General features: G+C 44.8%; 2 protein-coding genes across 5 annotated transcripts; both read left to right on the forward strand.

Annotated features, from left to right (window-relative positions):
• Positions 1-28,596: 28,596 nt before the first annotated feature.
• LOC137534851 (zinc finger protein 436-like) lies at positions 28,597-42,411 on the forward strand. Its single transcript, XM_068256521.1, has 8 exons — positions 28,597-28,636; positions 32,921-33,040; positions 33,225-33,426; positions 33,515-33,595; positions 34,850-34,947; positions 35,063-35,206; positions 35,321-35,441; positions 38,161-42,411. The coding sequence occupies exons 2-8, from the start codon at positions 32,945-32,947 to the stop codon at positions 39,054-39,056; spliced, it is 1,638 nt and encodes a 545-aa protein (XP_068112622.1). The 5' UTR covers positions 28,597-28,636; positions 32,921-32,944; the 3' UTR covers positions 39,057-42,411.
• A 4,014-nt stretch (positions 42,412-46,425) lies between these two features.
• On the forward strand, positions 46,426-60,528 carry LOC137534855 (oocyte zinc finger protein XlCOF6.1-like). Of its 4 annotated transcripts, none has more exons than XM_068256527.1 (4): positions 46,426-46,445; positions 51,526-51,566; positions 53,408-53,711; positions 58,526-60,528. In XM_068256527.1, the coding sequence occupies exons 3-4, from the start codon at positions 53,420-53,422 to the stop codon at positions 59,437-59,439; spliced, it is 1,206 nt and encodes a 401-aa protein (XP_068112628.1). In that variant the 5' UTR covers positions 46,426-46,445; positions 51,526-51,566; positions 53,408-53,419; the 3' UTR covers positions 59,440-60,528. The 4 variants fall into 4 exon arrangements, with proteins under 4 accessions (XP_068112628.1, XP_068112626.1, XP_068112627.1 ...); XM_068256525.1 differs by lacking the exon at positions 46,426-46,445 and adding an exon at positions 50,171-50,225 and having other exon boundaries at positions 51,526-51,575; XM_068256526.1 differs by lacking the exon at positions 46,426-46,445 and adding an exon at positions 50,171-50,225.
• The last annotated feature ends 9,900 nt before the right edge of the window (positions 60,529-70,428 follow it).

A 70,428-nucleotide genomic window follows, 5' to 3' on the forward strand; every position in this document is an offset into this window, starting at 1 on the left:
AAATACTGTATAATATGCAAATACGTGGACAGCAGCGCACAGAGGCAGCAACAAGAGTGAGTTAACACCCCCTGCCACAGTGCCCATGCATGAAGATTTAGGTGCAGATCGGCAGAATTTGAAATAAGGTTCTGAAGCTGAATAGGCAGAATGCACCAACACTGAGGCTACGGTCACAGTGGGCAGCGCGTTGCATTACCTATAAAAGCAGGAACGCATCAGAATGGAAACGTCGCACAGCAAGTTATATGTACGTTGCATCGCATACATTGAAGCAAACAGTCAATGAAAAATATGCTTCACTGCCACCGTTAACACACGTGTTATGCATTGGGATACTGCACATCGCTACATCGAAGTGTGAGCGTTGCATAGGGGTCTCATTGTAGTGTGTGACTCTCCACACTATGATGAGTCCATTAACCACCTGAGCGGTCTGGACGAGCTGAGCTCGTCCAACACCGCCGGAGGTCGCCGCTCAGGCCCTGCTGGGCCGATTTTAATCAAATAAAAAGCAGCACACGCAGCCGGCACTTTGCCAGCCGCGTGTGCTGCCTGATCGCCGCCGCTCTGCGGCGATTCGCCGCGAGCAGCGGCGAAAGAGGGTCCCCCCAGCCGCCTGAGCCCAGCGTAGCCGGAACAAAAAGTTCCGGCCAGCGCTAAGGGCTGGATCGGAGGCGGCTGACGTCAGGACGTCGGCTGACGTCGATGACGTCACTCCGCTCGTCGCTATGGCGACGATATAAGCAAAACAAGGAAGGCCGCTCATTGCGGCCTTCCTTGTTTATTCTGGGCGCCGGAGGCGATCGGAAGATCGCCTCCGGAGCGCCCTCTAGTGGGCTTTCATGCAGCCAACTTTCAGTTGGCTGCATGAAATAGTTTTTTTTTTATTTAAAAAAAACCCTCCCGCAGCCACCCTGGCGATATAATCAGAACGCCAGGGTGGTTAAGTCACACCACAACCTCTACTGTGATGTAGCCCAATACTGATGGAGATAGAGGGAAGGCTTTGGATACCATAGAGCCTTCCAGGTCCTCAGCCCATACTGTCATTTTTGCACTGTCTTTGGTTGAAGTTATTTGATTTGCTTGGTCTTCATTACTGCTTAGATCCTAAAGTGTACCTGAGATAAAAGACATCTCAGGTTCCATACTTACCTGGGGTTTCCTTAAGCCCCCTTGAGGCCGCTCAGTCCCTTGCCGTCTCTCAGGGTGACTCCTGTCCCCCACAGTATGGCTCGGTAGCCTGGCCAAATCGTGCTTTGTCGCAATCTGGCAGCAAAGCAAGACTTGGCCAGACTACTAGGCCATACTGCGGGGGGCAGGAGCCACCTGGGGAGACAGCAAGGGACCCAGCAGCCTCAAGAGGGCTTAAGGAAGCCCCAGTTAAGTATGGAACCTGAGATGTCTTTTATCTCAGGTGTATTTTCAGTACTGCTCAGGTCTTCGGGACTGCTCAGGTCTTCGGGACTGCTCAGGTCTTCAGTACTGCTCAGGTCTTCAGGACTGCTCAGGTCTTCAGTACTGCTCAGGTCTTCAGTACTGCTCAGGTCTTTGGAGCTACTCGTGCCCCAAGGCGTTTAAAAAAGAAGCATCCATACTGCGTATGCACAAGCTCGGACTTACGCAGTACTGATGTGCTCATCTTCAGAACTACTCGCTGAAATGGTAACAATTCTGCCTTGCATGTAAATTGTATGCAGCTTGGAGTTGAACTTCTTGCCAATTTGGATTGGCTTAAGGTGCCCATACAGTACATTACTAGATTTTCAACATTGATATCGGTCCGATTTGCTCACAATGATTTTTGAATTGTCACCACAAACGCCTGTACCACATGACACCGCTGCATTTACTGAGGTCCGTACATGCGGCAATGTCAGGTGGTACTGGTGCTCGTGCTGGCAATTCAAAAAGATGCCATACACAGGAGGAGGCCAGGAACCCATGTGGCATCCGTATCATCATAATCATCATCCTCCCCAGCTTCGCTTGTATCAAACACCTCCAAAACTGCACCAACAGCAGGTACTTCATCCTCCTCCTCATCACACCTTACATCCATAGTATCGCCTAACTCAGACATATGAGGTGGTGTAACTTGCTTAGTGCCTTCATCTTGTCGTAACAATAATGGCTGTGAATAAGGGATATCGCCACCAAATACCTCCTGTGAAGTGTCAACTGCAGCAGATGTGGTACTTGGAGTAGCGCTGGTGGCTGCGGAAGATGAGGTGTTCTGTGTTAAATAGTCAACCATGTCCTGACAATCTTTGGAGTTGATGGGACGTGCCTTCTTCTGAGCACTGTACTTTAGTCTAGGGCTGCATGAAATCACGTCAGCATGACCTCGAACAGACCTGTCGGGTGGCCTGCCACTGGGGGTCTGCCTCTGCCTGTTGTTTTGTCCATATCGGGGGGGGGGGGGGGGGGGGGGGGGTTGAAGGGAAAGGTATGCACTGACTTGACTAATACAATGTGCAGACACACAGGTGCAGTGAAAGGTATGCAGTGAGTGGTATTACAATACAATGTGCAGCTGTCACACAGGTGCAGTTAACAGGTATGCACGGACTGGTATACTAAACAGCGTGCGGTCACACAGGTGCAGTGAACAGGTATGCAGGGATTGGTGTTACAAATGTGCAGCTGTCACGCACAGGTATCGTGAACAGGTGCAGTGACTGGTGGTATATTACACTGCTTGCGCTCATGTAGGTGCACTGAACAGGTTACAGGTATGCACTGCAGTGATTGGAATTACAAATGTGCAGCTGTCACACACCGGTACCGTGAACAGGTGCAATGACTGGTGGTATATTACACTACTTGCGCTCACGTAGGTGCACTGAACAGGTTACAGGTATGCACTGCAGTGATTGGAATTACAAATGTGCAGCTGTCACACACAGGTACCATGAACAGGTGCAATGACTGGTGGTATATTACACTGCTTGCGCTCACGTAGGTGCACTGAACAGGTTACAGGTATGCACTGCAGTGATTGGAATTACAAATGTGCAGCTGTTACACACCGGTACCGTGAACAGGTGCAATGACTGGTGGTATTAACAATGTGGGCGCTCACATAGGTAGGTAGGTAGGTAGGTGCACTGAACAGTGAACAGGTGCAGTGATTGGGATTACAAATCTACAGCTGCCTGTCACACACACACACAGGTCACTGAATGTGCTGGGCCTGGCAGTGGCACAGTAGGAATTACCACCAAGGGGCCAAATGCCAGGTGCGACTGACTGACAGGGCTGTATAATATAATGCAAGTGGGCCACACACAAAAAAAAAAAAAAAGATCACAAAAACAAGATTAGCTCTCAAAAGAGCTGTTGAGGGGTGCTTTTTTAGCAATAAGAATCAGCAAGGAGCAAGCTAACAAGCCTACAAGAGCCTAACTAAGCTTTACCTATGTGAGTCTGCAGCAGCTCTCCCTTCTCTAATTACTGCAGGCACACGAGTGAGTGAAAAGCCTGATGCTGCCTGCCTTTTATAGGGGGGGGGGGGGGAGTGGCTCCAGGAGGGAGTGTAGCCTGATTGGCTACAATGTGCCTGCTGACTGTGATGTAGAGGGTCAAAGTTTACCCTAATGATGCACTATGGGGGCGAATCAAACTTCCGGAAAAGTTTGCGGTTCTCCGCGATCGCGAACCCCGGAAGTTTGCCGGCGAACCGTTCGGGCCATCTCTAGTGTGGGCAAGCAATGGAACCCTCTCTGAGGCGCTGAGCTTTGCACCAGACCTATTTGAGTTTTATGCTCCGTTTTTATTGCCTGATGAAGTGGGAGATGCCCGCGAAATGAGTTGCACTTTCTGGAGTATATAAATACATTTTTGTTGTTTTGAATATACACAACACTCATGTGTTTGTCTGCTTATGGGAAGTAAGTCCACCTCTGCCTCCTCTCATTTTAAACATTTTAGAATATTTTATCCTTTTGGCTCCTCTGTCTGCTTATACACCTCTTTGATCAGGTTCAATCAGAGAGGGATCTATCAGATTGTCGATTTAGTGCCAGATTGAGAAGTGTATGGGCAACTTGTCTAAACCTGTACTCAAACTAGTGTTTCCAACAATACATTTTATTTGAATTTTCTTTGACCATCAATGATAAGAGCATGTTTACAGGAGTGCAGCATAATCAAACCTCAATAGCAAAGAAAGAAAAAAATACAATAATCACACTTCCTTATTGTAAAGACACAGTATAAGGTTTGTAAATAAAGCATAATTACTTGTTTCATACTATGTCTCTCTTGTTAGGATATGGAGAACATTTCGGCCAAAACCCTTTCAACCACCGACCCTCCCAACCCTCCCCCCTCCCAAGTCATCTCCGATTGTCCTTTAACTGGTAGGATTAATCTTGTGTTATCTCTAATCTCCCTAGTGCTCCCATTAATTGCTCTGTTAGGTACCATTTAGTATCTTTGAAAGGGGACACGAGCTCTTTAAGTTCTTCCTTGGTAAAGGATTTCAGTATAAACTGTCTCCACGTTTTGAAGAATGATTTGGTTTTTTTATCTTTATGCGTTAATGCATCTAGCCGATTCACCCTAAATAGATAAATGAGTTCCTCCTTTACATCCCATACTGTAGGAGCACTAGGATAAATCCATTTGTTAAGAATCACCTTTCGGGCCGCCATTAATATTAAGTGTGCTAGTTTGGATATGGGGGCTTGAGGCGTCGAGGGATTTCCCGAGGAAGAAGGTTGAGATGGGTGATAATGAAATAACATCAAGAGAGGATCAAGTTCCATTTTAGTTCTACAGATTGTTTCCGTATAATTTACTATCTTTGTCCAGAAAGTTGAGATTGCTGGACATGTCCATAGGCAGTGGAACAGATCCGCCTCTGGGCAAGTACATTTAGGGCATACTGGGGAATAATGAGGGGGGGGGGGGGGGATTTTATATTTTATGTTGAACGCGTATAAGGCTCTATGAATAAGTTTTAATTGAGATTCTCTCCAGTTTTCCCCTAAGATCAATTTGTGAGCCACTCGGTACCCCTCCAAGATTTTTCTTCCTATGTCCTCCCCCGGTATATCCCTCGACCACCTTGTCAAGTTATTGATAGCTTTCATTGTGATGTGAATCTGTTGTAAATTTGATTGTATTACTGATAAAGATAGCTTAGGAGTTTGTGGGGAAAGGAACTTATCGAGGTCATTTAGGGAATAAATCAGCGGTGATTAGCCTCCCTCCTCTAGGACATATGACTGGAGCTGACCAAAGTATAAGAAATGGTGTCTAGGAATATTATATTTTGAGCGAATCTCTAGGAAGGACATTAGTCTATTTTTTCTCAGGTCGATGATATTCCCAAGTCTCTTTATCCCTTTTTCTTGCCAATTCAAGAAACCTCTATGTGCAATACTAGCCTGAAACCCAGGAAGGCCCCATATAGGCATATATTTAGACACATGGTAGGGCACCTGAAATAATTTACAAATTTCTTTCCAAGCTATTGCTGTGTCCCTAACTGTTCTGCTTGATTTAAGTTTAGGGGGAAATTTCTTAGTGGGGTGTGCAATAGCCCTGCCAAGCCCCATGGCTCTGCAAAGGACGGTTCAAGGGTATAATTTGAGTAAAAGCTAGTGCCAATCTCTTATATTTCGGGTTAGGCAAGCTAAGTTATACCGGCGAATATTAGGGATAGCTAGTCCACCCCACTCTTTTGGAAGGTGGAGCTTGGTGAGTGCAATTCTAACCTTCCTACGTTTCCAGAGAAAGTTTGAAAAGGCTCTATTTAGAATTTATACATCTGTGTGTTTTAATAACAGCGGTAATGTTTGAAGAGGATAAAGTAATCTTCCAAAACTAACTGATTTTATTAGGACCGCTCTACCCATAAGATTTATAGTTAATGTTTCCCAACTTAGCAACTGCCTTTTGATGTTTGAGATGAGGGGTTGGTAATTTAACGCATAAAGTTGACTGGTGTCTTTATGGAACTTTATTCCCAAGTAGGTAACTTGCGTACAAACCTTTACTGGTATTTGAGCTTTGTCAATTAAAGGCGCTGATGGGGAGAGAAACATAAGCTCGCTCTTTGCAATGTTTATTTTGAAACCACTATGGTTGCCGATCTCTTGTATCACTTTAAGTACCCGAGGTAACTGGGTGTTAGGGTCATTCATAAATAAAAGTATGTCGTCTGCAAACAAAGCTTGTGTCACCTTGCCCCCCCCCCCCCCCCCCCAATATCTATTCCTTCATTTTCTACCGCTAATAACCTAGCCATTGGTTCTAATGCCAAGTTGAATAATAAAGGTGATAGCGGGCATCCTTGACGAGTCCCCTTTTCCAAGGATATAGTATTAGATAGAAAACCTGGGGTATAGATCCTTGCTCCCGGGGCAGTATGCATTGCTGTGATCAATTTATGTATTGACCCATCAAAGCCCATTTTGTCCAATACCAGATCTAGCCATCCCCAATCTACATTATCGAATGCCTTTTCGGCGTCTATTAAAAGAATTGTGCTGTTTTTGCATGATTTAGGGTAGGCCTTTACATGGTCCTGTACCAACAAAAGTTTGCGTATGTTGGCCGCTGCCGATCGGTTGCGTATGAAGCCTACTTGATTTGGATCAATCAACCTAGGTAATATGTTTGCAAGCCGATCTGCTATAATTTTAGAGAGTAGCTTTAAATCTTGGTTGATCAAAGAAATTGGTCGATAGGAGCTAGGTAGCATAGGATCCTTTCCTGGTTTGAGAAGGAGTTTTATATAGGCCACATTTGCAAAGTTTGGATATTTTCCTTCTTTTAGAATTTTATCGAATAGGGATTTCAAGTAGGGAATCAATTCCAGACGCAAAAGTTTATAAAATTCAGGGGTAAACCTATCTGGGCCTGGGGATTTCCTGTTTTTTAACTGCTTTATGGCATCACTGATCTCCCCCTCCATAATTGGAGCATTCAGCTTGGACAGCTCGTCTTCAGAGAGTATGGGAAGTGGTATTTTATCCAATAGAGCTAGTCTTTGCTCTAATGATCCTCCACCAGCTGAATTTGTATATAGGGAGTTATAGAAATCGCAGAAGCAAGAGTTGATTTCCTTGGGAATATTTATGATATGGCCTGGGGGGGAGCGCAGCGATGCAATCACAGTTGATTGGTAAGGGGGCTTGGCCAATTTTGACAGTAAGGTACTCATTTTATTACTAAATTTATAATAGTATAGATCTTTATACGATTTTACGTACATTTCCCTGCTTTTAAAATTTGCGTCTGAAATAGATTTAGCCTTTAGCCACCTCATCCTGAACTCTGAAGTTGGATTCTCTAGGTATGCTTTATGTGCCAAACGTAACTCGTTCAAGGATTTGGTATATGCTTCATGAGATTGCTTGCGTTTTCCTGCAATGTAACTAATAATTTTACCCCTAATGGTAGGCTTGGCCGCCTCCCAGAATAGGAAAACATCTTTGACATGTTCTTTATTTTCCTCTTTATACTCCCACCACCAGTTAAGTAAAAGCTGAGAAAATCCCTCATCCTCATAAAGGTAAGAGGGAAACTTCCAAATAATATCTGTCCCTCTAGGGATTATTGGGGAATATTCAACTTGGATCGGTGCGTGGTCTGATATGACCAGGTCAGAGATGGTAGCCTTGATAACTTGTGACATGGCCTGTGGAGAAACAAGGAAGTAATCTAATCTTGTCCAGACATTATGTGGTGCTGAGTGGAAAGAAAATTCCTCTCCATCAGGATGAAGCAGCCTCCAGCTATCATTTAGAGTGGATGATTGTAGGTAATCTTGAAATAGTGCTGATTTAGAGAGCGTTAACAGACTAGGATGGAGTTTTGAAGACCTGTCCTCACGAACATTAGCGAGGGCATTAAAGTCTCCTCCTTGTATTATCTTAACTGGGCCTGAGGACAATGTGGCTGACAATAAAGAGGTGAAAAAGGGTTTGTCTTCCTCAGTTGGTGCATAAACATTGAATAATGTAATAGCTTCTCCTGCTAAGGTTAACTGGAGTTTTACCCAGCAGCCTTCTTCATCTGAGGTTACATTTGAAATTTCTCCTTGCAGATTTTTGTGCAATAAAATAAGAACCCCAGCTTTACGACCTTTCGCAGACGACCCGTATACCTGACCTACCCATGATTTCTTCATGAATTTAAACTGTTCAGAGGATAAGTGACATTCCTGAAGGAAGGCTATGTCTGTCTTCAACTTCTTCAGGTGGCGTAAAACTATAGATCGTTTACCTGGGGAACGAAGCCTCTTTACATTCCAAGAGGTTATACACAGAGACATTTCGACCAAAAGTTATGCCTTATGATGCTATAACCAAGTTTTAGAGATAACTTTAAACGGAGAAAACCAGAGGCGACCAATACCCCACAAACAGCCCCAAATTTCTCTTCCTTTCTCTTTTTTGATCCTAGACCCTTAAGGGGTCTATTGCCTTGCATTTTGAAAGAGAGTAAACAGCTACAAAGAAAGAGTATCATAAAGGAAAGAAAAACATAACAAGTTAAACATTTGTTCATGACTTCACTTTTTCCCCGGATGACGACCACCCCTCACAGCTCCAAAACCGAGACCCTCCCCCTCTTAAGGCTTTTAATTAGTGTTAATATTAGTAGAAACACCTAGGACAGAAAGGGTTTAAAATGCATAGGCCTACTACCTAGAATAACTCAAAACCTTTTATCTAGAATAGTTATAGTGCTTGCATTTCTGTTCATTGTACAACAGCACCCCCTACTGCCCAGCTTGTGTAAAAACCACCAAGCTCATTAAATACTAGCCAGCACTTGTATCAGAGTTATTGTTCAAAAAGGACATTGCTTCGGTTGGCGCAGTAAATATATGAGTAGTATTAGTGTCATCGGTGATCCGCAGAATAGCTGGATATTGTAAGGCAAATTTCCAGTTCTTTTCCACACATTTTGCACATGCAGGATTGAACAACTGGCGTTTTTTAGAGACCTCAACCGAAAAGTCATTAAAGAGACGTATTTTGGCCCCTTGATAATCAATCGGGGGGGCGTGGCTTGCGATGGCCGAGTGAGGCAGCTTAACTTCAGAGCTCCGGCTATACCCTGCTAACTTTCCGGCTGTACAGGAGACCAGGCTGATTCACCACCCTCTATGCCCCCTAAAAAGAGCAAGAAGAAGAAACTCTCACCCTCCAAGCACTTCCCAGCTGAAAAGAGGGGCAAGATCCACACTTATTTCCTGAAAGAAGGATCTAAGGCCAGGCCCGCCGGCACTTCCAAGATGGCGGCTAACACGAGAGCTCGCAGCGAGGAGCAAACACAAGCCTCATCCATTGCCTCGCGTTCTGAGACTGACCTTTCGGAACACGTTGAGCGACAATCACGATCATCCTCCCGCAGATCTAACTACTCCTCCGCTCAAGCCGCATCATCTACCCGCAAGGCCTCAACTTCCGGCCGGCATGTCCGAGACCAGGATACTAGGCCGCATGGAGACCAGCGTTCTTCTTCAAAGAAGACCCCTGCTAATCGCACTGCATCCGGATCCCGATCACTCCACTCTTCCAGCACCAGATACCGGGGAGAAGACTCGCAGAGCAGATACGCAGATAAACACGCAGGTACAACTCCCAAGGCGCGGCGCCGCTTAAACTCACACCACTCTCCCAGCCCTTCACCGGCCCGCTCTCTATCCCCGCTGAAACGGTCCGCCAGATCTAACAAATCCTTCCATTACCGGGATAAATCCCGATCCCCCTCTCCTCATCACATCTCCGACATGAGAGACATTAAAGACTATCTACGTTCTATTCCTACTACTAAGGACATGGAAAAATATATTACCCGCTTGGAAAATACTTACAAATCGGAAATCCAATCCCTTAAAGGTGACATCTCACATGTGGGGAACAGGGTACTAACTCTAGAGGAAACTGTGGATAAAATGAAATCGCAACTGGATTCACATCAAAGGGCCATCAACACTCAAGCATTACAATCCCAAGAGCACATTATGCAATCTGATGACATTGAAAACAGAAACAGACGAAACAATATTCGCATTAGAGGAGTCCCAGAGTCTGTTGAGGCTAAAGAATGTGACGCAGTTGCTCAAAAAATCTTTCAACAACTGCTTAACTCTGATAGATACTTCAATCGAAATAGATAGAGCTCACAGGGCACTAGGACCAGTAAACTCTGACCCAACACGTCCCCGTGATATCATATGCAGGGTTCACTTTTATAAAATTAAAGAGGAAATTATGCTTGCTGCACGCAATCAAGATGCTATCTTGTTCAATGGAGCCCAAATCATCCTCCTCCCTGATCTCTCCAGGCGCACTCTAGCCCTACGCAGATCCCTTAAACCTCTTCTCACACTCCTGAAGGAGAAGGAAATACGATACAAATGGTAATACCCTTTTCATTTAATTGCTTCCAAAGATGGCTCCTCATCAGTGTTTCGCACTCTAGGGGACTTACCTCGCTTTTTAGGAACATTTGAACTCCCTCAAGTGAAACTACCAGACTGGCCTTTTCATCCTCCTCTACCCATTTCTCCTCCGAGCAAATCGTGGTCAGAGGTTTCTCCTAAACGTCGCCGAAACATCACCAAGAAGAAAACTCAAGCTTCAGAAGCTACAGACACTTGAGTACCATTCTCTGGTAAAAGGGTACTCTCGCCTTCTCTACTGTTTCCGCACTGATACGGATAATAATGTTTACCTTGTTCCAATGTGTTTTGTCTTATACAAACTCTGACAAACTACTGTTCTTGTATTTCAAGCTATAACCCGTTTTATACTTATGAATCAATGTCAATGTAGATTAATCTTGTGCCCATAACACCACAACTCAAGAGCCATATTAATGCACAAGACTTTTCATTATTAGCCATTATTCTTGTTTGTTCTCAAATATATTACTCGTTGCATAGCCAAGATAAGTTTAATACGAGACCTGGTCTCCTGTGCACTCCTCCAATTCGTATAGTCATAACTACATAACTACGGGGAAAGTTGGGGAGCTATCCTCGTTCATGGCTTCTACTTACCCCCCGCTATCATTATGGTGCCTATAGTGTTTTCACGGAGGCCCCACTAACCTTATGGTTCCTTTTCAATCCCTCTATACTATGGATCCTAACCCCCCTAGTTCATCATTGACATCACCTCTCTATCTACACAAACTCCTCCTATACTACATTTATAATTGAGAAACTTAAATTCTGTTCTTTTAATGTCCAGGGCTTTAATATCCCTTCCAAAAGGTCTAAGACACTCTATCGCTTACATAAACTTAAGGCCCAAGTTGTATTATTACAAGAAACACACTTTAAATCATCCTCGACCCCTGAGATCAGAGACAGATATTATCAGAAATGGATTCATTCTACCAACCCTGAATCTAAAACAAAAGGGGTATCTATTGGATTTCATAAATCTCTTCCGGTTCAAATTTTAGAAAAAGAAGTTGACCCGAAAGGCAGATTTATACTCCTTAAAATATCTATTCACAACCAACTATTTACTGTTTGTAACTGTTATGTTCCTAACCAAGGTCAAATCTCTTATACTATTTCTCTCCTCAGACGTCTAGAGAAATTTGCTTCAGGTCCTATAATATTCGGTGGCGACCTCAACATCCCCCTTGATCCAGTTGCGGATACTTCCTCGGGTAAGTCTTCACTTTCCTCAGCAGCCCTATTCGCCCTCAAAAAACAGCTTCGTCAAATACACCTCTTTGACATATGGCGTCTTCTCCACCCCACCTCTCGAGACTATAGCCATTACTCCTTTCCTAAAACATCCTATTCCAGGATTGACTATCTTTTAGTCTCCCAGAAATTTCTGGATATGTCCCCGGAAGCTTCCATTGATCTCATCTTTGGCTCAGATCATGCACCAGTCACATTCTCATGCAAGTTACCTAATGCTCCTAATCCAGGTTGGACCTGGAGATTAAATGATAATCTCTTAAAAGACCCCCTGTGTAAATCCGAGATTTCTAGAGCCATTGATGAGTTCATGGAAATTCACTCTGTAGACACAACCTCTCTCCCCATACAATGGGAAACACTGAAATGTGTACTCAGGGGAATATTCATCAAACATGGATCTCGTTTAAAGAAAGAAAGATCTCATACCATCACCAAATTACTTACTAAGATCACCTCCCTTGAAGCCTCACATAAAGCCAACCCCTCTCCCATAATCTTTTCTGAACTCTCCACAAACAGGCAAGAATTATCACATCTCATCAATCAGAAATACCTAATTTATAGAGATAAGATCAGAAAAACTTACTATCATTATGACAGTAAGTGTGGCAAACTCCTTGCAAGGCAAATTCATCCTAGAACTACGAGAACTCATATACATTCTATAACCCAACAAGACGGGCGTCAATCATCTCGCATTACCGAAATCTCTCAGGAATTTGTCAGATTTTACTCCAGACTGTACAACATTAAGAAAAATACCAATCCCTCCACTATGGAACATCTTTTAACTCGTATCAATAAGTATATACAGGATACCCCTTTACCAACTATAGCGGAAGAAGAAACACAAATACTTGAAACCCCCTTCACTGAGAAAGAATTATCAACATCCATCAAAAACTTGCCCTCTGGCAAATGCCCAGGCCCAGACGGATACTCAGATAGATTCTTCAAAACTTTTTCCACACAATTAGTTCCTTTCTTAACTAAAATATATAATGCAATATCACCTACTTCCTCCTTCCCCAGACAAGCCCTAGAAGCACACATCTCTCTTATTCACAAAAAAGGGAAAGACCCCACTCAATGTGGTAGCTATAGGCCCATATCTCTTATCAATCTCGACCTTAAATTATATGCCAAGATACTCTCTTGTAGATTACAACCCCTTCTCCCTTCCCTAATCAACGGAGATCAAGTCGGGTTTATCCCAGGTAGAGAGGCCCGACTCAATACTACTAGAACAATCAACCTTATTGATGCGGCAAAGAGACGGGCCATCCCACTCTGTCTGCTCTCCTTAGATGCTGAAAAAGCATTTGACAGAGTGGGCTGGCACTTCCTAAAAGCCTCTCTCCAACAAATCGGCCTTGGCCCCCTTTTTATTAATAAGATAATGGCCTTATGTACAATCCCTTCCGCCCGTATAAGAATAAATAGCTGCCTCTCTGATTCATTTTTAATTTCCAACGGTACCAGACAGGGCTGCCCCCTTTCCCCTCTTCTTTATGCTATTGTGATGGAGCATTTCGCCATTGCCCTACGCACAAATCCATCAATACACGGCATCACAATTAATAACATGACCCATAAGTTGGCCTTATATGCCGACGACCTCCTCATATATGTTACTAACCCCCATATCTCTTTCCCCAACATATTAACTGAATGCTCTCTATACGGTGAGGTTAGTAATTATAAGGTCAACGTCTCCAAGTCAGAAGGCCTCAATATATCTATACCCAACCAGACTCTATCCACAATCAGAACCTCCTTTTCTTTTAAATGGCAGCCCACCTCCATTTCCTATCTAGGCATACAAATACCCGCAGATCTATCTTTACTCCATTCACTTAACTACCATCCCATCCAAGAGAGAACCAAGAAAGACCTTCAGGAGTGGTCCGGCCTTCCTCTGTCCTGGTTTGGCAAGATTAACATCCTAAAAATGGATATCTTACCAAAGTTCCTGTATTTGTTTCAAACAATCCCAATTCAAATATCTCCTTCCTATTGGAAACCATTAAAATCTATGTTTATCCGCTTTATTTGGGGCTCAAAACAATCCAGACTTTCATATCGTACATTAATCCGCCACAAAGACAGAGGTGGTTTGAGTCTTCCTGACCTAAACCTCTATCACAAAGCTTCAATTTTATCACATATCGTCGATTGGATGTACGTAGATAAAGAAGCTCGAGAAACTTACTTTGAGGAATCCCTGTCTCCTCTATCACTCAAAGCCCTCCCTTGGATCTCATCCGATCTCATCCCCCCATCGTTCCAACTTCCATACCTAGCCACACAAGCACTTACAGTCTGGAAGAAAATCAGATCTAAATTCAAATTATCATCCATCCCCTCTCCCTTAACTCTAGTTTTTGACAACCCAGCATTCCCCCCTGGTCTTAGAAGTCTCCTTCCTATCCTGGTCTTAGAAGTCTCCTTCCTATCCTTTTCCAGAATTTCCTGGCCTCAACTACGCCATATTAGGTCCTCCTCCTCAGCTGGTTTCTCTATCCCAGAGGAAGGCCTATCCTTGGGTAAGGACTGGCTGACTTGGAGACAATTCACTTCATTCTGGAAAAACCTAGGAGATTCATCCACATATTCCAGGGACCTCACACCCTTCGAAAAAATCTGCACCACTCAAACCAAACCCACTCATATCATTTCCCTACTTTATGGGCTGCTGAGGGAAGAGGGCCAAGAGGAATTACCTGCATACTGTAAATATTGGGAAAAATCATTAGACAAGACCTTAACTTCTGAACAATGGTCCAAGGCATTTAAGCTCACGCATGCATCTTCAATCTCTTCTCGCTTTCAAGAGAGAAATTTTAAATTATTATCTAACTGGTATAGATGCCCCCAAAATCTCCATAAGATCTTTCCGACTACATCCGATCTTTGCTGGCGCTGCCACTCTGAGACCGGTTCTCAACTTCATATTTGGTGGTCTTGCCCATTACTCACCCCCTTTTGGGATTCAGTCTTTAAGATCTATAGCGATATATGTGGGAAATCTATTCCTCCATCTCCAGAAATTGCTCTCTTATCTATCATTCCAGGTCATATAACTTCTATTAAAACCCTCCTGGCGGTATAAAAAAATCTGCCAGGAGGGAGCGCAGCAGTTTTTTTTTAATTTTTTTTTCTATACCAGGGCTCGCTACACGATAGCCGCTGCTCAGCGGCATCCCCCCGCCCTCTTCGATCACCTTCGGCGATCTCCGATCAGGAAATCCCGTTCAAAGATTTCCTGGAGGGCTTCCCCCGTCGCCATGGTGACGGGCGGGATGACGTCACCGATGTCACTGACGTCGGGACGTCATTGGGAGTCCCGGGCCACCCCTCGGCGCTGCCTGGCACTGATTGGCCAGGCAGCGCACGGGGTCTGGGGGGGGGGCGCGCGCCGCACTGGATAGCGGCGATCGGGCGCGCGGCGGCGGCGGCGATCGGGGTGCTGGCGCAGCTAGCAAAGTGCTAGCTGCGTCCAGCGAAAAAAAAATTAAACAAATCGGCCCAGCAGGGCCTGAGCGGCACCCTCCGGGGTTACCGCCAAGGAGGTTAAGAAAGGTCTTCTCAGACATTTTCTCACTGCAGCTAAAACAGTAATAGCCAGAGGCTGGAAAAAAAATCTACCCCTCCGTCTCTGATTTCCTGGGTCGAAATAATAGATGATATCATGCATATGGAAGATTTAATTTCATCAGATACAGACTTAAACCATTCATTCCTAGGTTAAGTAGCAGTAGGAGGCGCCCTTGTTGTAATATTTGCACTTATACGTATTTATAACAGTTAATGTATAATATGTAGTAGGTCGCCTACCTTAAGAATGGACACTCCACTCGGTAGGATGAATTTGAAAGTTTTAATAATAGTAAGCACCTAGGACAACGCGTTTCGCGGAACAAACCGCTTCATCAGGTCAATATAGTGCTTTAAAAAAGATAAGTAACATTGGACACATCAGTATACCACATCAATAACTAACTGTACACATATACATTTTAAATATCAGTCAGTATCAAATACATACACATGTATACATTTGGAGAGTAAAATCATCTAACTAAAAAGGACAAATCATTCCTATATCAGTATTTTCTGGTCGGATAGGCCAGGGGAAAATTATAATAAAAAGAGGCCATCAGAGCCCTATAAAATAATAGTATACTAAAAATAGTATTTCATAAGAGATATAGTCACATGTCATATCTCTTAGTGGGTCCCTGAGGATTCAGGGTAAAGGGTGGGCTTAAGGATATTTAGGGCAGGGACCCCTGTTAAGAATAAGCCTGTAGTCTAAGGTAAAATAGATAAATAATAAGCCTGGACTGTTCTAAGTTAGGAGGATATCGTCTAACCAGATAGTGCAGTCTAAATAGTCTAAAACAGTGGTTTGCTTACCTGCAGCAAATGGTGGAAATACTGGGCGCCAAACCGTCTCAGCGGTGAGCGCTCTTACTTATAGTGAAATGTCTCCGTGCAGGGAGAAACAGAGGATGACGTAGGGTGGGCGTGTCTGCGTGGAGGTGCTGGCCGCTGATAGGCCTATAGCGTGCCAGCAGCTGATAGGCAGGGGGTCACGTAACGGAGGGGATTGTAACTCTTTCCGCATAATGCGGAAGTACACGGATGAAATGGGATAGCGCGGACTGTGTGTCATGCGCAGTCGGGTGGTCATAGTGCGCACGTGTATGAGGCTCCTGTCGCCATCTTGTTGATGGGCACAGACAGGGAAATGGAGAGTAAAGAGCATGATGCAGAAGTTTTAGATTGATCTGCCCGCTGTTAGTAAGGCAGAGGCGTACCGAACAGTGGTGTAGTCCGTCCTAACTGTAGATATGTAAATGAAGGGGGGACAGAGAACAGTAAGCAGGCCTGTATACAAGCCAGTATAACTGGGTGAATGCTGCCACCATGTGGTGGAACGGAAAATTTCTCTAAAAAGTAAAGGAGAGTATCTTAGTACTTCAGTAGAAAAGGAATTTTGTCCGTCATTATATCTCTAATACTCCGGAATGATTAATATATAAAAAATAGTATGGGATGTAGTTAGGAGGCAAGAGTGAAGGATAGTAAATAAATATAGAAAATATAGAATTGTATGTACTGGATAAGGTCAGATATGTAGGGGACGAGAATGAAAACACCTGGCTAGGATACTACATAAGATGACATAAACCCCAAATGGTATTAGGAAAGTGAATAAAAATAGTCATAATAATTACGAACAAAGTCCTAGTTCTTAACAGTGTACACACATAAAATTGTCAGTCTTCTTCCCAATCCACCGTATCACTCATTATGGACCATCTAATGGATGGGGAAAGGAAAGGGGGGGTAAGGACCAGGGAGGAGGAAAGAGAGGGGCAGGAGAGAGTGGAGTGGAGGGGGGTGGAGGGGGAAAAGCGGGAGGGAAGAAAGGATGGATAAGGTTCCGGGGGGGGGGGGGGGGGGGGAGGGGGAAATAGGGCCGGGGGGGGGGGATTGGGCCGGGGGGTGGGGGTTCCGGGGGGGGGGGGGGGGGGAGGTTGTAGGGTTTGGGGGGGGGGGGGAAATGGGCCGGGGGGGGGATTTGCGGGAGGGGGGGGGGGGGGTTTAGGAAGGTATGGGGACATGACGAGGAGGAGGGGGGAGGAGGAGGGTAGGGGGGAGGAAGGGGGGGTTTGAGGGGGTATGGGAACAGGCGGGGAAGGCGGGGGGGGGGGGGGGGTTTGGGAGGTATGGGAACAGGCGGGAAGGCGGGGGGAGGGGGAGGGTAAGAGGGAGGGGGGGGGGTGAGGAGGGGGGAAAAAGGCAGCTCTTACAATGTATGGGGTGGGAGATAACTTAACCAGTTGTCATATTATCACTCTATGGAGGTTATGTGTGTGATATCACATATACATATTGTACTGCATGTTGGTATATATCAGTTCACAAATTATGTTCTAGACATATGTTAAGTCCTTCCGGTTGCAGTGTTCTGAGTTTAAAGACCCAGTACATCTCTCTTGCTTTGAGTTTCTCGTGTCTGTTTTGTACATGTGGGGGTATATGTTCTATTGGACAGACTTTTATTTCTTTGTGTTCCTGGTTGTGTAGCTCTTTACAATGCCTGGATAGGCCGTGTTTAGTGAACCCTTTTTCAATGTTTCTCCTGTGCTGACCCCATCTAGTTTTAAGTGCTTGAGTGGTTCTTCCCACATATTGTAGCCCACATGTGCATGTGAGGAGGTATATTATGAATGTGGATGAGCAGTTCATACTATCCCTGATTTCAAAAAATTCGCCTGTAATAGTGGATTCGAAAGTCCTTTGTTTCAGTTGTAATTTCTGACAACATAAGCAACCTCTCTGTTTACATTTCCAGGATCCACTTTCGCTCGTAGTTGATTCTTCTTTTCTTATGTTTCGTGCTCTCAATTTACTGGGAGCCAGTAGACTTTTTAGTGTTCTGGCCCTTCTATAGATACAGTGAGGTTTTTCTTCAATCTCGTTTTTTAAGAAAGGGTCATCCCTCAGTAGTGCCCAATGTTTCACCAATATGTTATGTATTGTATTATGGTTGCCCGAGAATTTGGTAATAAAGTTGGTTCCTCTGCTTAGACCCTCTCCCTCTTTATTATTTTTTGTTTTATTTCCTATTAGGAGTTTACTTCTCTCTGTCGTTCTGGCTCGTTTCCTCGCTGCTGTAATAAGTTTGCTCGGGAAGTTTTTTTCTCTGAATTTGTCAGTGAGAATTTTTGCTTGAATATCAAATGTTTTTAAATCTGAGCAATTTTTCCTTATCCTTAGGAATTGCCCGTAGGGAATGTTGTTCCTCCATGGTTTGTGATGGCAACTTTTGTAGTCTATATAAGCATTGGAGTCGACATTCTTAAAATGATTTCTAGATTTGATCACTTTGTCCTCCGTATAAAGAACTACGTCGAGATATTCGATTTCCCTGTTGTTGTAATTTGAGGTAAATGTGATTCCCCAGTCATTATTGTTCATATGGGTCACAAAATGGTTGATTGAGGGGATATCTCCTTTCCATATCAAAATTAAGTCATCTATATATCTCCGGTAGTATACGATGTTTGTGACGAAGGGGTTGTTTGGGCCTATAAGTAGGAGCTCGAGGAGGCCCATGGTTAAATTAGCATAGCTAGGCGCTAGGCTTGATCCCATGGCTGTCCCCCGTCTTTGTAAGTAGGTGTTATCCAGAAACGTAAAGTAGTTGTGTGTTAGAACAAAGGCTACTGACTTGATCAGAAAGATTTTTTGTTTCTGTGGCATTACTGTATCTTTTTGTAAAAAATACCAGATGGACTTCAAGCCGATCTTATGATGGATGTTTGAGTATAGTGCGGACACATCAAGTGTTACCCACTTGTATTCCTCTTCCCAGGGGATGTTTGTTAATTCACTCAATAGCTGTGTCGAGTCTTTTAGATAGCTCGGGAGTTTTCTTACCATCTGTTGTAGGTGGAAATCTACCAGTTCTGAGAGGTGTGAAGATATAGAGTTTATGCCCGCGATGATCGGTCTGCCTGGTGGGTTAATGATACTTTTATGAATTTTGGGCAGTTGATAGAAGTGTGCCGTGGTCGGGTTTTTGATTAGGATAAAGTCTTTCTCTGCCCCCGTCAGGATTCCCTCCTCATATGCCTCCATGACGAGAGATTTCAACTCTATTTTATACTCGTCTGTCGGATCATAGTCCAGGATCTGATAGTATTCCTCGTCCTTCAATATTCGTTCCGATTCTTCTATGTACTTCACTTTGTCCATTATAACAATACCTCCCCCTTTGTCTGCTGATTTGATTGTGATTGCAGGGTTGTTTTTGAGACTCTTGATGGCTCTCTCTTCTGCTTTGGTGAGATTGGATTTGAATGTGGTGGTATGGAGATCGCCTTCTAGTTTCCTGAATTCCTCCAAAACTAGGTTATAAAACGCTTCGATCTGGGGTCCTCTGTATGTTGTCGGATAGAAATTAGATCTATTTCGGAGTTGTGTATGAATATATTCCTCTATTTCTATCTCCCCTGGGTTGTACATGATTGTTGGTGTGTCGTCCTCATTTACCACTAGAATTCGGCTGTTCTCTATTCCGGGTGTTTTGTTGGGATGACCCTTTAATTTCTTAATGGCGAAGTACCTCTTCAGAGTTAATTTACGTATGAACTGGTTTAGGTCTACGAATAGGTCATATAGATTGGCCTGTCTTTTAGGACAGAAAGACAGGCCTCGTTTCAATATTGATTCCTCCGCTCTGTTTGTGGTATAGGATGATAAATTGTAGATTGTTCTTAATTCTTCATTCCTGGGCACTTCTTTTGTTCTGGTATTTAGTTTGTGTTTGTTTTTCTTTCCTCCTCTTTTCCCTCTTTTCCTTGGTGGATCTCTAATTTTGTAGCCGATCCCAGGGGTGAGGAGATGACCGGCACTCCCCGCTGGTCCGCTATGTGTGGGATTGCCGGTCTTAATGGTGTTAGTTCCCCCAGGATCGTTGGTAACTCTAAAAAAGAGGAGCTAGTCGTAGCGTTATCCATGGTATTGTAGTCTGAACTGCTGTTAAGGGATTCCTGAGTAGGAATAAAATACTCCGTAATGTGTCTACTATCCTTGGTTTGGATAGTTTTTGTTCTTCTAATTGATTTGGTTGGAAGTGGTATTTTAGAGGTTGAGGGGACTTTGGTGATGGTTCTCTGTCCTACGATAGGGGTGTCTTGTTGGGCCCTAGGTATTGGTTCCAATACTGTTGGTGATTGTTCTGGTGTGTCACAGATGCTAAGGTCTAGAAGGTCATCCTCTTTTTCGAGTCGATTATCCGTTATCTTTTGTTCCTTTTTCTTATGGTGGATTAGTGGTGTACTATAGATCTCGTTTTCTTCCTCATCTTCCTCTTCTGTAGATCTCACTCTTTTCCTTGGGGTCTGTTGTTGTATCAAATTTGATATCTTACTGTTGTCGAGTGTTTGAGGGGCTCTTTCATTCCTAGCTACGTGGTCAATATGGATAGACCATAAATCCTCTGAAGCATTTAAAAAAGCGGTCCTTACCTAGACCAATCCTAGCCCTTCAGGCCCTCCACACCACATCATATCAGATAAGAACCATAACAACAATGTTCAAAATGATTAGTTTCTCTCAACTAACAACTATTTGGTGATGTCTCTCCCCTCTCACCATGTCGTTTTACTTCGTCAATGATTAGGATCCTCCCCTTTCTCTTTCCTACTTTCACTCTGAACTCTTTTCTCTACTTCCTCTATTCCTTCCCTCCTTTATTTCCCTATATCTCTCCCCTACCCTCCCATGCTCCTTACTTTCTTCCCCTTTCCCTGTTTACCCTCTTTCTTTCTCCTCCTATACTTCTAAATGGTCTTGGACCTCCAGTTACCTACAGTTACCTGTTAAGGTTATCACATAGTGTAGAAATTTTCATTCTAAATGTATAATCACTTTTTATACAGTTGAGAAATACCTTGTATAATTTACATATATTTGCCTATTTTGCATTATTCCCGCTATTGTGATGTAACTTTTTCATTCTGCTACAAATTCCTTGTAACTGTACGTCACTTCTATACTTTGTTCATTTTCCTTTAAAGTTAAATAAACTCAGATTTAACAAGATAATCAATCGGGTGTCCAAGATCACGAAAGGCCCGCAAGAGGTCAGTTTTTTCTGCATAGTCCAGGTACCTAGCGAGGACTAGTCGAGGGGGACGGGTATCGGTATCTGCTCGTGGAGGACCAACTCTATGAGCATGCTCGACTTTTAGGGGCCTTTTAAAGCCCAGCATTTTTGGTATTGTGGTCATGCATAGTTCACGTAAAGCAGTGGTTGCTATGCTCTCTGGCAAATCCACTACTCTTAAATTGTTCCGCCGTGAGCGATTTTCAAGATCTTGTAGCTTATCACGGAATTGCTTGTTTTCCTCGAGCAGTTTTGTGTATTTCTTGCCCTCTTTAACCCCCTCGTCTTCTATGGCCTGGATTCTGTGTTCAGCCTGGTCCAGCCTTTTATTATGATCCTGCAGCTTATTGTGTATGTCCTGTATTGATTTATCCAGAGTGGCCTGCAATGTCATCTGCAGCTCAGGAGCAAGCTGCCTTGCCACCTCTGTTGCCAGCATCTTATAGTCTAGTGACAGCCCAGTGAGCCCACCTCCCTCACCTGTCTGCTGTGAGAGGGATGCGTCATCTGCCTCCCAGACCGCCGCCCGCCGCGGGGAGGCTTCCCACTCCGGAGTCTGGCTCTGTGTCTCATGTGCTGGGGATGTCCCGGCGGCCATCTTGCCGGCCTCCTCCTCCTCCATGTGCTGGGTCTTCCGAGGTGCCGACCGCAGCAGGTAACGGTCCATCGGCGGGGCTATTTGCGGCAGGGGTGTCGGGGCTTTGTCCTACAGCTCTGGTGGGCAGATCAGGGGTGCCTTGTGGAGTGTGCATCCTTTGGAGAGTGTCTCGGCGTGCGGAGCTTCTTGCTCACACTCCCATCACCCGGGCGCCGGAACCGGAAGTCTCTTAAACTAGTATTTCATCAGAATCTCTTTGGCCACCTTTGATTAAAGCGGACCCAAACCAAACATTTTTTTAATTAAAAATATTTAGTTGCACCACTCTGACACATACAAAGATAAATAAACACTCCTTCAAGCCTATGAGCATTTCAGTGCCTGCTTTTCACCCTTCTCTTTTCATAACTAGGATTATACTGGGGGCAGCCATTAGCAATTCCTCCATTGCTGAACACCATCTACTCCACCAGTTTGCCGGAAAAATCCCGGCAATTTGAAAGGAAGGGAGGGGTTCCTCCGATAAATGTAAAATATTTTATATTTGTCATCATGCAGCTGAAAAAAGGCTGCTATTTATTATTATAACTTAGAAAATAGATTTTATTTCTGAAATCTTGTATTTTTAGTTTGGGTCCACTTTAAGAGAAATGGTTCAACAACACTGACATCTAGTGGTACAACACTTGTAGACTGCTTACTTATTGGATAAAACTGTTGAATTAAGTGTACGCGAGGCGACATGTGACATGATGAGACGTGTGTATGTACAGTACAAAACATAACCAGGCTGTTTTACTTACTTTATTTGCTCCCTGAAAAAGTTGATATTATTATTATTAATTTATATACCGCCAGCCTCTTCTGTAACACTGTACAACACCATACAGGGTATAACAATACAACAGTTAAGACAAGACAATTGTGGATTACCGCTGATGCAGTGTACAAATTAACTACAGATTTTTACATAGTAGTCATGGGAGGTATGCAAACACATTACACAGCATTGAGAGACATAGGGGAAGAGAGCCCTGGCCAAAAAGGCCTTACAGTCTAAAGGTTTAAGGGATAGAACAGTATGTAAAGGGAAGCTGTGTATGAGATGGTAGAAATGGTGGTCAGGTAGGAGAGTATGCTTGCCTGAAGAGAGGGACACGAGCAGTTAAAGTATCCCAGTTAGGTGCTGAAATGTAGATTTGGGTATCATCAGCATATAGGTGATATTGGAAGCCAAAGGAACTGATGAGCTGACCAAGACCATAAGTGTAGATAAGGAAAAGGAGAGGTTTGAGGACTGAGCCTTGGGGAACTCCAACAGTGAGGGGTTGTGGAGAGGAGGTGGTGCTGGAGTGGGCGACTCTGAAGGTCCTATCTGTGAGATAAGAGGAAAGCCAGGAGAGAGCAAGACCCTGAATGCCCATGGATAAGAGGATTTGGAGAAGGAGGGAGTGGTCCACTGTGTCAAAATCAGAAGAGAGGTCTAGGAGGATGATAATAGAGTTCAGGCCTTTAGATTTAGCAGTTGCCAGGTCACTTGATACTTTAAGTAGGGCAGTTTCGGTTGAGTGGCTGATGCAGAATCCAGATTGGAGGTTGTCAAATAGAGAATTAGCAGTGAGGTGATGGACTAAGTCAATGTAGACATGGCGCTCAAGTAGTTTGGAAGAGAAGGGGAGCAGGGAAATAGGGTGGTAGTTGGGCAGGATAGAAGGGTCGACAGAAGGTTTTGTTGAGTATAGGCATCAGGGCTGGGCAGAGGCGAGAAAGAGGCTCCAGTCTGTAGTAGGGGGCACACAACTCACTCATCTATCATTCTCCTTTGTGTTTGAAGCAGAGAGAAATAAGTAAAGGGGATACATGGCAGTGACTGCAAGCCAGATAACTAGAGATTAAGGTGGGGGGGGGGGGGCATGGAGCGCCACTTAGTCTTATAGCAATCAGTGTGTGATGGCTGGGGTGGGAGGGATGGGGGGGGCGCACTTTGGTGTCTTAGCCTTGGGTGCTGGAAGACCATGTCCCGGTGTAATGAAAAATATTACAACCTATAATATTTTGCAACTTCAATAGACTGTGCTTCACCGTGCGTGCCCCTTCTTTCACATTTCCTGGCTGTCATTACTTGCAACTGCTGGGGTTTACTTCCCTCCAGGAGGATTATTAGTTGCCCACCAAGGTGGGGGGAGGGTATTACTTCCCTCCAGGTAAGGTTATTAGTTGCCCACCAGGGGTGTTCTTTATTCCTTCCAGGGGGGTAGTAGAGGAGGGTTCTGTGTGAGAATAGGGTTAGGTTGGGTTGCATTTTCTGATAAAAACCCATTTAAATCAATGGTTAGGTTGCACTTTCTGATAGCTATAAGTATAAATTATTGCAACCGGTTGCAAACGATTATAAAGTTGCAAAAATGTTCATCACACCGGCTCTGATAGGCATTATGAGGGCTTGTTTGAGTGTGGATGGAACAATGCTTTGGTGAGAGAAATGTTGAAGAGGGAGGTTAAGGTAGGTGAGATGGTAGAGGATAAGTTAGTAATGAGGTAAGAGGGTATGGAGTCGAGGGCACATCTAGTGGGATGAGATTTAGAGATGAGAAAGGAGACAGTGAGTTCAGACAGTGTTGAGAAGTTAGGGAGGATGTAAGGTTTGGGATTTGAATGGAGACAAGAGTCTGCTGGGTAAAGCTTTTTCTGATGTTGGAGATTTTGGCACTAAAGAAGGAGTCAAAGTCCTCGACTGAGATGCAGGGAATGGGTGGTTGGGGTGGGGCCGGAGGAGGGGGTTGAATGTAGCAAAGAGTAGTTTAGGGTTGTGGGAAAGTGAGGAGATGAGTGAGGAAAAAGCTTCTGAGAGGGCATATCTGAGTGTGTGTAAAGCCTCTGTGAAAATGCTCAGGCAAATATTTTCGCCGGTGCTGTTCTGCTATCCGGGAGTGGCGTTTCAGTAGTTTGAACTCCTTGTTAAGCAGGGGTTGTTGAAGGGCATGGTGATGGTAGACCATGGAGGAGGGAGCCACAGAGTCAATGGCTTAAGTTATACGTGTTGTTATAATGGGCAGCAATACAGTAAAATAATCGCAAGCTAGAGCGCTGTGACATCACCAGGAAGTAGACGGCTGATCTGAGAGCTGTGGGAAGCATGCCACACAGCAGGGATAAGTCTGACCAGACTGAGCAGGACACCACGGAGTGGACTTATACAGTGCCTGGGTGGACAGCCTTGTGCAGCATACATGCTGAAGCCAGCCTAGCATGTACCATTATGATCAATCCAAGATAAAAAGTAGCACGCTTAAGGATTTGTAGTATTTCAAAAGCCAGCTTACATACCGTGGCTGGGTATTGAACCCAGGTCTCAGTGTGTGATAGGTATCTGACTTAACCACTATACCACCAACAACACTACATGCAGAAGCCAGCCTAGCATGTACCATTGTGATATACCCAAGAGAAAAATGCTCTCTCTCTCGCTTGATGCCATTGAACTGAATTTTCAGCTTAAAACCATCAACGGATACCGGCAGAATTTCACAGGCATTTTCGGAATTCCGCGAGATTGAAAAAGCAATTCCGTTCCGACCAAACGGAACGGAATGAACAATTTCCGCCTAAAAATTACGGAAAATACAATTCCACGGAAAGCGGTGACCATCCCTACTAGAGAGAGAGAGAAATGAATCTACCTGGCTATCTGGGGTTCTCTTAGGACAACTGTTGAACACAAAAGGCAAGGCCATGCCTGGCTACAAATCCTTAAGCAAGCTAATTTTTCTCTTGGATTGATCATAATGGTACATGCTAGGCTGGCTTCAGCATGTAGTGTTGGTGGTATAGTGGTTAAATCAGTTATCTACCACACACTAAGACCTGGGTTCAATTCCCAGCACTGCCTGGGTTCAATTCCCAGCCACGGTATGTAAGATGGCTTTTGAAATACTACAAATCCTTAAGCACGCTACTTTTTCTCTTGGATTGACCATAATGGTACATGCTAGGCTGGCATCAGCATGTAGTGTTGTTGGTGGTATAGTGGTTAAGTCAGATACCTACCACACACTGAGACCTGGGTTCAATTCCCAGCCCAACCTGGGTTCAATTCCCAGCCACGGTATGTAAGCTGGGTTTTGAAATACTAAAATTCCCTGGAAGATGAGACCCTCCTCCCTCCGGGAGGAGGGAGAGAGGAGGGAAAAAAGGACTAAGTGAACAGTTAATAGGGACTATGGGCTACCATATAGGATAAACAAGGTGTGATCAGGAGGTGCACGGACCAGAGCCGCGCATCCAAATGACAAGTCACTGTGGGCTTTGTGTCAGTGTGGACACAGGGTGGCTGCAGTAGGCTAGTAGAAGACCCAGGTAAGTTAGTCTTTTTTTTTTCAGCTTAGGTTCACGTTAAGGTTAGCTGGGTGGTCTAAGGTTAGGTATCTTAGAGGGAGGGTTCTGTGTGAGAATAGGGCTAGGTTTTGTTGTAGTAAAATATCAGTGTAACGATCAGTGGTAGCACTAGTGATACAATAGTCAGTACTTTATTTAGAGTGTGAGCACACGTGAATTGGTGCACAGTAATATCAGGAGTACTCCTAAAGTGATAGCCCTTGGTGGCTGGGGCTATCACTAAACAGAGAGAGGTCAAACAAGCGAGGTCGGTAACGGGTCGGTCAGGCAGCAGTACAGAATCGTGAGGCAAGTATCAGAGTCTATAGACAGGCAGAGGTCGGCAGCAAAATCAGATTGGCAAAGGTACAGAGTGGTAAAGCAAAATCAGAGTCTATAGACAGGCAGAGGTCGGCAACAGATCAGATTGATGAAGGTACAGATTCGTAAGGCAAAGAGTAGTCAGAGATTCAGGCAAAGGGTCATACACAGTAATACAATATAATATACAATAATAATATCCTAATCTAGTGTGATATCCCCGGGGTCCTGCCGGATCAAAGCACACAAGGATCTGACTAAGGTCTGAGCGCTAGCACTGTGAAGTATTCGCAACAACAGACAGTGAGCTACTGACATTCCTAGGATTAAATACAGCCAGGCAATCCCATGCTCTCGCCCAGAAGACAAGCACCAATCAGAGCAGAGAAGCAGAAGCCCCGTGTCAGCTGACCGGCAGGTCAGCTGACCCTTCTCTTAAACCCATAAAGGTCCTGCCGCTCCCTGCATGAGCGTGCCAACCTTGCTGATGTGCCGGGGAAAGCCCAGCGCGAGTGGACTGGGATGATGCGGCGGTGGCCGCCGTGACGTCAAACCCAGCAGTGGAGCCCGCGCTGCAGTCTGCAGCGGAGGTAAGACCACTCTGCCTAACAATCAGTAACTTTTACAGATGATTTACTAACAAAAAAATACCACTGTAAAATAGTAAGATACCAATGCATACCTCCAAACTTTTTGAGATGAGAAAGAGGGACACTTGAAGGAATACTTAAGTCTAAAAAAAAAAAAAAAAAAATGATATTTACTCACCCGGGGCATCCCTCAGCCCCCTGAAGCTGGATGGTGCCCTCGCAGCCCCGCTCCGATCGTCCTGTCCCCGTCGGCGGCTACTTCCAGGTTCGGCGACAGCCGCCGACAGGCTGGGAACGTATAACATATACGCTGTAGCAGCATAGAGGGTGATATAGCGGCTGGGAACGCGGAAAATCACTCGCGTTCCCAGCCTGTCGGCGGCTGTCGCCGAACCTGGAAGTAGCCGCCGGCGGGGACAGGATGATTGGAGCGGGGCTGCGAGGGCACCATCCAGCTTCAGGGGGCTGAGGGATGCCCCGGGTGAGTAAATATCATTTTTTTTAGACTTAAGTATTCCTTTAAGCGACACCCCTGCCACACCCCTAATCACGCATACCATAAAGATTTCATCAGAAAAATATGTTGTTTTATAATTAAAACAACACTGGTCCTCTCTATCCTTGTTCATTTTCATTCATATTAACATTTTAAAATTAGTAATATATCAATTGAAAGGATGGGAATAAAGTTTAGAGTCAATCAAACACATTTTTAGTAGAGAAATATGTGTATATATTTACATAGAAAGAGGGACAAAGTCCTGAAAGAGGGACAGGGCTCCCAAAGAGGGACTGTCCCTCCGAAAGAGGGACAGTTGGGAGCTATGCACTGTTTTGCTATCGGCTATTCCCAGGTTGAGAAGCTACGAAGAGAGGAGATAGCTTGCGGATTTCCATGGAACTGAACAAATGCAGTAAAAGTAGTGAATTTGTTAGACAATTTTGTGAGCTAACTGTAGCAAGTGACATTTGGGCAGTAGTTTAGGTTTTGGAGCTGGTGTGAGGCAGAAAAGGTGACTAGCAGCAGCTCCCCTCTAGAGTTACCCACTTATTCACCTCAACCATACTAGTTGCTTCTTTTTTTTATATATTCTTGCGAGGACTTTAGAATAAAGTCATTTTTACTTTTTTCTTAACTAAGTACATTGCCAGAATGCCAAAACTGGAAAAAGAGGGGGATGTAGTAAAACTGTAGGAAAAGATAGCATTAGAAATTGTCCTCTGCAGCATGAGAAACTCACCCCATTACATGGAACGCACAGGGAGGAAGAAGTGGAACGCACAGGGAGGAAGGGGTGGAGCTTGTAGACAGGAAGCTGGGAAGAAGCAGCGATAGGACATTGCATGAACTGGCAGCAGAGGAGGTAATAAGATAATAGAATATGTAAATAGTCCAGTGATCTCCTAAATGTAGGCTTTTACAGTATAGTATAGTATATTATATTGTAGTTGAGTCTGAGAGGAACACGTAGTGCCTTATACTAATGATGCTCTGCCCCTGCTACTTTTTTTGCACAGGCTTGATCCCTGTAAGTAACGGGAGGCTGATGCGGGTAAATTCTGTCTGCTGCTCCCGTTCATCGTTCGGGTGCTTGCTAGCGCTCGGCACAGGAGTTGGGATGGTGCCTCCCCCCCCCCCCCCCCCCCCCCCCCCCCCATAGAGTTACATCTGGGGGCTCTGGTTGCAATGTTCATGCGTGGCTTCATGTCACTTTTTTGCTGCCAAATAACACCAACTCCTATTGAACGAGAACACGCGGGGTGTTACCAGACACACCATTTGGCTGCATGTTATTGCAGCTGAAAATTCCTCAGTAGACTGCAGGCTTAAGAGCCCTAATGGTGCCCATACATGATACAATTTTTCATTATTTTTTTTTTTATCATGCCGGGCATACACGGCACGGTTTTTAATATCTGACAGGTTCGATTGCCCGCCGGATCGATTCCCTGCTCGATCCCCGCAGGCGGACAATAGCGATGAATCGAGCGGAAGATAAGGAAGCGCCCGCGGGGACGAGTGGGAATTGATCCGGGCGGCCGCGGGGACGCTGCGGGAGTCGATCCGGCGGCTAATTGAGCCGCCTGATCGCTCCGTGTATGCCCAGCATTAGATAATTTTGTTCAATTATTCCTTTTGACCAAATAGAAAGATTTTTTTTTCCAACATGTCCGATCGGATTTTATTGAAAAAACTGGATAATAATTAGTAAGAATCTTTTTGACTTTCATTCAATTCAATTGTTTTGGTCGAATACAGGAGTAAATCAAACTTTTTTTTATAGTACTGAGTATGGGCACGTTTAAAGAGACACTGAAGCAAAAAAAAAATTATGATATTATGATTTGTATGCGTAGCACAGCTAAGAAATAAAACATTAAGATCAGATACATCAGTCTAATTGTTTCCAGTACAGGAAGAGTTAAGAAACTCCAGTTGTTATCTCTATGCAAAAAAGCCATTAAGCTCTATGACTTTCAAAGTTGTGGAGAGGGCTGACTTCTGACTTTTATTATCTCAACTGTAAGTAAACAAATGTCTTTTTCTCTGCCAGAGGAGAGGTCATTAGTTCACAGACTGCTCTGAAAGAATCATTTTGAATGCTGAGTGTTGTGTAATCTGCACATATTAGAGAATGATGCAATGTTAGAAAAATACTATATACCTGAAAATAAAAATATGAGAATATTTTCTTTGCTGCTAATCTTCTAGTAATTATTCATAGTACACAACCAATTCATTATATCATATATTTTTTTTCGCTTCAGTGTCTCTTTAAGTTTCCCATTTATTCGAGAAAAATGATCGAATCAAATGAAAGTCAAAAAGAATCTTTGGTACTTATCCGTTAGCCGGGCGCATCCTCTAGGTGGCGACAAAACTCCACCAGAGTTACATCTTTCCCTACTATCCATGTCGGCCTGGAGGGGGAATAGTAATTAGCGCCACCTGCCGGATGCGCCCGGCTAACGGATAAGTACCGAATCTTTTCTGTCCATCAAGAAAAACAAATAATTATCCTGTTTTGTTTTTGTTGTTGTTTTTTTTTTTTTTAACAAAAATCCGATCAAACAAGTGGAAAAAATGTCATATTTGATCTAACAGAATAATTGAACAGTATCTAATCCAAAAAAATGAAAAAATTTGTACCATGTATGGGCACCATTAGGTAATCACAAGATCTGGATATAGATGGAAGTTCAGTTATGGGACTTCTATTAGCCACCTACTCTTGTACATGGATGACTTTAAAACACACCTGAACTGAGAGGCTAGAAACCCACTAGGAGAGCTTTTCTGAGTCTTTGTGATTTGAAAAGCTCTAGCTAATGTAATGCTATGGGTGTGATCCCACTTGAGCGATGTGATTTTACAAAAAAAAACCCATAGCATTGCATTACCAAGAGCTTTTTCAAATCACTCACGCTTACAAAGCGCTCCCAGTGGGTTTCTGGCCAGAGGGCTATGGAGGCTGCCATATTTATTTACTTTAAGGCTGGTTTCACAGTGGGACGTTACAGGCGCACGTTAGAGCAGCCTGTAACGCAGCCCACCGCACAGTAATGAAAAATCAATGGGGCTGTTCACAGTGTGGACGTTGCGTTACATTGTAACGCTGCGTCACAAGACAACGTACTGCATGCAGTACTTTAGACTGCTTGCACATGCTCAGTAATGTTGGGGAGGAGCGGAGAGCGGCCAGGCACATGGCTAATTAATATGCACTGCACGTTAAGACGTGCAGTGTTTACTTCCTGGAGCAGCCGCTCTGTGCGTCGATTGGTCGGCGGGACCACGTGATGCCGCATGCGCACAAGAGTGCGCATCACGGCATCACTGACGCCAGAGTGAGCTGCACAACGCGGCTCACTCTGACGTCCAGATCCAGCACCACCAGGCGTTGAGTTAGGGGGACGTTATGCGACCTTAACGCCCCCTCTAACGCAACGTCCTGGTGTGAAATTAGCCTAAAACAATGTAAATTGCCTGGCAAACTGCTGAGCCTCTATCTCTAATACATTTTTAGCCGTTGCCCCAAAACAGGCATGCAGATCAGATGTTTCTGATTGAAGTCTGACTAAATTAGCTGTATGCTTGTTTCAGGTGTGACAATGCAGACACTACTGCAGCCAAGTAGATCAGCAGGGCTGCCAGGCAACTGGTATTGTTTAAAAGTAAATGCATATGGCATCCACCATATCCCTCTTAGTTCAGGTGTCCTTAAAAGAGTAGCTATTAGCCATATTCTGTCAGAAAAAAAAAACACGCACACACACTTGCGAACACAGGCATGCACTCCAACAGAGACAGACACAGAAATGCACAATTGCTAAGATAAAATCACACATCCTCTGTCTGACCTTTCTGCAGAAGCGATACATGCTAAATCACTGCAGACAGAGAACGGACTTCAGATCTACTGCTCTCCCTTTTAACAGTGATGTTATGTAGTTACGCCACTCATGACCACTTTCTACTTCGGGACTTAAGGCCCATACACACGGCATACAAATGTCTGTAGCAGCAAAGTAGCTACAAGTGACAACAGAAGAGGTAAAGACTCGGCGGAAGTTGTCTGCTAGCCAGAGCTGACAACTGAATGTTGCATAGACGTCTGTTGCTAGCAAGTCTACTGTCTGTAGATGACTTCCATACTCATGTGAGGACAACAACAGACTCCGGAACAGTTTGTGCGACAGAAATCACGAGTGATTCACCAGTTCAATCGCTCAAACATGGCCGTTTCAGCAGACAGTCTGCTGACAGTCTTTGTCTCTTGTCACGTCCACACGAACAAACCGTCGCTCAAAACGTGTCTGTACAGACATTTGTATACCGTGTGTATGGGCCTTTAAGTTTTGTAAAGGCTGGCCACTGACTGAGTATATACATTCCTTAGATCAATGGTCCGTGACCTGCAGACCACACAGAGACACCGACAGCATTCCAACTGCCAATATATCAGCACACAGAACAACGACACTCACTCCTGCTGCCTCCCCTGAGAGTGCACCCGACCTCCTCCTGGAACTGTCAGCCCCGTCCAGATGGATTTGGAGCTGCTCTCCTCCTCATTCCTATTCACTGACAAGTGGCAACATTGCATTCTGCACTCTACAGGATGACCTGGCGCCACTGTAGAACCCGGCTTCCTGCTTCCTGTTGCCTAGAAGCAGCACACTACAGCCAGCCTGCGCTTGTCATATCTCTGTCAGCGCCTGACACAACGCTGGTTGTACCAGGAGCGCAGACGGGCAGAGGAGGCAGATGGGCAGCCAGCAGCTGGGCATGTATTGGAGAGGAATGGCCCTCACAGCGCTGCATCCGACCTTGCATGGAGGAATCTGATCTAGCGAGGGTAATGCAGCAGCTGTTGCCAGGGGGACATTCAGAGATGGGACCCGCCTCTCATACATAACTCCACCTGTAGGCATGTGCCTACAGTGCCTTATGGGAAATCCGGCCCTGATTTCCTCCCTTACTCCCCGCAGCATTACAGATCGATGTGGGGAGGAATAAAGGCAGCGCATACTAACTCACCTACTCATGGTTCCAGGCACTGGAGTTCCCGTCTATACTCTCTCAACCTTTCACATTATCATTATAGTATTCATACTGTAGTCCTCATTTCATTATTCATCCGCAGGGAGGACAACCCTACGTGGATCACATGACCTCATCAGTAAAGATGGAGGAGGACTGGAGTCACATGGCCGAAAGGCTATTAAATCTCACCTTGGACATCATTTACCTGCTGACCAGTGAGGTAAGGAGGACTATGAAAATGTCACATGGCCTCACTTTTATGTCTGTTAACAAAACATATCATAACTAGATAGGTGAGGAAGATTCTGGGAGGATCACATGACATCACTTCTCTCTATCTCAAAACAAAGAAGAAGGCTTGAGAAATGTTTATGGTAACAAATGATATGCTTTCTTTTGCTCAGGAATATGAATTGGTGAGAAAAACACTACTGATGCCTTCAAACCAGCTTCCTGGGCAGTCCTCCATCTTGAATGCCACAACACACTCACTGATTTCTAAGGGACACAACAAGCACAAGATTCTGGAAGTGATAATAAAAATGTGGGAGCTGCTGACAGGAGAGGTCAGCAGTGCTGGGAATCATGGGACATTATCCATTAACAGTAAGAGGCGTGGCTGGATGGTGACTGTACCATTGTGTGTGTCAGGTTCCTATAAGGTGTCAGGATGTCTCCATCTATTTTTCCACAGAGGAGGGGAAGTATGTAGAGGGACACAAGGACCTCAACCATGACATCATGATGGAGAATCAGCCACCCCTCACATTGCCAGGTAAGATAAGACTTTAATTTCTCTAATTAGCATCCAGGACAATTGAAGTATCAGATGATGCCTGATCTGTGGAAACACCAATCAAAGAAAGTTTAAAAGCCCCGCCCTCCCCTGCACCTCAGTTCATCAGTGTGGCCGCCTGGAAACGCACTAAGAAAGAAGCTCTCGTTATTTTTTTATTTTATAATTTCATCGGAGGGTGGGTCCTTATCCTGGAAAGTTTTTCCAGCCGAGATCCCTGAGGAGGGGGTTTGTGTAAAGTGGGCCAGATGTATGCTGGAGGCTCGGGGCTGGGGGACTCCTCTCTTTTTGATGTATGGCGGCTGCCCACGGGTGTTCAGCAGCTGCCATACGCATACCGCACTTCTGCTCACCACTAGCCGGGGGTGGAACTAGTACATTCCAAGCGGTAGTTCCTGAAGTGATGCGACCAGGATGCGGAGGGGGCGGAGCAGAGAACCAGGAAGTCTATAAACGTATAATTTCTTGTAAGGGCGAGAACAGTATTTGGGATCCACCTAGAGACTCTCCCATCGTCTAATAAACACGGGGATGATTGACGGAAGTTCACTTACACCATTTACATAACACCCATGCCTAGGTAACACAACTTGCGCTATTTCCGCAACACATGTTACATAACTGGCATAAGTACTGGTAAAATTGCTGTGATTACAATTTTTCTGATTTTTAACCACCTTAGCGGTATGGACGAGCTCAGCTCGTCCAGTACCGCCAGAGGGTGCCGCTCAGGCCCTGCTGGGCCGATTTTGACCAAATAAAGTGCAGCACACGCAGCCGGCACTTTGCCAGCCGCGTGTGCTGCCTGATCGCCGCCGCTCTGCGGTGATCCGCCGCGAGCAGCGGCGAAAGAGGGTCCCCCCAGCCGCCTGAGCCCTGCGCAGCCGGAACAAATAGTTCCGGCCAGCGCTAAGGGCTGGATCGGAGGCGGCTGACGTCCATGACGTCACTCCGCTCGTCGCCATGGCGACGAAGTAAGCAAAACACGGAAGGCCGCTCATTGCGGCCTTCCGTGTTACTTTTGGCCGCCGGAGGCGATCAGAAGAACGCCTCCGAAGCGCCATCTAGTGGGCTTTCATGCAGCCAACTTTCAGGTGGCTGCATGAAATAGTTTTTTTTTAATTTAAAAAAAACCCTCCCGCAGCCGCCCTGGCGATCTTAATAGAACGCCAGGGTGGTTAATGAATCACCTCCCTAGAAACAATCTGTTCAGTCAGTGTGTGTCTCCTACAGATGGATCCAGTATCAGGAACCCACGAGAGAGATGTACAGGTCCTCATCATTCCAAAGATTGTACACAGGAAGACCACACTATCTCCCCCCATTATCAGGTAGAAGGAACTGAGGGGTCTGCAACCGATGAAAATCTTGATTTGACTATGTAGTCTCAGTTTACTAGTGTCAACATATTAAATAATTTTTTTTTCTGTCATTTTGTGAGTTTAGAGTGAAGAAAATATTTTAAAGGTTAAGGTTAAAGAAGAAGAGATGCATATATGGAGTGACTCGGGGACTGCAGAGAAGGATGACATGACGAGCACAATAAAACAGGAAAAGGAAGAAATGGCTGTGAGTGGTTATCAGCTACAGGTACTCTTTAATCTATGTATTAAAAAATAAATGCCATTTGCTTATGATGCATTCCTGAGTTTTTTTTTTAAACTGATGATTTACAATGGAAACCAAATTGATTTCCACATTCAGGTAGCGATTCAAGAGACATCTAAGGGAGATGTCATAATAGAGGAGGAGGAGCGCTATGTGAGACACCAGGACCTCTACAAGGACACCACGATGGAGAATCAGCTGCCCCTCACATCACTTGGTAAGAGGAGACAAGATTGTAAAAGGAAGATCTGTGTTGTAAAATATAATTTCCACTTAAAGGGAACCTGAGGTGGGGATATTAACTTAAAAAAAACGCTACCTGATCCGTGGGGGCTGGTTGGATCAGGTAGCCGCAATCCCCGCTGCTCCGCGGCTTGCAATGGAAACAAAAGTTAGCCATTACCCCTGTGGTTATGATGCTGGAAGAGCGGAGTACAGGGAGGCAGGGGAGGGGCTGTGGAGAGGCAGAAGCAGAGAGCAATGTGGGAGGGGGGACACAGAGGCATGTCATCCAGCAGGGTACATGCCTCTGTGTCCCATCTGCTCCCCCTCCCCCCGCGCGCTGCCTCGGCGACATTTTAAAGAGGCACTGTAGTGACATCAAGTAGAAAGCAGCAAATATTCAGGATACTATGTTATAGTAATTTTCCTAGTTTCAGCATCATAAACACTTCCTATATCTATATATTGCTGTATATTGGTATGTAGCCCCACCCTCCCAGTGGTGCTTAGCCTGGGCTGTTTAGCTATGCTGAATTCTCCTCCAAGAGCATTCTGGGAGACCAGGTATTGTTTTCACTTTTTTCTCAGAAACAAACATTATGCAGAGATCACCTTTGATTAATTTCAGGATGCAAATCAGAGTAAGGTAAGATTGTGCAATGGGCAAACAGTGACTCAATAATTTGTAAATAAATTATATTCATTACATTATTTTCACTACGATTCCTTTTTAACAACATAAATAATTTGCCTAAACTTGCAGCTGAAAGGAATGTAAGGAAAACCGAATCAGTTCATTTTGGTGCTCAGCGCTGAACACCGAAGCTGGGCGTCGTCATAGCAGCAATGCTCTAGTCTAGTGCATGCCCCGCATAAGAGTAATTAGGGGATCCGGCAATTGCCAGACCCCAAATTACATCTCCCTCTGAGTTTCTACAGGAGGAACTGCAGTGAAAATAGTTTAATGAAAAAAAAAGTGCTTAATTTTTACAATAATTATTTATAAATGATTTAGTCAATGTTTGCCCATTGTAAAATCTTTCCCCTCTCTGATTTATGTTTATGATATTTATCACATGGCGACATCTTTATTGCTGGCAGGTGATGTCTGTGGAAGGAGATGCTGGTTGCTTGGCAGTTGGAAAAAGCTGTTATTTCCCACAATGCAACAAGGCTCCCACAGTGTGATGTCAGTACCTAGGAGCTGACATCACACTGCTCTGGGAAGGGTTTCAGCACAATATCAGCCATACAGAGCCCCCTGATGATCTGAGAAAAGGTAAAGATTTCTCATTGGAAAGGGGGTATCAGCTACTGATTGGGATGAAGTTCAGTCCTTGGTTAGGCCCTGTTCACATCACAAACGCGGATGGCCATGCGTGCGGAACGCAACGCGTACGAACGCACGCCATTCGCGTTTGTATGCGTTGCGTGGCTGTTCCCCTTCACTGTAAGTGAATGGGACAGCCGTGCGTTTTAGGAAAAAATACGTGCAGCATGCGTTCCCGGACCGCACAGGTCCGGAACGCATGCAGTGTGAACATCAGACATTGCACTCTATGTCGTGCGTGTCTGCCTCCTGCACGCGTTTCCAAAACGCGACTGGAAACGCGTGCAGTGTGAACGGGGCCTAACAGTTCCTCTTTAACGCCTCTGTGGAGTTTAGCAGCAGCAGGGAGAGCCGTCATTCGGCTCCTCCTCTGCCCAACTGCCTGGCGCCGTGATAATATGTACCCAGGAAAACCAATTTCCAAATCAAGTGAGGCTTCCATGTTATGATTGTTCCATGTCTTCCTTTGATGTAATTTTTTTCTTTGAAATTGCCCTTTTTTTTCCTTATTCATATGAAGCATGTAAGTCCATTTTGCCCACTCTTTCCAGTCTCACTAAGCTGCTGCCACTGAACAGCTGTCAACATCTCTGGTCATGTGATACTTGTGACAGGAACAATGAGGGCTGGTTTCAATTAATCTACAATAATTGTTGATCAAGCACCTCAGGGAAACCAACACTTATTCTCATATACACTGAAGAAGACAAACCCAGCACACATTCCTCAGTATAACATCAGAGTACCAACAAATGAGGAGGAGATACTGTACACCATATGAAAGGCCCATCTCCATTCCTCGGTATAACATCATAGTACCAACAAATGAGGAGGAGATACTGTACACCATATGAAAGGCCCATCTCCATTCCTCAGTATAACATCATAGTACCAACAAATGAGGAGGAGATACTGTACACCATATGAAAGGCCCATCTCCATTCCTCAGTATAACATCATAGTGCCAACAAATGAGGAGGAGATACTGTACACCATATGAAAGGCCCATCTCCATTCCTCAGTATAACATCATAGTGCCAACAAATGAGGAGGAGATACTGTACACCATATGAAAGGCCCATCTCCATTCCTCAGTATAACATCATAGCACCAACAAATGAGGAGGAGATACTGACCATATAAATGGCCTTACTCAATTCCTCAGTATAACATCATGCTTTCATCATTTGAGGTAGAGCTAGGTTCATGTCCATTGCACATCAATAAACAATGTTCCCCAGTACACCATAGTTGGTTAATTGTGCTAGTTCTGTGTCAGAGCTCAGAGATACTGGTGGTAACCACTAAACCAACACATGATTCCGAACTACTGAATATACATTATTTACAAGCTAATGTACTTATGTGAAAATATTTCCAGCAGATGCACGCATCGGGAATATATCAGAGGGACATCTTACTTCTTCTCCTGATTTTAGTGGAACCTCACAATATTCTGCAGGAAGAAGGCTTCTTACCCAAACTACTGATCACATAGTTTACAATGCAAATGTGTTGTTGGATCCCTCTAACCCAGAAGGACCTTCCAATAAATCACACGGTAACCTCCCAGTTGTTGAACCAAGACCTTGCAGTGGAGATGTAAATTCACACCAATGTCCAGAATGTGGGAAATGGTTTGCATGGAAATCAGAACTGGTTCGACATCGAATGCAGCACAGCACTGAGCGGCCCTATGTTTGTGCAGAGTGTGGGAAGTGTTTCGGCAACAAATCAATCTATACCCGCCACATGAACATCCATAGAGGGAAGAGGCCGTACTCCTGCTCAGAATGCAGTCAGAGTTTCACTCGGAATTCACATCTGACCACACATATCAGAATTCACACAGGGGAGACACCCTTTTCTTGTTCAGAGTGTGGGAAATCTTTTACCCGGAAAGATCACCTCCTCGTACACCAGAGGACCCACACAGGGGCCATGCCCTACACATGTGTAGAGTGTATGAAATGTTTTACTGTAAAAGAAGAGCTTGATATACACGAGAAAATCCACACCGGTAAGCGACCCTATTCCTGCTCAGAGTGTGGAAAAAGCTTCACAAAGAGATCAGCCCTTACGGAACACGGCAAGCTTCATACGGGCAAGCAATCGTTTTCTTGTGCAGTGTGTGGGAAATGTTTTACAAGAAAGTACTCTCTCAAGCTACATAAGCGTATTCACACCGGTGAAACGCCATTTATTTGTACAGAGTGTGGGAAAAGCTTCAGCCGAAAGCCGTGTATGGAAAAACATCGGAGAAAACACACAGGTAAATAGCCATTCATGTGTCCAGAGTGTGGGCAAAGTTTCACACAAAAGCATCATGTGGTCATCCACCGTCAAACTCACTTAGGAGACCAGAGACCAAACTGGCAATAGTAATGTGAGCAGTTTTGCCAGGAAGACTCTCTCCTGCCAAGTTCTGCAGAGCCACCGAGATCAGAGATCATCATTTTGGTCAACAGAAGTATGCCTTCTTAAAACAGAAGGTATTTACAATTATTCAGCAGTGATGCACTGGGAGATATCTCAGAGCTCACTCCAACCTGAATAATTGTAAATACCTTCCGTTTTAAGAAGGCAAACTTCTGTTTTTCATATAATCTCTCTCTTAGCTGCTTACACTGCTTTTCACTCTCTCTTAGCTGCTTACACGCTCCTGGATGTTCTGGTTCATCATGAACTTGTTGGGTACTCTGTAACTCTTGGTGTTTGAAGTCCTACCCCATAGAGCAGGGATGGCTAACCTTGGCACTCCAGCTGTGGTGGAACTACAGGTCCCATGAGGCATTGCAATACTCTTATAGCTCTAAGCATATCTTGGGGAGGAAGAGGCATAATGGGATTTGAAGTTTTGTCACAGTTGGTGTGCCAAGGTTAGCCATCACTGCCATAGAGCCACATTAATCCATACCATGCACTGATGATGATCAATCAATCCGAAACAGGCTGTATGCATGTTGGATTAGTGTGGCTCTGTAATATTAACAAGCTGAAACATCATTGCATTCCAGCGGTTCGTTCTGGAGGTGTGTTTAGCTTTCAGGCACATCAAAGAGATGATTAGCATATTCAGCAGTGCTGCATTATGGGAGACATCTCAGAGTTCATTCCAACCTAAATAATTGTAAATACCTTCTGTTTTGAGAAGGCAAACTTCTGTTTTTCATATCATCTTAGTAAGAGGGCATTTCAGTCTCTTTTAGCCCCTTACTCACTCCTGGGAGTTCTGGTTCACCATGATCTTGCTGGGTACTCTGTAATTTTGGTCAGAGCATGGGGAACATTTTAAAAAGTACTGAATACATCCAGGCCAAGAGACAACACCAATTGAGTGCAAAATTAATAGGGCAGCTATCACAGGATCAGGTGGATTTTTGAGAGATTTACCTCCAGTTCTTGTTCTGTTGGAATTGACCCCACACCTGGTCCTGCCTAATGGGAAATCTCTGTGACAGGGACACAGGATGCTACTGAGAAACCTGCAGTCCCCTGTTTCATCTGCTGGTGGCACTGTGTTTCAGTATTATATTGCATGTGGTTCAGGTGTCTCCCTGCAGTTCCTAGCACCCAATAATGTTACTTGTACTCCGGAACATAAGCAAACCTTATGTTCCAATAACAGCCTTCACCTTGTGTGTCAGCCAAAGGCGATTAGGGCAATTTTCATTTTCTCAGATCAGTCATTTCAATCTTGCTTTATTTGAACATATTTTACATTAATGACAGTTACAGACATCATTTTCAGCCTCACAACTGAGGAGACCACAATTGTCTGGCAAAGCCAAAGGTATTATCCATTAATCATCTCTGCTCTGCCCCACTGGCTTGATTGAAGAAAAGGTGACCATACATTACTCGATCTGCCACCAGATCGACCATTATAGAGCCTTCTCTGATCGAATCTCACGCTACTGTGAGCATAGCATGGGCTCTTTAGCTACTTGAGCTCCTTGAAGCTATACACGCTTCTTTGAAGTACTGCCCGATGCTATGTAGAGCGACCGCGATATTTCAATAGCACTGCCGCTTCTACCTTAATCAACATAGCAGCCGCGCTATTAAAGTATCTCAGTCGCTCTACATAGCATTAGGCGGTACTTCAAAGGAGAAAAAGAGCGCATGCTACACTGACAGTAGCATGTGCTCGCTGGATTAACTTGCACTGCTTAGAGAGGTAAATGTTAATCCTATCAACAATAATACTCCTAACATTTATAGAGCTTCTCTCCTGTTGGACTTAAAACGTTCAAAAGCTGCAGCCACTAAAGGCGCGCTCAAAAGGCCACCCTGCAGTGTTAGGAAGTTTTGCCCATGACTTCTTACTTAATAGGTACTGACCCTACCCAGGATTCAACCCTGGACTCCCATTTCAAAGGCAGAGCCCTTAACCAGTACACTATCCAGCCACTACTTAATGTTAATGAATCAACCCCAATGTGTGCATTGCTGGTATAATGCATGTTATACAAATGGTGTAATGCACATTATATTAGCAGTATCCATGATGTATACATAATATAGGTTACGCTACTTGCATAACTTTCATATAAACCTTTAAAATTGCTTTGTTCTACCTGCGCATTGCATTTTTACTGATGTTTGCGGATTATACCCCAAAATCTCCACAGTGAGGAAAACCAGTATAAATCCTGATAAGTGACAATATCAGTGGTGATACCTGCATAGGTGTCCATCAGAATGGGGACCTGGGACTCCTCTTTCATAAAACCTCTCACAGTAACACAAAGTAACTTCTATCTGTGAGTTTAAAAATTGCCCAGGCTGACCAGTTTAATGTTCCAAACTATTGCAGTGTTGGAAGGAAAGAAGTTTTAAATCAGGATTGTACCATTTATTGGCTAACTTAGAAAAAAAATAATAAGTAAGCTTGCGGCTAAGATGCCTTCTTCAGACTTCAATCCTCACCATATAAATGATGTTGAAACACACAGCTTATATACACTGGGCATTCAGAGGAGAAACACACTTTTGCAAACATAAACAAATGTCATTGGATGCCATAATTACAACTTCAGGAGGATCTCCCACAGACGCTAATTTATGACAAATGGATAAGACCTCTTGTTTGTTAAACCATCACATACCACAGACTTTGGGCGATGGAGAGACATCGTAATTCCAGAGTTCAAACATAGCTAGGCATACAGTGCGTTCACTATTTGTTATAAGCTTAAAAGAATTGCAGCACATGAAACACAACAAATATATTATCTGTGTGCTTCAACATCTTGTTAATATAGTCAGGATGGAAGTCTGGAGAAGGCATATTAGCCGAAAGCTAACTTTTTATTTTTCTCTCAGCCAATAAATAGTTCTGATTCAAAACGTATTGCTTTTGACAAGGTACAGCACTCTACTGCTTTTGCAGTGATGGAAGGAAATATGCAGCAGTGGGGGGCACTTTATCAGACACCCAGCTACTCATCTGTTACCCCGTCCTCCTTCCAGCCCCTCTTCTGGCCTCCACATGGCTAGTCTGTACCTGTTACTGCTTTATTTGAAGCCTATACATTCTTGTATATTTATTGTTGCATCCCTGGACATTTTCCCTCTTGCTGTTTGTTTCAGTATTGCTATTTTTACCTGTTGTATACTGTAAGTACTATTTTGTATTTTGATTAAAATTATAGTGTACTGGTAATTAAAATGGGAGTTCTGGTCTTTGGTCTCTTATAATTTGCTACAAAGATGTATCATGGCTGCACAATAGTTTTTGCTTTTTAGTGTTATTTTAAAAAATGACCTTTTACGCCTCAATCTCTGTCACCGGCGGTTTGAGGTTTGTAGCAAACCGCAAACGTGCCTCCAGCTGCACGTATGCGGTTTCTGGCTCAATGTAAAGTATAGTTAATGTTTCAAGTGGATCAGCACAAATGGATAATGTTGATGTGCAGCGATCGCCTCTGGAGTGCACAGGGATATCCAAGCAAATAAGTTATCAGGATCCGCACCATCTAAAATCTTTTTTTTAGCTCTTTAAAAGTATCATACAAGGCATAAATGTGTGTATCACACCGCCACGACACACGGCGTTTCAGAATAGCTCTTTCTTCAGATGGCGTCATGGCGGTGTGATACACACATTTTATGCCTTGTATGATACTTTTAAAGAGCTAAAATAAAAAAGATTTTAGATGGTGCGGATTCTGATAACTTATTTTCAATGTAAAGTATAGGAAAAACACAAACCGCTCTGGAAAACGCTACATCAGAGCGGTTTTCCAGGCGTTTTTGTTACAGAAGCTGTTCAGTAACAGCTTTTACTGTAACAATATTTGTAATCTGCTACCCAAAAACGCACCCAAAACTGCTAGGCATGTTTAGAAAACGTCTCTAAACATGCCTAGAATCGTTCTGAAATCAGCCCCAAAAACCGCTAGCGTTTTGTGGATCTGCTAGCGGTTTTGGTGTGCACTGGGCCTTATAGTGGCCATACACGGTACAATAAAAATGTTTGATTATCCCGTTTTTTCGATTTAAATGATCGAATCGAATGAAAGTTGAGAATATTTTTTTTCTCGATCAAGAAATTCGAACGATTATCCCGTTTTTTCCGAGAAAAATCAGATCGGACATGCTGGAAAATTCTTTATATTCGATCTAACGGAATAATCGAACTAAATGATCGATACAAAAATTGTACCATGTATGGCCACCCTTACATTTCTTCCATACTGTACAATCTCAGCTAGTTTTCACTACAGTTAGCCCAAGTACTTTCCCCTTCCTGCAGGAGTAGTTATCTGCCCAGAGCAGGACTAATTGTTCCTTATTTTCTACAACTGTACAAACGGTGTGACTGGCATGAAGCTCTAACACTACAAAGACTTGGCAGGCTCTGTTCTGATCAGTGCGGAGCAGCTGAAGCTTTGAATTCAGACATGCAAGGTAAGCAGTTTGAAATAACATGTTAATATTTCTAGAGCTGAAATGAATTGTTCGCTTAATTCACAACAAAGGGTGAATTTTCATGGGCAATTATATATCGGATTTTCAATTCCATACCTGGAAAGATAGTGGAGGTGACAGGCAACAGATCAGCAATGTGCTTGACCCATATGAGTAGAAGCTAAATGAAGACCCAAAAATAATGAACGAGATAAACATAACCAAATCAAGTATTATGACAACCTATGAACAAGTTGGTAAACCCTATGATCCAAATGGGGAGCACTGGGACGAGCGAAGGTGAAACTTCCGCAGAACTTGGCCAAAAGGGAACCTGCAATTTGGTTCCTATGAAAAGATATAAACCACTTACACAGAAAGCAAATCACCACTCTGACAGTATCAGCAATTGTGCCACTGTGGATTGATTTTAGCAGAGGTCGTGGGCTAAGGAGGGGGGATTTTTCAGGAGTGCCAATTCTTCTTTTATTATGCTCACCACAATAGTTTTCCAATCAATTTGGAGGGAAAACCCCATTTATATGGGATTTTTCAGTCTCGTAGAATCTTATTGATCGGAGTTATGCTGGATACACACGGTGCGTTCCCGCACTCGATTTCCCACTTGATTCCCAGCCGCTCGATGATTTCCGACATGTCCGATTCGCGTTTCTATGGGATTGTTAGGTCGATTCGGCATACTTTACATGAGAATCGACATATCAATAATCGAAATGCGCTCGGAAATAATCGAGCGGCCGGGAATCGAGCGGGAAATCGAGTGTGGGAACGCACCGTGTGTATCCAGCATCAGAGTCCTCCTATGAGAGAGTGGCCTGTGTCAGCATAAAGTTGGATGCCTGAATGTGAGCTTGGGAGGGAGCCATTTTGTTTTAGAACCATTTTTACCTGCTTGACTCTGCAGCATGTCTGCAAATAGCTGCGGAAGCTTTTGCGGCTTCTGACCTCCCTGCTTCTTTTTTGGAGTCTCCTTTGCGGGTTCCGTACTCAGGTCCATCTACTCCATGACAGCAGGTGCCGGGGATCTCAGTGAAATGCTGCGCTCGGTGTTCTCGATGGAATTTTTTTCCAGCCGAATGGCATGGAAAAGTAGCTGGGTGGGGTGAGATTAGAGAATGGCAGGCTGATGCTTCGCTGCACAACTCTGCTTATAGCAGAGGAGGTGGTGAGCCGACGACAGCCGGCAGATCACAAAAACTAGCCGGGTGGAGCACCCGGCTAAAAGAGCCTGGGGAGAACACTGCGCTGTAATCCGCTATTTAGAGGAAGAGGGTGAGGAGCTAGGGAACTATGCATCTATCTCAGATACAGTGGATATGCCTCCCTCCAACAAAGGGTGAATTTCACTTTATGCTTAAAGTGAACTTGATAGATACTTACCTGGGTACACGCCTAAATTAACATCCATTAGACCTCTCCCTCCATGAACCTACAAACCCCCGCCAAACCGCACAAGTGTGCTGGCTGGTCCAGCTGTCACTTCTCCCTTAGTTCCCTTGCTTATCATAGCTACAGGTGTCCCTAAAGCTGGCCACTAACTCTCCAATTTCTAGCAAAAAATCGTTCGAGCGATCAGAAATTCTGATCGGATTGGTTGTAAATAATCTCTATTGGTGGACACAATCGATTATGAACGAGTTAGAAAAATGTCGCCCGAATGAATTTTCGTCGAACGGAAATTTGGATTTTCTTGGTGGTCGTGATCGATAGGAAGCAATGATTGGTTAGTTGATGGTGTAGTGAACAATTTTTCATCCGATCAGAATTTCTGATCGCTCGAACGATTTTTCGCTAGAAATTGGACCGTTAGTGGCCACCTTTAGCATTAGGTAGACAGAGTTACTCTGAGTATCAGAGAACCTGAACCAAACACATGATGTACATGCTAATGAATATTACAAACCTACCTTGCCATCAGTTCCTTTCAGACGTTCACCATTTGACTCTTACAACAATTCCTTCCAGTTCTGAGAAGTATTGTCAGAACTGAAATATATCAGTTGCTGTCAGTTATATCTCAGTTGCTGTCAGTTATCTCAGTTGCTGTCAGTTAAATGAAAGGACAGCTGATGAGCAAGGTAACGTCCATGTTTTTCTGTGGCTCAAGTGGGCAATATAAAAGCGGAACTGAGGATCTTTAAAATAAACGCAGTTTCACTTACCTGGGGCTTCTCTAAGCCCCCAGTAGCTGTCCTGTCCCGCGCCGGTCCTCCACGATCCTCCGTACTCCGACCACCTGCTAGTTCTGTTATCGTCGACTTGTAAGTCAAGGGCAACTGCGCCTGCTCGCCCCGGGGTATGCGTAGCTTTCTTCATGTTCTCGCCCGCTGTAGCGTCCTACACGGGAGACCGGAGGATTGAGGAGCACTGGCGTGGGGCAGGACGGCTGCTGGGGGCTTGGGGAAGCCCCAAGTAAGTGAAACTCTTTTTTTTTTTTTTTTTTTTTTTTTTTTTTTTTTTTTTTTTTTAGCTCTTCAGTTCCACTTTAAAGTTTAACAGTGTGCTGACCAAGAAGCTGTTATGGGGTAAAGGCCATTTTCAAAATGGAGGACAGAGAATTCCATTGATCACAGTGGACAAAAAGGATCCAGAGAGGAGAAAGAGATTGAGGAGTAGACTACACAAGATGGAAGGATGACATGTGTATGTTTATTTTGGCTTTTAATTTTCAGTTCAGGTTTGAAGTAGCTAATGGTGGAGATCTCATCTCATCAGTGGAATGTTGAGAGCTGGGTAAGTAACCTCTCATTTACGATCTTCTCTGGAATCTGTATAGGGAAGGGAGGTAGTGAGGCACTAGGGAAGGGAAGTGAGACGCCTTTCAATCAGCAGGCGCCTGTAGGCACGAGCCTATTGGTAAATCCAGCCCTGCCTGGGTAGAAGGAAGCAGTGTTTCAGATTCCCAGACCGCAAATTACTTCTCACTCCAACTCAAAAAGGGAGGCGCCCGGGATTTCAGCGGCAGCAGGGTGAGCTGTCATTCGACCCAGCGGCAAAGTGCCCGGGTGGCGAATACTAATGTTTGTCCTAAATAAACTGTGCTGCTTTGCCCTGCAGGAGTTAGCCCACGCAAAATAGTTTGCAACTCAACAGGGGACGTCTTATGTAGGCCTCCTTGTGCCCCCAATAAAGGGTAGCAGCACTTGCAATGTCCCAAGCACTCTCACTGCCCAGAAGCACTGCAACTGAACCTGGGAAGTAGGGGGGTGAGTTCTCCCTCAAGTGTGGCCACTGCCCAGGGTGGACCGTCGATGATTGCCCCCCTAAAGGATAGATTCCCTCCAGCTCTGTAAAAACAGTGCAGGAGATTTGGTGTAGCCGGCGCCACCTTAGACCATAATAAGAATTAGTACACAGAAGATGCTGGTTGCCCGGCACTCAGTAATGGGGGGGGGGCAAATAGGTCCGCTGCACCATATATTAGTATACAATCCCGTCCTGTTCCTTGCTACAACCTGGTTCTTGATACATGGAAGCGTGCAAACAGGCTATAAAAATCATCAATTCACTTACAGTACACACAAGACAGTCCGTGCACTGCTTCCTTAAGACAAGTTTATTATCCCATTGATTTTCGTCAGCAGGTAAATTGACACATTGCAGTAACAACTTAGGTTCATGTAGACATATTTTGGAACGTGCTGACCTGTGCCAAGGACGGGTGCAGGAGGGTGACCAGGGGGTGATAGGACTGCGCGACAGCCGTTTCGCGCCGGTGTGGCGCTTGTTCACGTGCAGAAGTCCTGGGGCAAATGGCGGCGTGCACGGGCTTCCGTATGTTACTCGGAGGCCCCGCCCACCACGCGCGCCATTGGCCCGTAGATGCTGGATAGTGATTGTGCAAAATGCTAAGGGGGAGGAGACCGGCCTGTGACGCTACTTCACTCCAGTGGTTGCTATGTCATCAAAGGACACGTGTACCTAACAACGGATCGCCGTAATGTGGCGAATAAGAACTGGTGCGCTTATTCAAACATAAATCATGTGAGTGCCCATACTCTTTCTCATAACGTTATTCGTGTATGTCTTATACATTGCAAAACTTCAAAAACCAGTGTGTTCATTGTGCCTTGTGTGAGATCTGACATCCCACTGGGTCTCGTTGTCTGTCTGTGCTGTGCCTCAATCTCCACCTGCTTTCTATATAAAAAAACTTTATTTAGATAATAATCTAAAAACACCCTAATATTAAAATCACTATGAGGTTGGGAGGGGGGATGTGGAGTAAAGGAGCGCATGCCGCTGGACCAGTACCTTGTATGGTACACTATGTAGTCCCCACCCTTACCTCCTTTACCACCGTTCCCACCCATATTGGGATGGGACATTCCCACTAGTACTCTCCCATTCATGGGGAACCAATTTAGGGGGGGGGGGGAGATGGGGAGAAAAAACCCCCACCTCCACCCACCCAAAGGGGCATGTACACTCCGTTTCTCAATTTCACAAGGGGATCCTCAGGTTCTAACCAGAGGACAAGTTTCCAAGCACACGGGAGAGGAGGAAGGAGGAAAAGGTGGGTGGAGGTGGGGTTTTTTTCTCCCCATCTCCCCTCTCTCCCCCCCCCCTCCCCACCCCCTAAATTGGTTCCCCATGAATGGGAGAGTACTAGTGGGAATGTCCCATCCCAATATGGGTGGGAACGGTGGTAAAGGAGGTAAGGGTGGGGGCTACATAGTGTACCATACAAGGTACTGGTCCAGCGGCATGCGCTCCTTTACTCCACATCCCCCCTCCCAACCTCATAGTGATTTTAATATTAGGGTGTTTTTAGATTATTATCTAAATAAAGTTTTTTTATATAGAAAGCAGGTGGAGATTGAGGCACAGCACAGACAGACAACGAGACCCAGTGGGATGTCAGATCTCACACAAGGCACAATGAACACACTGGTTTTTGAAGTTTTGCAATGTATAAGACATACACGAATAACGTTATGAGAAAGAGTATGGGCACTCACATGATTTATGTTTGAATAAGCGCACCAGTTCTTATTCGCCACATTACGGCGATCCGTTGTTAGGTACACGTGTCCTTTGATGACATAGCAACCACTGGAGTGAAGTAGCGTCACAGGCCGGTCTCCTCCCCCTTAGCATTTTGCACAATCACTATCCAGCATCTACGGGCCAATGGCGCGCGTGGTGGGCGGGGCCTCCGAGTAACATACGGAAGCCCGTGCACGCCGCCATTTGCCCCAGGACTTCTGCACGTGAACAAGCGCCACACCGGCGCGAAACGGCTGTCGCGCAGTCCTATCACCCCCTGGTCACCCTCCTGCACCCGTCCTTGGCACAGGTCAGCACGTTCCAAAATATGTCTACATGAACCTAAGTTGTTACTGCAATGTGTCAATTTACCTGCTGACGAAAATCAATGGGATAATAAACTTGTCTTAAGGAAGCAGTGCACGGACTGTCTTGTGTGTACTATAATAAGAATTAGAGCTTAGAGCGCACAGTGACTGATTTGGGTGCCATCAGAAGACGGAGCACAAATCATTACAAGAACACTGTAATTCCGCCGTCAGCAATAGCTGGAAGCTGAATTATGTCTTTCCCTACCATTCACGTCAACCTGGAGGGAGAGTAGGAAATAAGGCCGCCGAGATTTGTGCAGAAGCAGGGTAAGCAGTTCATCGGCCTTCCCCTGCGCCACAATCTCCCAGAGGCTATATTATAGAGTACATTTAAAATCAGCGCCGGTAGACTTGGGCGCAGGATACAGCGGTTATATGGCTGATCCTGCTTCTGCACAAGTCAGGGCCGTTTTAATTACTATTCCCCCTCCAGGCCGCCATGGATAGTGGGGAAATGAAATAATTCGGCTTCCAGTGATTGCTGGAGGCCGAATTATTGTGTTTTTTAAGCAACCTCTGCTCTGTCCTCTGATGGCGCCGACGTTACTCACTGAGTGCCGCTATAGACTGATTCCCATTATAGTCAATGGTGGTGCTGGCTGCGCCCAAATCTAGCAGCGCCAAAAAGCACTGCTCCGATATGCAGATTCCCTACCTGGTAGAAAATTGCATAAATGCAAGAGTAATAACAGCATGACCTGGGAGCGACATTGCTGGAGATGGAGGAGGAAGGGAGAAGCACAGATAGCCTCCCCTTTTTTGGGTGCTGCAGCAAAGAATACAAACTTAAAAAAAAATATATTCAATATTTATATTTAATACTGAAAAGCATATATACTTTTCTGCAGTTTCTGCACATAAGGTACCAAGATAATGGAAAAAAAGTTGTTTTTTTCAAGGCAAAGTAAAAGAGCATCAGTTGGAAGATGTGCCACAGATCTAGAAACTAGGAGAACTGCTCCATAAAACTTTATTATCACGCCATAGCAAAATTTGCTGCGTGTCCCCTCTCTGTCTGACAAATGCAGCGTACAGGGCAGGAAAGGGTTAACTTCAGACAGGAAGTGAGGTATGGCAGGGACCGGAAGTTTAGGGTTAAAGGTGAAGTGGGAGGAAGTAAAGAGAACACATTGCTGAAACTGGCAGCAGGGAGGTAATAAGATGACGTTTTGTATTATATAATACTAACTATATATAAGTATAGATATATCCATTCCCGAGTCACCACTACCACCGGCTTCTGCTACACACATGGTTATAGAAATCTGCCTGTCTTGCAGAGATCTATATGATAAGGAAGACATGCACATGATACTGCTGGGGGGATGCATCTCATCACCTGACCTTCTGGCTCCTGCATGGCTGTGTTAAACGCTGTGTATAAAGACCCCTTACCTCAGTGCCCCCCCCCCCCCCAGGACCTCATATCTAGGCAGGTAAAGTCAGTTTGGTCCCAGAGAACTCACAGGAAGGAGGTGCTGAGGTTGCATGACAATGTAACTGATTGTGGCTTGCATATGTGTGGAATGCTGGTTGTGAATTATTTATAGCCCTATGCAAATAAGTATACACAGTCCTATCCTATGAGGTTGATCAATGCCAGGTATACTCAAGATAGAACAGGAAGTGATTTAAAGTATCCTGGGAGTGGTAAAAAAAATTATAAAAAGTAAGATACAGTAGAATCCCTTTATAGTAAACCCCAAGGGACCAGGAAAATTAGTTTTCTATGGGTCTGATTCAGGAAGCTGTGCTGCTATAGCAGAGCAAGCTCCACGACAGCACCACACTCTAAATTCAAGGCTGCGTGCTATGCTCAGTCTTGCAGCATAGTGTGCCTTCCTTAGTTTCATGGGTTGCTTATATAGCAACGCACGTTCCTTTAAATGCCGGCCGCTGCTTTGAAGTTTTGTGACTGTGATACTACACTAGAGGGGCCACTACTATGTTAATTAACATCAGCCCTATTATCAGATGTTTAATTTATCAGAATTGGTCATATATTGTATATTTATACAGAAGCATTTGCTGGGACCTGAGGACTGAGTCTACTATATCAGAGTTTACTAGAACAAGATTCTACTGTACTTACCTTGGTAGTGAGAAGCCTCTTGATAGTTTAGATGCCAGAGACTTCCCTTATCTTCTTACATCCCACTGTTCTACTGGACAGGCGCAGACCGCACAGACTTTATTGGCGCCTGCACAATCAGAATGCGCTGGTCAATGGCCGGGAGCTAAGCTGAAAGAAACTTCAACTGTCTGCAGTCTAATAAGTTTAGAGGGACCCTTTGCTGGAACAGTGGGGTGTAAGACGATACAGGAAACCTGTGAACTATCCACTACTGAGGTAAGTATCAGTATTTTTTTTTTCTAAATGCCCATTAGACATGGCTGGTTGACTAGATCTTAGATATACTGTTAACACTACTTTCTTTTGATTATATTTTTAGGCTGATTTTCCACATGGATATGAGAGACTATTCAGTGTAAAGTAAGCATTGTATGTATCCCCTTCTCATAAATAAAGTTATGAAAACTTGCCAGCTCTTTTCAGTCCAACTCACCCCCACTTAGCGCTGGATTCTGGCGCGTGTCCCCGCCCCCTTGCAGAGACATGCTGTGGCACTTCCATGGCACTCTCTATCTCTCTTTCGGATGCAGAGAGTGTGCCATGGCACTGGAAATTTGCATAATATGGAAACTATCCCATACACTTTGATTGCTGTGTGCTTTTCCAGTGCAGAAAAAGCAAGGGTTTGTGTGATGTGGAAATGCAGCCTTAAAGGGCAACTGAAGCGAAAGTGATATAGAGGATGCCATATTTATTTCCTTTTAAAGAGACTCTGAAGCGAGAATAAATCTCGCTTCAGAGCTCATAGTTAGCAGGGGCATGTGTGCCCCTGCTAAACCGCCGCTATCGCGCCGCTAAACGGGGGTCCCTTCACCCCCAAACCCACCCCCGCAATACTTGGTTGTAGATTTGGTCGTGATTTATTGCTTCCTGGAGGCAGGGCTAACGGCTGCAGCCCTGCCTCCAGTCGCGTCTATCAGCGGCGCATCGCCGCCTCTCCCCCGCCCCTCTCAGTGAAGGAAGACTGAGAGGGGCGGGGGAGAGGCGGAGATACGTGCTGACACTCGCGCGTGGGGCAGGGCTGCTTCAGTTAGCCCTGCCCCAACCAGGAAGCGCTCCCCCGCTGCACCGAGGGGATTTGGGGGTGAAGGGACCCCCGTTAAGCCGCGGGATAGCGGCGTTTTAGCAGCGGCACACATGCCCCTGCTATCTATGAGGTCTGAAGCGAGATTTATTCTCGCTTCAGACTCTCTTTAAGCAATACTAGTTGCTTGGCAGTCCTGCTGATCTTCTGCTTCTAATACTTTTAGCCTTACCTTAATTCATACTGGGGCGATTAGCATCTGTTTACCGCTTTACTGATGATCGGTAAATCGCTAGTGTAATTATAAGTATATGGCAGGGATCCCACTGCCGCAATCGCGGTGTATGCATCACTTTTATCGGGATTTTTGAGCAATCCAAATCGCAATTGCTCAAAACTCGTGGAAAATACGTGATTATATAATCCACAAGGCAAGGAAAAATCGGCACAAGATGAAGCTCTGGCAGGTTGGGAGCGGCAGGTGCAAAACTGCCACTGTGCCTCCAGTAGATACTTGTATCAGATTAAAGGAGAGAAAGAAGCTTCCGGGCACCAGTGTGCATAACGAAGTCACCTTTATTCTAAGCTCCCACCACCTTCAAGACATGTATGCATAACCTGACAGCTGTTTCGCAGGATAACCTGCTTCTTCAGAGGCAGCAAATAGGTATTTGCTGCCTCTGAAGAAGCAGGTTATCCTGCGAAACAGCTGTCAGGTTATGCATACATGTCTTGAAGGTGTTGGGAGCTTAGAATAAAGGTGACTTTGTTATGCACACTTGTGCCCGGAAGCTTCTTTCTCTCCTTTAATCGGAAAATACGTGATTAATGCAAAAAAATTGCTGCTACAAAATGCTAGCGCTAATCACTAGCATTTTTCAACTCCTTATCAGGCACATGAGATGATAGAGGTGCCAATCATCTCATGTGCCTGATAAGTATACCGCTTGTTCATTCTTAAGCTGCATGGAAAGATTTTACTCGTATTCATTAAAAGTTGTGTTTTAAGGTTATGGTGAGCTGCTACTGGAAACTTATTTTTTTTTTTTGCATTTGTATAAAACGTTTTTTTTAATCCAGCTCCCTTTATGTTATATCTCTGGGATCTTGGTGTTTTACTGTTGTTTATTCTACCTTCATAGATGTTGTCTTCATTGCTACCCTTTTGCATTTTTAGGGTGAACCAGTCATGGACATAAAATGTGAGGTAAAAGATGAAAAGGAAGAGATATCTGTGAGTAATAATTACCAGTCCACAGAGGAAGGCCAAATAAAGGTGATCATAAAACAGGAAGATGAAGAAGAAGAAGAGGCGACATGGTTGGTCCATGACCAGCAGTCAATGCATAAGGGGGAAATGAGGGTAATAATTAAAGAGGAGGAAGAGGACGAGATGTACATGAGAGGTGATCTACAATCTTCAGAGAATGGGGACATGATGAAAATTAAAGAGGAGGAATCTCCCTTGGACATTGACACAGGTATGTAATATACAGAATAGCTGTTTTCATCTTATGTCTATAACACTAATGTCCACAAAGTGATGGAGAATCAGCAGAACTTCACACCATCCACTAAAAAGAAACATGATTGTAAATATTATATTAGACTAGCATTTAGTTTATTTTTTAGCTGGAAATCAAATTATTTACAGTATTTTTCAGACTATAAGACGCTCCTGACCATAAGACGCACCCAGGTTTAGAGGACAAAAACCAGGGAAAAAATATATATACTAAACCTAGTGCATCCATGGTGAAGCAGCATCTTGTGGATTATGCCCCCTATGTACCTCATGCCCCCATGTACCTCTTGTGTCTCCCAGTGTCCTCCTCTGTCCCTCTTATGTCCTCCTGTGTCCTTTCTGTCTCTCTATGCCCCTTTGTGTGGTTCGTATTGGCAGGTGTTCACAAGTCAGGAACTCCCTGTATTTGGCCTGTAAGATGCAGTGACTTTTTTACCTACTTTTGGGGGACAAAAGGGGAGTCTTATAGTCCAAAAAATACAGTAGTTGTGATTGTTTTATTGGCAACAATACTGTTCACCATATAAAAGGCCCATCTCCATTCCTCAGTATAACATCATCGTACTAACAAATGAGGGGGAGATACTGTACACCATATGAAAGGCCCATCTCCATTCCTCAGTATAACATCATAGCACCAACACATGAGGAGGAGTACTGTACACCATATGAAAGGCCCATCTCCATTCCTCAGTATAACATCATAGTACCAACAAATGAGGAGATACTGTACACCATATGAAAGGTCCATATCCATTCCTCAGTATAACATCATAGCACCAACAAATTAGGAGGATATACTGTACACCATATGAAAGGTCCATCTCCATTCCTCAGTATAACATCATAGCACCAACACATGAGGAGGAGTACTGTACACCATATGAAAGGCCCATCTCCATTCCTCAGTATAACATCATAGTACCAGCAAATGAGGAGGACATTCTGTACACCATATGAAAGGTCCATATCCATTCCTCAGTATAACATCATAGCACCAACAAATGAGGAGGAGATACTGTACACCATATGAAAGGCCCATCTCCATTCCTCAGTATAACATCATAGTACCAACACATGAGGAGGAGATACTGTACACCATATGAAAGGCCCATCTCCATTCCTCAGTATAACATCATAGTACCAACAAATGAGGAGGAGATACTGTACACCATATGAAAGGCCCATCTCCATTCCTCAGTATAACATCATAGTACCAACACATGAGGAGGAGATACTGTACACCATATGAAAGGTCCATCTCCATTCCTCAGTATAACAACATAGCACCAACAAATGAGGAGGAGATACTGTACACCATATGAAAGGCCTATCTCCATTCCTCAGTATAACATCATAGTGCCAACAAATGAGGGGGAGATACTGTACACCATATGAAAGGCCCATCTCCATTCCTCAGTATAACATCATAGTACCAACAAATGAGGAGGAGATACTGTACACCATATGAAAGGCCCATCTCCATTCCTCAGTATAACATCATAGCACCAACAAATAAGGAGATACTGTACACCATATGAAAGGCCCATCTCCATTCCTCAGTATAACATCATAGTACCAACAAATGAGGAGGAGATACTGTACACCATATGAAAGGCCCATCTCCATTCCTCAGTATAACATCATAGCACCAACAAATGAGGAGGAGATGCTGTACACCATATGAAATGTCCAGCCCATTCCTCAGTATAACATCATAGTACCAACAAATGGGGAGGAGATACTGTACACCATATGAAAGGCCGATCTCCATTCCTCAGTATAACATCATAGTACCAACAAATGAGGAGGAGATACTGTACACCATATGAAAGACCCATCTCCATTCCTCAGTATAACATCATAGTACCAACAAATGAGTTCCTGTGTTGCTGTCTCTTAAAATAGGCATTAAAAATCTGACAGCTTTTGGACTTCTATCTCCTCGTGGGAATTTTTTTTATCATTTTCCTTTATTCTTTACAAAAGCACGCCATGGAATGTGTCTATATAAGGATGCTGGTCTCCCTACTTGCTTGCACGCCATTTTTGGCTGTTGGACTGAGCAATTGCCATACAGTAAATGCTTTTGAAAATAAAGAAAACCGTGATATTCCTCCATAAGGGAATGGATTACTCTAAAAGCTGTCTTCAGCTGATTTTGGTTTTCACTGCCTAATATAAATGACAAAGTGAAAGGAAAAAAGTAATGTATAGTGCATTTTATTAAACAAATGTACATCCAATACCCCTGGCAAATTTTGACTTAAAGTTACTTTTATTCCACCAGCAAGTAATTTTTTTTGATGGGAAATGACATAGATGTCTCCCAAAAGATAATAAAATGATGTACAAGAGGCATTATTTTGGGAAAATAACATTTTCAGTTCAAAATTATCCATACCCTTCACAAACTGTCACAGTCTGTGGGAAAATCCAAAGTTCTATACCATTCCAAATAGTCTAAGCTGTTCTAAAGCATCCTAATTACCCTGATTATTTGGGAACACTGTTTTAATCTACTCAACAGGTGAAAAACAGCAGCTCTCTGCAGTTGGTTTGTGGACAGTCATGGCTAAGACAAAGGAGCTCAGTGAGGACCTTCGGTGGCGCCTTGTGGCTACTCACAAGTCAGGAAAGGGCTACAAGGCCATTTCTAAATGTTTTCAAGTTCTGGGCTTTGCTGGAGGCAATGTCTCAAGGCAAACAAATCAACGGACACAGCACACTGCTGGGTTCCACAGATGCAGACCATCTGATGCTGGGTTCCACAGATGCTGGGTTCCACAGATGCCTTCTTCAGATAAGGCACATCAAAGTTCGCTTGGCCTTTGCAAATGCTCATCTGGATAAAGAAGAAGACTTCTGGTCAACTGTGTTATGGTCAGATAAAACAAAAAATGAATTGTTTGGTCACAATGTTACCTTTGTTTAGCATAAAAAAGGAGAAGCCTTAAACCCAAAGAATACCATCCCCACTGTCAAACGTGGTGGGAACCTAATGCTTTGGGGGTGTTTTTCAGCCAATGGTTTAGGGAACCTAATCACAGTAAACAGCACCATACAAAAGAGCAATACATGAGGATTCTCAACGACCACATCAGGCAGTCTGCAGAGAAACTTGGCCTTGGCCACCAATGGACATTTCAGCATGAGAATGACCCAAAACACAGAGCAAAAGTAGTGAAGAAATGGTTAACAGACAACAACATTAAAGTGAACCTCCAGACTAAAAATCTACTCAGCAGCACTGAAAAGGCTTGGTGTTTCTTTAACAGTTTCACAGCATCAGAACTTTGATTTTCTTACCCAAGCCTCATTTTTAGCTGCACAGAAGAAAACTGCCCGTACATTTTTCCCTGATGCTGTGCAAAGCATGATGGGATTTCTGATGATGTTGTTCTCGTTCTGCTGTTTTGGCGCAACTTTGCTTCTTTTTAATTTTGAATTTGAGATTTCAAGCCTAGAGCGTGCAGCTGGGAGGGGTGATCAGGATACAGGACAGTTTAAACTGTATCTCATGCTCCCTGTCACCTCCTTTCAACCAAAAAGATGGCTGCCCCCATGAAAAAGATGGCTGTCCCCATGAAAAAGATGGCTGCCCCATGAAATCAAAAACATTTGCCTGTTCTTTTAAAAAGGGTGGGTAAGAGATTATCTTACCTATCTATTTTAATTAAAATAACTAATGTAACTTAATGACAGTATGTTTGTTTAGGCTGAAGTTCCTCTTTAACGTTTTGGAATGAGCCAGCCAGAGCCCTGACTTGAATCCAATTGAGAATCCGTGGAGGGAGCTAAAAATCAGGATGATGGCAAGAAGACCCTCCAACCTGAAAGATTTGAAGCTAATTGCTAAAAATGAATGGGCAAAAATACCTGTGGAGACATGCAGCTGGTCTGCAATTATAGGAAGCGTTTGATTGCTGTAATAGCCAATAAAGGCTTTTCTAAATATTATTGAGAAGGGTATGAATAATTTTGAACTGGACACTTTTTGCTCAAATGTAAATAAAAGCTGAGAAATGTTTTTTTCCCACAATAATGCCTCTTGTACATCGTCTTATCTTTTGGGAGACACTTATGTCATTTCCCGTCAAAAAATTACTTGCTGGTTGAATAAAAGTAACTTTAAGTCAATATTTCCCATGGGTATGAATAATTATGGGCAGCACTGTACATCCTATGCATAGGTATACACAGGCATTTGAAATGGTACACTTTTTCAAAATAGTGGTCCTTTAAAGAGACTCTGAAGCGAGAATAAATCTCGCTTCAGAGCTCATAGTTAGCAGGGGCATGTGTGCCCCTGCTTAAACGCTGCTATCCCGCTGCTAAACAGGGGTCCCTTCCCCCCCAAACCCACCCCCGCAAGACTTGGTCGTGAATTTTTTCTTCCTGGAGGGAGGGCTAACGGCTGCAGCCCTGCCTCTAGTCGCGTCTATCAGACGCACCTCTCCCCCGCCCCTCTCAGTGAAGGAAGACTGAGAGGGGCGGGGGAGAGGCGGAGGTACGCGTCTGATAGACGCGCGGGAGGCAGGGCTGCGGCGGTTAGCCCTGCCCCAATGCGGAAGCGCTCCCTGGCCTTACGGAGGGGATTCGGGGGTTAAGGGACCCCCCGTTAAGCCGCGGGATAGCGGCGTTTTAGCAGGGGCACGCATGCCCCTGCTATCTATGAGGTCTGAAGCGAGATTTATTCTCGCTTCAGACTCTCTTTAAGATTTGCACATCTAAAATTCACTAAAATGTTTTTAAATTTCTTTCCAACAGATGGACGGTATCTCCGGAATACTTCAGAACGATGTCTAATTTTATCTTCAGACATTAAAGGTGCTACACAGCTCTCTCCTGATGTGGACTCCTCCGCTCAAAATGTACATCGTAAAGTTAATATAATGAAAAAAGCAATGGATCCTTCTGGTTCTGAGCAATCTACTGATACACAAAGAAGGGATAGGATCAACAAAGACGTTTCAATCTCCACGCCTGACACCTGTTCCCCATCACTCACTGTCCCCCAGAATGCATCTTCAGAGGACCTTCCATTCTCATGCTTAGAGTGTGGGAAGTATTTTGACTCCAGCCTCAAACTCGCCACCCATCAAAAACATCACTTCAGGCAGCGGACCTATCCGTGCTCAGAGTGCGGGAAAAGTTTTCATTCAGGATCTACTCTTCTTATACATCAGAGAAATCACACTGGCGAGAAGCCTCATACTTGTTCCGAGTGTGGGAAATGTTTTGCCTCCAAATCAAACCTTGTGAGACACCTGAGGAGTCACACTGGAGAGCGGCCATATTCGTGTATGGAGTGCGGAAGAGGCTTTGCGACAAAGTCTGATCTGGTTAGGCACCAGAGAAGTCACACGGCAGAGCGGCCCTACTCCTGTTCAGAGTGTGGGAAATCCTACAGCCACAAATCTGACCTCCTCCGACATTTAAGGATTCACACCGGCGAGAGGCCCTATTCATGCTCAGAGTGTGGTTTGTGTTTCAAGGTGAAAAGTCACCTGACGACACATCTCGGAGTCCACAGTGCCCAAGCTGCTGGTCAGACTGCCACAGACGGTTCGTCCAAAAATCACGTCTTGTCCGGCGTTAGAAAGCTGCAGCGATGTTCTGACTGTGGAGAGCATTTCAAATCAAACTATGATTTTCTCATCCATTGCTTGTCCCACAAATGAGAGCAGAGTCCAGAGTCTGAGAACTTCCTGAATCAGAACTCTTCTTTCTATACAAGACTTACACTGCACTTCCCCCGAGGCTGCAGACCATCACATATCATGGAACAGCTCACAAGATTTGCATTGTCCTGCTGCATTGACTTGAGTGTATTTCTGTGAAGAGTCTCACCTGTACCAAAGTATGAACATTTCCAGCAAATTTGCAGCACAGTAAAGAAGGCCTTATGGCTAGGTTTACAGGGAGGCATTACAGTGTGTAATGGCTACATTGTATTGCAGAATGTTGCATTGCAATTCAAAACACTGCAACATTCACAGTGCAGCTGATGCGCGGGGGTGGTGGTGGGGGGGTTATCAGAGTGCAGCACACCAACACATTGAATGCAGTGCATTTACCATATAACGGCCGACAGTACAGCAAAGCATACTTTTCATTGACTATACGACATGGGGATAAAGTGCGGTGCCGCTTTCCCAATCTGGCAGGGAACGCAAAGCAACTCCCACTGTAAACATAACCTTATTTGTTTATTACTAATGATCTAGCAGGCTTGGCTCAAAGATATAAAACATCATCTGATATTAGTCTACGACCCTCAGCTGATTCACATCAGACCATTACGAGGGGTGCTAAAAGATTACTGAATTAGGTATTGTGCCATTACAGCCCTTGTTATTTTCTGTTATGACCCAGGCACAGACTTTCAACACCTTTATATAAGACACTTTGAAAAAAAAATCCACTCCAGTTTGCTTAATCATTTCTGTGCTGCGGCATCGCAGAAGCCCTGAGAACCTTTTGAAATCTTGTGGGTTCTCCAGTTTTTCAGAACCACTGAGAACCTTATGAGGTAACTTACATTCTTCACGAGTCTTCAGCTCTGCAGAACCACAGAGAACCTTATAAGGTAACTTACATTCTTTATGGTTCTTCAGCTCTGTAGAACCATTGATAACTTTGGGGAGCTTGCTTGTAGGTTCTCCAGTTTTCAGGAGGAGGTAATTGCCACAATGGGCTTCATTCTGTACCTTGTTTCCCCTGATACAGGGGTATTTTAAGTGTGATCAACTTTGACTATTTTCAGATAAGATCATTTTTTTTTTTTTTGCAATGAATCGCTAAAATCTATAGTCGGCACTATAGCTATCCATAATGGCAGTAGGATGGGATCCTAACTATACTTTGTGTCAAAAATGCATATATTGAGTATTTGCTATATTGTCAGCTATCAGTAGGGCTGCTACCAGGGCCAAGGATCCCCCTCTTCACTCCTACGCCTGCTTTACCCAGGCTTAGTACATGTCAAGATGCAATATTGACAACGGGGATGGACTTTAATTTTCCAACTGAAATTATTTCTGTAAGAGAAATATGAGCACATAAATGACACTTATTTAAACATATACATACAAGGCTTTCTATACCCTATGCTAGATTCCTATATCATTGCACTCTTCTACATTGGGTTACAGTATAGTTCACCCTCCCAGTGAAGCTGAATAGGGGACTATGTCACAGTTTTTGTAGTACATTCCATTCCCTTACACTTGGCTTCGCCCACCTACTCCTTTTACTGCTGAGATTACCTCTTTGTGGACAGCACTGTAGCTCAGCAAAATGTCGTTAACTTCCTGTCCATTTCCTACCTGCTCAGTGTGTAATAAAGCACTTACCCCTCTCACATCTCCCCCCGTGTGCCTCTAATTATCCTTCCCCATGTGCATAAAAAAAAAAAAATGTATATTTCAGCTTTTCGTTGAGATCATGGGAAAGTGTTAATTCTTTCATGCATACAGAGCAGGGACAGAGAGAGACAGCTCTACTGAACTGCAGTGCTGACCACAAAGGGTTAATCTCTCACATGCAGAGGTAAGAAGTAGGTGGGTCCATGTTAACACACACACACACACACACACACACTCTCTCTCTCTCTCTCTCTCTCTCTCTCTCTCTCTCTCTCTCTCTCTCTCTCTCTCTCTCTATTATCAGAGTACTTGCAGCAGTGGAGCGTATTCACCCTCACCTGCCTGGCTGGTGTGCTCCCTCCTGAGTCCTTCTGTCCTTATCTCCTCAGTGCGTGTTCTAGGTGTCCAGGCGGCATGTATGTACTCGCGTAATATACTGTTGGGTCATGCAGAACAGGCACCAGCGTGGATAAAGGCGGAAGGAGGGAGCACACCGGCTGAACAGGTGATGGCGCTCCACTGCCGTGTGTATTTTACAGGGGCCCCAGGTGAGGTATATTATCTGGGGGGAGATTTGGGAGCCGTCTACATCTATAGAGCTCTCTGCAATTGCATACCCCTGTCCCGGCCCCTTGCCTAGGTAGATCTCCCATCAAGTGCGATGATCATAATTCAATCAAGATTACTATTGGGAAGTCGTGTTGGGACATCAAAGTCAGTGATCAAATTTGCTAAGAAAGATATAATAGTGTGTGGGCACCTTTTGTTGGACTAAAGTATAGGGATGGCCAGTGAGATGCTAGTGAAAGAGAAATAATAGTATCTGGACTGGTCACCCACCCTGGAGAATTTCTGCCTTAGAGGCAGAGGATCAGCTAGCCAGGCAACTGGTATTGCTTAAAAGAAAATAAATATGGCAGCCTCCATATCAATTAAACCAAACCAACTAAACCCTGGCAGGAACATCACTATCTGGGTAGCCAGCAATTACAAAGCACACACTGCACAAATAGTGCAACTGCCCGCTGTGTAACTGGTGTTAGTACCACTAAACTTACCATGTGCTGCCTGTGCTTTTTGCTGAATATTCCCTAATGGCACAGATAATAATTATTTTTTCAGTGAACACTGTCTTGACCACTTGGTGATCACAGGAAGTGATGTCATGTAGAGAGAGAAGCTTCCAGGTGAAAGGATACGTGTGTGGAAGTAGAGAGGAGACATTGGAGATTGAAACGTGCACGTGATCACGCGATAACCTTCGCTTATCACATGAACTAACACTGTTCACTAGAGATGTAGCGAACGGTTTGCCGGCAAACGGTTCCAGGCGAACTTAGGGGGTTCACGAACTTTTGCGGAAGTTCGATTCGCCCCATAATGCACTATGAGGGTCAACTTTGACCCTCTGCCTCACAGTCAGCAGGCACATTGTAGCCATTCAGGCTACACTTAGCCCTGGAGCCCCACCCCCTGTTATATAAGGCAGCCTCCGGCGGCCATTAGCCTCACTCGTGTGCCTGCTAGAGAGAGGAAAGGGACAGCTGCTGCAGACTTTTTCTCCTAGGGACAGATTAGTTAGGTTCTAGGCTGCTTTGCTTGCTCCTGACTGATTATTATTGCTTTTAAAGCACCCAGCAACAGCTCTTTTCAGAGCTCATCCTGTTTATTTTTTTTGTTTTCTGTGTGTCAAACTGACACTTTTGTTGCATGCACAGCCTTGCTAATTGATATTGTGTGTGCCACTGCCAGCAGCCCAGCACATTCAGTGACTACCTGTGTGTGTGACAGGGAGCTGCACATTGTACTACCCAGTACTGCATATACCCCAGTACCTGTTGTGTTTACTTAACCCACCTCATCACTGCATATACCTAGCTTTGTGTTGAGTGAACCCAGCTCACTGCATCTAACTACCCAGTACCTGTTGTGTTTACTTAACCCACCTCATCACTGCATATACCTAGCGTTGTGTTGAGTGAACCCAGCTCACTGCATCTAACTACCTGTTGTGTTGAGTGTGAACCCACCTGGCCACCTCACTGCATCTAACTACCTGTTGTGTTGAGTGAGAACCCACCTCACTGCATCTTAAGTACCTTTACTGTTCAGTGAACCCAGCTCACTGCATCTAACTACCTGTTGTGTTGAGTGAGAACCCACCTGGCCACCTCACTGCATCTAACTACCTGTTGTGTTGAGTGAGAACCCACCTCACTGCATCTTAAGTACCTTTACTGTTCAGTGAACCCAGCTCACTGCATCTAACTACCCAGTACCTGTTGTGTTTACTTAACCCACCTCATCACTGCATATACCTAGCCTTGTGTTGAGAGAACCCAGCTCACTGCATCTAACTACCCAGTACCTGTTGTGTTTACTTAACCCACCTCATCACTGCATATACCTAGCGTTGTGTTGAGTGAACCCAGCTCACTGCATATAACTACCTGTTGTGTTGAGTGAGAACCCACCTCACTGCATCTTAAGTACCTTTACTGTTCAGTGAACCCAGCTCACTGCATCTAACTACCCAGTACCTGTTGTGTTTACCTAACCCACCTCATCACTGCATATACCTAGTGTTGTGTTGAGTGAACCCAGCTCACTGCAAATAACTACCTGTTGTGTTGAGTGAGAACCCACCTCACTGCATCTTAAGTACCTTTACTGTTCAGTGAACCCAGCTCACTGCATCTAACTACCTGTTGTTGTGTTGAGTGAGAACCCACCTGGCCACCTCACTGCATCTAACTACCTGTTGTGTTGAGTGAGAACCCACCTCCCTGCATCTTAAGTACCTTTACTATTCAGTGAACCCAGCTCACTGCATCTAACTACCCAGTACCTGTTGTGTTTACTTAACCCACCTCATCACTGCATATACCTAGCGTTGTGTTGAGTGAACCCAGCTCACTGCATCTAATTACCTGTTGTGTTGAATGTGAACCCACCTGGCCACCTCACTGCATCTAACTACCTGTTGTGTTGAGTGAGAACCCACCTCACTGCATATAGCTAGCATACCCCCGAGATGGACAAAATGGACAAACCAGGTAGAGGAAGAGGTAGAGGCAGACCCAGAGGAAGGTAACCAGGCACCGGCGTGTCTGTGGCTGTGCGAGGTGGTGTTGCTGTGATTTCGTGCGGCCCTGCCCCAAAATACAGTGCTCAGAAGAAGGCACGTGCCATCACTTCCCAAAATCGTGAGGAGGTGCTTGAGTATTTAACAAAGAACACCTCATCTCCCGCAGCCACCAGCGCTACAACAAGCACCACATCCGCTGCATTTGACACTTCGCAGGAGTTATTTGGTGGTGGTGGTGAAATCACTGATTTCCAGCCACTACTGCAACAACAAGAAGGCGCAGGTACACCACCTCATACGTCTGAGTTAGGTGGCAATAGTATGGACGTAACGTGTGTGGATGGGGATGATTGTGGACCACCTGAAGTTGGTGCACTTGAGGAGGTGTCTGAGGAAAGCGCAGCTGGCCAGGAGGATTATGATGACGAATATACGGATACCACATATGTTCCCGGTAGAGGAGATGACCAGGGGGACAGTTCAGAGGAGGAGTCAGAGAGGAGTAGGAGGAGACGACTCCATGATAGAAGCAGAGGGAGCTCGTCCTCAGAAACAGCTGGGGGCAGTGTCCGGCGCCATGTATCACCAGCTATGGCCAGCCAGCCAACATGCCCTTCAACGTCAGCTGCTGCTGATGCCACCGTAGCGCCATCACCCCAGGGGGGCTCAGCGGTTTGGAAATTTTTTCACGTGTGTGTCTCAGATCGGAGCAAAGCCATCTGTTGTCTCTGCCAGCAAAAATTGAGCCGTGGAAAGGCCAACTGTCACGTAGGGACAAGTGCTTTACGAAGGCACCTGGAGAGAAGGCACAAACAGCTATGGCAAGAACACCTGAGGAAAAGCAGCACCCCTCAAAAGCCAAGCCGCGGAGAACAACCGCGGCAGCCGTCACAGGGGGCTTCTGCTGCTCCACGTTTCCATGGTATTGTTCGTGGCTGGGGAGAGGAAGAATGGATACACTTAAACAATTAAAAAATACAACCATCTAAACTTTCAAACAATTTAAAAATACAACCATCTAAACTTTCAAACAATTTAAAAATACAACCATCTAACATTTTCAAAAAATTAAAAAAAAAGGGCAAAAAAACTTGCCCTCCGTAAAACATTCTTGGCAAATGCTTTCGACTTGGTTTGTCTTCCGCTGGCTCAAGGGTCCATCTGACCACAGATGCCTGGTCTGCAAAGCACGGTCAGGGCAGCTACAGCATGGGTCTCAGCAGGCTCCCACTTCGGGCCAGAATCCAACTTTCATTCCCCGCGGTGACAATGGCAGACTTGCCCTCCATAACGGATTCCCGTTAAAGGATTTAAAGTTAATTCATTTCAAATACACAGCAGGGCCTCGAAAGTCCGCCTCCTGTATTGTTATTTTTGGTCACTACCTCGGGGCGAGTGTGCAAGCCTGCCTGCTGCCCTCCTTGGATGTGTAGTGGTTGCCGTTTCTCAGGCTCCACACCGGATTCCATCCCTCATTCCCCGGCCATTACCCGGGGTCACAAATGGCAGACTTGCCCGCCTCCATATGATTCTCGTGAAAGGAATGTGGTGTCATCTTTGCCCGCCATAACTGGTTCTCGTTAAAGGATTTAAAGTACATTCATTTCAAATACACAGCAGGGCCTCGAAAGTCCTCCTCCTGTATTGTTATTTTTGGTCACTATCTCGGGGCGGGCGGGTGTGCATGCCTGCCCGCTGCCCTCCTTGGATGTGTAGTGGTAGCCGTTGCTCAGGCTCCACACCGGATTCAAATCCCTCATTCCCCGGCCATTACCCGGGGTCACAATGGCAGACTTGCCTGCCTCCACAGGATTCTCATTGTAGCGGTACTGAACAAGTACACAGCAAGTAGAAAATGTAATTTAAAAACAAAACGTAAGCTTTTTAACAATGCCATGGAAAGTTGAGAAGGAAGTCACACATTACCTGACATCACTGAGTGAGGAAGAGCAATCTCACCATGTTGCGCAGTAGTCCAGTATGGCCGTCACTACACAAACAGCTGTTTGCGGTGCGTTACACAGTGAGTTTGGTGTGTCAGTGTGAAGCAGTACTCTAATTACACTCCCTGATTGATGTATACACATGCAAGATGTTTTAAAGCACGTTAGGCCTGCAATTTGGCATTCAATGTGATTTCTGCCCTTAAAACGCTGCTGTGCGTCACATCCAGATTTTTCCCCGGGACTTTTGGCATGTATCCCACTCCGCCATGCCCCCCTCCAGGTGTTAGACCCCTTAAAACAGCTTTTCCATCACTTTTGTGGCCAGCATAATTGTTTCTATTTTTCAAAGTTCGCCTCCCCATTGAAGTCTATTGCGGTTCGCGAACTTTTCCGCGAACCGAACCTTCCGCAGAAGTTCGCGAACCCGGTTCGCGAACCGAAAATCGGAGGTTCGCGACATCTCTACTGTTCACGTGATAAGCACTGCGAGCCGCACATCGCGTGATAACTGCTGTGATAGCAGTTATCACGCTTTTGTGAACCAAGCCCTAGGCGCGCTAACGGCAGCGTAGCGTGTGTAATTAAGTTTGGTTAGATGAGCGCTCGCTATGCTGTGCATAGCAAGCGCTAGTAACTTACGCCGGTTACATCTCAGTAATGGGTGCTCCGCTTGTCCCACCCTAAGCTCCTTCGGTTCCAGTGGATGAGATCCCTGCACTTTGATTGGCCCAATAGGCTGCCTGTCAAGTGACAAGCAGCCTATTGGGCCAATCAAAGTGCAGGGATCTTGTCCTTTGAAACCACTGGACCCGAAGGGACTCAGGGGAGGATGAGCGGGCGCACGTTATTGGGATGTAACCGATGTAAGTTACTAGCAATAATATTTTATTACCTCCTCTGCTGCCAGTCCCAACAATGGGGTTGATTCACTAAGAACAATAATGCGAGTAGCCTCCTGTTACTCACGCTATTTAATCTGCGCGCCTTAAGTTTTACTCTCTGTACACTAGGCACACTAATGGCAGCGTGGCATGCATAATTAAGTTTGGTTAGATGAGCGCTCGCTATGCTGTGCACGCCAAGCTGCCATTAGCCTAGTGTGCAGAGAGTCAAAATAAAGGTGCATAACAGGAGGTTACTCGCACTATTGTTTTTAGTGAATCAACCGCATTGTTGGGACTGGCAACTAGAGATGGCCTGAACCTCCGATTTTAGGTTCGCGAACTTCCGTGAAAGGTTCGGTTCGCACGAACTTTCACGAACCGCAATAGACTTCAATGGGGAGGCGAACTTGGAAAACTAGAAAAAATTATGCCGGCCAGAAAAGTGATAGAAAAGATGTTTCAAGGGGTCTAACACCTGGAGGGGGGCATGGCGGAGTGGAATACAATCCAAAAGTCCTGGATTTGACGCAAAGCAGCGTTTTATAGGCAGAAATCACATTGAATGCTAAATTGCAGGCCTAATGTGCTTAAAAACATCTTGCATGTGTATACATCAATCAGGTAGTGTAATTAGAGTACTGCTTCACACTGACACACCAAACTCACTGTGTAACGCACCGCAAACAGCTGTTTGTGTAGTGATAACTGTGCTGGACTACTGCGCACCATGGCGAGATTGCTCTTCCTCACTCAGTGATATCAGGTAATGTCTGACTGCCTTATCAACTTTCCATGGTTCTTTCTCTATTATATCTCTTATACCATTGTTAAAGCTTACATCTATTTTTGTTTTTTTTACTACTTTTTCTGCTGGCTCTACAGTATCTTCAATAAAAATGTTATGGAGGGCAAGTCTGCCATTGTGACCACGGGTAATGGCCGGGGAATTGGGGTTCGATTCCGCTCCGGAGTTGGAGCCTGAGAAATGGCTACCACCACACATCCAAGGAAGGCAGCAGGCATGGTATGCACGTCCCGAGGTAGTGACAAAAAATAACAATACAGGAGGAGGACTTTCAAGGCCCTGCTGTATTTGAGATAAATCAACTTTAAATCCTTTATTGAGAATCTGTTATGGCGGACAATGATTACACCACTTGCCATTGACGAGAATCATATGGAGGGGAAGTCTGCCATTGTGACCACAGGTAATGGCCGGGGACTCGGGGTTCGATTCCGGTCCGGAGCCTGAGAAATGTCTACCACCACACATCCAAGGAAGGAAGGTAGCAGGCATGGCATGCACGTCCCGAGGTAGTGACCAAAAATAACAATACAGGAGGACTTTCGAGGCCCTGCTGTATTTGAGATGAATCAACTTTAAATCCTTTACCGAGAATCTGTTATGGCAGACAATGATTACACCACTTTCCATTGACGAGAATCATATGGAGGGCAAGTCTGCCATTGTGACCGAGGGTAATGGCCGGGGAATCGGGGTTCGATTCGCTCCGGAGTTGGAGCCTGAGAAATGGCTACCACCACACATCCAAGGAGGGCAGCAGGCATGGCATGCACGTCCCGAGGTAGTGACCAAAAATAACAATACAGGAGGAGGACTTTCGAGGCCCTGCTGTATTTGAGATGAATCAACTTTAAATCCTTTAACGAGAATCTGTTATGGCGGACAATGATTACACCACTTGCCTTTCACAAGAATTATATGGAGGGCAAGTCCGACATCCATTCAAGTGAAAGGTATGCACTGACTGCCAGGTATAATACAATGTGCAGTCACAGATGCAGTGAAAGGTATGCACTGACTGCCAGGTATAATACAATGTGCAGTCACAGATGCAGTGAATTGTAAAAAAAATAGCCTGGTCACTAGGGGTGTTTAAACCTATTATGCAGCACTAGTTAAAGGGCCAGAGACTGCTGGTATGGAAGTAGTTGAATTCAAAATTAACCTAATTGCTTTATTGGGAGGCTTAAAATACATACAGGCATTGCCAAGGCAAAAGAGTATTCAGATATATGAAAGGACTGGGTTCTGGTGTATGAAAGGGGGGGGGGGGGGGGAGGGGCAGATGTTTCTCCTCTCTCTGTTTACAACATCTCTCTCTAACCCTCTCTCTCTTCATTCTGGTCAGCTGATGTCTAACAGGATAATGATATTTCTATATTTGCAAAGCGAAGTCCTGGCATCACGCTTCTGCAAGAACCTCATATTTCTTCATTCCCAGACGGAGGATGATGTCACCGATGACTCTTCAGGAGAGACCTTAAATCTCACTCCAGGAACTGCCCACCCCTCTATTCCTAAAGTCAGAGCCAAACAGGAGAAAGGGTTTCCATGTTTTGAATGTGGGAAATATTTTGTGTCTAAATTTAGGCTTTGCACCAGGGTTGCTCGGGTAGTACTTTTTAAAACCCGCCCGGATCCAGGTACCCAGATATCCGGATCCGATTCGGATATCCGGATCCGACCTTGCGGATATCCAAGTGAATTCGGATATCCGACCAAATTATCCGCGGGTACTCGACCTATTCGGGTATCTGGATAGAAAAAACGAAAGTGCCCTTTAAATAGCTTTAAAAAGGGTTTTTAGGGTAAATGATGCATGTAACATCATGTTTTTTTTAAAGGGAAACACTAATTTATTATTTGGTGGACATAAAATAAAAAAAACAAACAAAAAAACTGTCTAACATCAGGACTAGGTTCCAGACAGCGGTCGTGCAGCCCACATTGTGTCCTAAGTCCAAGCGCACAACTGGGACATGACAGTTTTCAGCCCAGACACCTCCAAAAAATGACACCACAATTGTGTTTTGGGTTGAACATAGGTGGTGGATAGCAGCAGCAGCAGTGGCCTGTGGCACCATGGCGGTGGGAGCCAGCGCCAGCTTGCTTCAGCCTCTTGAACTCCTCATGCTCAACAACATGTTTTTTGGCCAGATGGGTGATGAAGCTGGAGGTACCATACTTGTAGGGGTCACAACCTCTGCTCATCTGTAGTTTGCACACATTTCATATGGCAAAATTGCTGTCCAATGAGGGCAGAGTGAAAAACCACCAGATTGGGGAGGTGAACATTCCCCTGCGGCCTGATTGGGATGCTGCGTCTTTTCTCCCTGTGGCGGTTGGGGGTTGAGAGGTGCGGCTGGTGGTAGCGGCAGAAGGATGTGGTGGGTCCCGTATTCCACGGCCACTGTCTGCAATGCTGATCCTTCGTGCCAAACCCACTGACGCATCCTCCCCCTCAGAGTCGACATCCCCATCCTGTGGATGGTAGTCACGGTCCTTCATCACATCATCAACATCATACCCCCCCCCCCCCCCCCCCCTCCTCAAAACCCAGAACATCCTCCTCAAACTCCT

The sequence above is a fragment of the Hyperolius riggenbachi genome, chromosome 10 (assembly GCF_040937935.1).
Source record: "Hyperolius riggenbachi isolate aHypRig1 chromosome 10, aHypRig1.pri, whole genome shotgun sequence".
Lineage (NCBI taxonomy): Eukaryota > Metazoa > Chordata > Amphibia > Anura > Hyperoliidae > Hyperolius > Hyperolius riggenbachi.

What these genes read in the sequence shown, in the direction of transcription:
- LOC137534851 (XM_068256521.1), top strand. Translation starts at nt 32,945, where the DNA reads ATGACCTCATCAGTAAAGATGGAGGAGGACTGGAGTCACATGGCCGAA. An exon ending in TGGGACATTATCCATTAACA is followed by an intron (nt 33,427 to 33,514) that starts GTAAGAGGCGTG and finishes ATTTTTCCACAG; the next exon opens with AGGAGGGGAAGTATGTAGAG. An exon ending in GCTGCCCCTCACATCACTTG is followed by an intron (nt 35,442 to 38,160) that starts GTAAGAGGAGAC and finishes TATTTCCAGCAG; the next exon opens with ATGCACGCATCGGGAATATA.
- LOC137534855 (XM_068256527.1), top strand. Translation starts at nt 53,420, where the DNA reads ATGGACATAAAATGTGAGGTAAAAGATGAAAAGGAAGAGATATCTGTG. An exon ending in TCCCTTGGACATTGACACAG is followed by an intron (nt 53,712 to 58,525) that starts GTATGTAATATA and finishes TCTTTCCAACAG; the next exon opens with ATGGACGGTATCTCCGGAAT.